Consider the following 72089-nt stretch of genomic DNA (forward strand, 5'->3'; position numbering starts at 1 on the left):
GATGAGTACACACATTCACACCCACCCACACAACAAATGGATGTTGAAGTTCAACCCGAGTAAATGCCAAGTAATGAAACTAGGCAGTGGAAACAGGAGGCCAGACACAGGATACAGAATTGGATATGAAGTACTTAATGAAACGGACAGAGAGAAAGATCTAGAAGTTGATATTTCACCACACATATCTCCTGAAGCCCACATAAAAAGAATAACGTCTGCGGCATATGCGAGGCTGGCTAACATCAGAACAGCGTTCAGGAACCTGTGTAAGGAATCATTCATAATCTTGTACACCACATATGTAAGACCAAGCCTGGAGTATGCGGTCCCAGCATGGAGCCCATACCTTGTCAAGCAGAAGACGAAGCTGGAAAAAGTCCAAAGGTATGCCACTAGGCTAGTCCCAGAACTAAGAGGCATGAGTTACGAGGAAAGGCTGCGGGTAATGCACCTTACGACACTGGAAGACAGAAGAGTAAGGGAGACATGATCGCAACCTACAAAATCCTCAGAGGAATCGACCGGGTAAACCAGGATAAACTATTCAACACTGGTGGGACGCGAACAAGGGGACACAGGTGGAAACTAGGTACCCACATGAGCCACAGAGACGTTAGAAGGAACTTTTTCAGTGTCAGAGTAGTTAACGGATGGAATGCCTTAGGCAGTGATGTGGTGGAGGCTGACTCCATACACAGTTTGAAATGTAGATATGATAGAGCCCTGTAGGCTCAGGAATCTGTACACCAGTTGATTGACAGTTGAGAGGCGGGACCAAAGAGCCAAAGCTTAACCCGCCGCAAGCTCAACTTGGTGAGTACAACTAGGTGAGTACACAGCACACATGTCACACAGCACTTACTTGCTCCGTGACAATACCCCAAGGAGGATTGACTGGGAACCAGTTGACAACTGTTCGCCTCCCTCTTCCCCCCAGCTGCATCTATTGGGTTCTAACGAGTAAACCGATAATGTATCTTGTTCCAAGGGGTAAACTTGGGAGTGTACACAAGGTTTACCATGCCCTATGGGGGCAGGGAAACCTCTCAGCCTAGTAGCATCAAAGTGTGGGGTAGTCTTAAGGAGTGAATACGTCAGCTAATGTACTCTTCAAGAGTGAATACGTCAGCTAATGTACTCTTCAAGAGTGAATACGTCAGCTAATGTACTCTTCAAGAGTGAATACGTCAGCTAATGTACTCTTCAAGAGTGAATACGTCAACTAATGTACTCTTCAAGAGTGAATACGTCAACTAATGTACGCTTCAGGAGTGAATACGTCAACTAATGTACTCTTCAAGACTGAATACGTCAACTAATGTACTCTTCAAGAGTGAATACGTCAACTAATGTACTCTTCAAGAGTGAATACGTCAACTAATGTACTCTTCAAGAGTGAATACGTCAACTAATGTACTCTTCAAGACTGAATACGTCAACTAATGTACTCTTCAAGAGTGAATACGTCAACTAATGTACTCTTCAAGACTGAATACGTCAACTAATGTACTCTTCAAGAGTGAATACGTCAACTAATGTACTTTTCAAGAGTGAATACGTCAACTAATGTACGCTTCAAGAGTGAATACGTCAACTAATGTACTCTTCAAGACTGAATACGTCAACTAACGTACTCTTCAAGACTGAATACGTCAACTAACGTGCTCTTCAAGAGTGAATACGTCAACTAACGTAATCTTCAAGACTGAATACGTCAACTAATGTACTCTTCAAGACTGAATACGTCAACTAACGTACTCTTCAAGAGTGAATACGTCAACTAATGTACTCTTCAAGAGTGAATACATCAACTAATGTACTCTTCAAGAGTGAATACGTCAACTAATGTACTCTTCAAGAGTAAATACGTCAACTAATGTACTCTTCAAGAGTAAATACGTGAACTAATGTACTCTTCAAGAGTGAATACGTCAACTAATGTACTCTTTAAGACTGAATACGTTAACTAATGTACTCTTCAAAAGTGAATTCGGCAAATTATGTACTCTTCAAGAGTGAATACGTTAACTAATGTACTCTTCAAAAGTGAATACGTCAAATAATGTACTCTTCAAGAGTGAATACGTTAACTAATGTACTATTCAAAAGTTAATACGTCAAATAATGTACTCTTCAATATTAACCATTACAAAAAATGATCAACAAAACCAGTAGATCAATAATTTTACGCTTTTTAAAAATATAATACAAGAAAAGTTTCAAACTGCCTAGGACACCATTAACTTATTGGAAGTTACTCAAAGCGCATAAAACAGTCGACAATTCTCGCCATTACAGGAACAAAGTTATTATTTATAAATACTCATTCCAAATACTTCAAATTATAAAAAAAAAAAATATATCATATGATTTACTGAAATGTATGTCTCTAAAGATTGTATTAATGCTGTCTATGGACAGTATGTGAGACTGTGTTTTGTATGTAATCTGTATTAAAGTCTCGTTCGTAATGTGTTCTGTAACGATGTGTCGTTAGTGTTTGGTTTGAGCTATCAACCTCTCAATGGTCATTAAGACTACCGCAATAGTTTACTGCTGACCAATTAGCAAGTATAGTCTAATAACGAAGTTGTTCAGGATCTAATGTAAACCCACAAATGTGTGGGTTTACATTAACAGGTGACAACAGTTGTTTTGTGAGGCCATTAATGAAGGTCTCTCTGCACTGATGTCTCCGTTCCATCAGTGCAGGGGGACAGCGTTGACGGCACGGGTAGGATACGAATGAGGCTTTGATCTGTCTAATCTACTGTAGCGAAATCCGTCCAGTACACCCACCCACACACCCTGAGACACACGCACACGTAACTAGAGCCAACCAACACTGCACCTAGACAGGTCAACGCTCTCTAAAACTCACTAGTAATCCTGCAGAGGTGAGACCATACGACAAGACGGTGGAGATCACGGAGCTGGAGGTGCCAGAGTCGCCCCGGGCCGGAGACGACGTCACCCTCACCTGTCGCTTCAAGCTGCACGGCAGCGGACACAACCTCTACACCGTCAACTGGTGGCGGGGCAAGGACCAGTTCTACACCTACAAGGGCACCAACCACGACTCCAAACATGCCTTCACCTTTCGCGGTATACAGGTGAAAGTGAGTAGTGCAACCATGCTTTCTTGCCGACCATGATGTCTTGTAACCATGCTGGCTGACAACCATGCTGGCTGGCTGACAACCATGCTGGCTGACAACCATGCTGTCTTACAACCATGTTGGCTGGCAACCATGCTGTCTTACAACCATGTTGGCTGGAAACCATGCTGTCTTACAACCATGCTCTCTTACAACCATGTTGGCTTGAAACCATGCTGTCTTACAACCATGTTGGCTTGAAACCATGCTGTCTTACAACCACGTTGGCTGGCAACCGTGATGTCTTACAACCATACTGTCTAGAAACTCCCTATAATCCTCCATTGAAGCGACGACACTCCCTATAATCCTCCATTGAGGCGACGACACTCTCTGCAAACCATCACATATCGACCACATTAGGCGACTACACCCGTTAATCAAACAATAAGTTAAGAAAATACTCAGAATCTTATATATTGTTAGATAACGAGATCTGATCTCATTCCATTGCTTGCGGGGATCGCTTTCACGAAACTAATGTTTAATGTTTTGATAACACTCAATATCGCTATTATTATTTTGTTCCCAATGTTTTGTTAGATGTCAGGTCATGTATTTTTAAACAGAAATTGAATGAATATGTTTAATAGATAAGGCACATGTTCCTTTGTCAATAGTTTTGATATACTGCCTCTCATTCTCTCTCTCTCTCTCTCTGTCTCACTAGAAGGAGGAGTCGACGCGGGAGTCAGTTGTACTCAAGAATGTATCTGAAGACACTTCAGGGGTCTTCAAGTGTGAGGTGATGGGTGAGGGTCCCTCCTTCAGGACAGCTGTCGAGACCAAGGTCATGAATGTCATAGGTGAGTGATGGGGGATGGAAAGGGGAGGGGGATATAGGGATGGAAAAGGTGATGGTATAATGGAAGGAAAAGTATATTAAAACAAATCAACCAAGAAATACGGCGCACACGACCAAACGTGTTAAAGTAGAATTATATACTTTAACAATTATATACTGCAAAATACCCACATGACCAATGGGAACACTGTTGTATAACATTATCTTAAGAACAAAATCTCTTAATTTAAGACAATATGGCACAAAATAGGCCCAGTTGGCCCTCTTCTCTAACATTGCAACATAAAATGCAATTGCTAAAAGGTGACCGCTTCCCCCCCGTCCCCCTGTCAAAAGAAAGAAACTGAATTAATACCAACCCGGCCCCGCACAGTCAAGCAGCCTCTGTCTGTGTACCACTGGAACGACCCAATACAGCAAAATGACCGAGGGACGAGAAGCTCCTATACGGCTGGGAACTGGCCAGTTCCAGAGTCCGGCTCGGCACCGACCTTGACACTCACATACATAGTTGGCATTGTTCATTTAAGCTGGTAGATTGGCACTCAGGGCAGGCCACTCTGTTCTATGGCTATCGTTAAGCTTGGCTCCCCTGTTTCTACGTGTTTATGGAAGTCGGTCTGTACGTTTGTATATAATGGTGTTACTGATCCAGCCGTCTGTCTGTCTGTCTCTGTCTGTCTCTCTTGCTCTGGGAGACGGGGAGGAATAAGGCAGAGAGAAGGGCGTGAGGAAGATGATTGACGTGCAGTAAACAAAGGAAAGTGTGAGCGGGTGTTGTGAGAGTGAGGTGTGTCGGGGAGAGAGTGGAGTGTGTCAGAGACAGAGTGGAGTGTGTCAGAGACAGAGTGGAGTGTGTCAGAGACAGAGTGGAGTGTGTCAGAGACAGAGTGGAGTGTGTCAGAGACAGAGTGGAGTGTGTCAGAGACAGAGTGGAGTGTGTCAGAGACAGAGTGGAGTGTATCAGAGACAGAGTGGAGTGTGTCAGAGAGAGAGAATGGAGTGAGTAGTTAGTGAGAGAATGAAATGTGTCGGAGATATATTGGTGTGTGTCAGAGAGGTGTCAGAGAGAGACAGTGGAGTGTCTCAGAGAGTTGAGTGTATCAGAAAGAGTGGAGAGTATTAGAGAAAGAGTCGAATGTGTATTAAAGAGAGGAAAAATATGTTGTTACTTCAGACAAGGATAAATGTTTGAGATTAGAAACACAGAAACGCATGGGAATAAAGAGATTAATGTGTGCAGTAGTGGAGAGGGGAGTATGTGAGTGGTAGATATGTAGTGGCAGAGATTGGGAGAGAGGAGGGGGATTAAATGAGTGAGGAGAGGCAAGGGGGAATACAGGTATATGAGTGGGAGTTATAGAAGTGTATAGAGTGAGGTATGTACGTGTGAGGTGAGGGGTAGAGTCCGTGGGGTATATGTGCCGGGGTGTTAGTGGGAGGTATAAACTGAGAAAAGACTGAGAGAGAGAGAGAGAGATAGAGATACTGATTGATTGATAGATTAGTTTATTAACAACTGACGTGTCCATGCTCTTACAATGGCACTTAGAAGGCAAGCACTTTCGTTTTGCCTTCTAAGGACAGAGCTAAAGACCTGCTTCACTACTTCAAGTGTTGCAGGTTATTGAGCTCTCAACCACAAATGGTAATTTAGGGGAGGATTTTAAAAATAACATTTCAGAAATGATGATAACCAGCACATATTATTTTTATCTTTCCTCCATAGACAGAATTAGAGAACGCTCACAAAACTTAGTGCACTTTGGGACTCTCAACCACAGAGAGCAATAGATGTTCTTTTCCTAGTTCAAACTATAATTGCATCGCATATTACACAGTTAGTAAAGCTCGGGTACAGCTTCAATATATCAAGTTTTCAAGTATTCAGAAGATATTTACAGAGTTCAGCATATTTCAACCCACGGGAGGGGGCGGAGGCGGAAGTCAGCCAATAAGGGATTTATTCTACGATATAATGTTCAGAACATATTTTTTTGTTACATTTTCACAACGTTGATACTGAAAGAGAGGGATGAGGAGGATTATACAGGTGAGAGGGATATGGTGAGAAGGGGGGGAGGCGACGCTGGAGAAAGGGATGTGTAAAGTGTGATAGGGGTGTATGGGTGTAGAGAAAGGCGTGTGTGGGTGTAGAGAGAGAGAAGGGTGTATGGGTGTAGAGAGAGAGAAGGGTGTATGGGTGTAGAGAGAGAGAAGGGTGTATGGGTGTAGAGAGAGAGAAGGGTGTATGGGTGTAGAGAGAGAGAGAAGGGTGTGTGGGTGTAGAGAAAGGCGTGTGTGGGTGTAGAGAGAGAGAAGGGTGTATGGGTGTAGAGATAGAGAAGGGTATATGGGTGTAGAGAGAGAGAAGGGTGTATGGGTGTAGAGAGAGAGAACGGTGTAGAGAAAGGCGTGTGTGGGTATAGAGAGAGAGAAGGGTGTATGGGTATAGTGAGAGAGAGAAGGGTGTGTGGGTGTAGAGAGAGAAAGGTGTGTGGGTGTAGAGAGAGAAGGTTGTGTGGGTGTAGAGAGAGAGAAGGGTGTGTGAGTGTAGAGAGAGAGAAGAGTGCGTGGGTGTAGAGAGAAGGGTGTGTGTGAGTGTAGGACAAAAAAGGTCCATTGGGTGTTGAGTGGGGTGTGAAGTGATAGAGAAAAGGATGCGAGAGGAGATGAAAGGGACGCTGTAGAGAGGTACAGAATAGTTCATCAATTAACCTCTGACGCTATAATAACAAGATGAACAACAGCACACACACAGTACACCCAAACACGGAGATACTACATTCCAGGATTGACTCCCCATTCATAACCCTTACCTTTTATGTATGTTTTTTTTGTTTTTTTTGGGGGGTGAGGGGGGCGTGAACATCTAATTACACCTAAATAAATCCATCTATCTATAATCTATCCATAAATCCATCAACTTTTATATCTTACCTTGTATGTATGTAACTTACCTGAATAAAAGTTTATTTATTATTATTTATAAATGAATGAACTAGCATTATTATTCATCCCCTGTTGTGTAATCTCCCATGATTATAGCTCAGTGATCTAGACAACCAGCCTTTCATGATAACTATTGAGCGTAGCCTCACCGCTTATTAAGATATTTTAGCAAATTCATTTCGCAAATTAATCAAACACCAAAAGGGCCTCGTTAACGCCCATCTAACTACCAAGAATGCCACTGAAATCTTACTTCAACCATCATTAATGACAGTTTAAAAATCTTGCTGTATAGCCACCTAGCCTTAAATTATCTTACCGAGTCATATGGGTGTCCCCTTAAATCTTAACCCATTCATGCAGAAGGCCTCCTAACCACCTATCCCCCCCAACCTATCCATCCCCAGTGCCGCCGAAGACTGTGGAGGTACACTCCTGGGCCGACCCGGACCCGCCCACCTACCGTGCGGGTGAAACTATCCAGATTAACTGCACGGCTAGAGGCGCCAAGCCCAGAGCTCACATTATGTGGGAGATCAACGGAAGACCGGTGAGTTGTGATGAGTTGGCGGCCATGGTTGTGGTGAGTTGGTGGGCCATGGTTGTGGTGAGTTGGCGGGCCATGGTTGTGGTGAGTTGGCGGGCTATGGTTGTGGTGAGTTGGTGGGCCATGGTTGTGATGAGTTGGTGGGTCATGGTTGTGGTGAGTTGGTGGGTCATGGTTGTGGTGAGTTGGCGGGTCATGGTTGTGGTGAGTTGGCGGCCATGGTTGTGGTGAGTTGGCGGGCCATGGTTGTGGTGAGTTGGCGGGGAATGGTTGTGGTGAGTTGGCGGGCCATGGTTGTGGTGAGTTGGTGGGTCATGGTTGTGGTGAGTTGGCGGGTCATGGTTGTGGTGAGTTGGCGGGTCATGGTTGTGGTGAGTTGGCGGGCCATGGTTGTGGTGAGTTGGCGGGTCATGGTTGCGGTCAGTTGGCGGCCATGGTTGTGGTGAGTTGGCGGGCCATGGTTGTGGTGAGTTGGCGGGGAATGGTTGTGGTGAGTTGGCGGGCCATGGTTGTGGTGAGTTGGCGGGCCATGGTTGTGGTGAGTTGGCGGGCCATGGTTGTGGTGAGTTGGCGGGTCAAGGTTGTGGTGAGTTGGTGGGCCATAGTTGTGGTGAGTTGGTGGGTCATGGTTGTGGCGAGATCGAGAATTTTGCTCCAAAATATGGCTCAAGGGTCGAATTTGGATGTTTGGGATATTTTGAAAACTGAACGGGGGTTTGGCAAAATGTGACCCATCGCTGCTCTCAGTAATTGGCATATTTTCGGTATAAAAAGACGAAATTTCAAACAGCGAATATGTGCAGAGAGACAGAATTTCACTCTAAAATATGCCTCAAGGGTCGAATTTGAGATGCTTGGGATATTTTGAAAACTGCAGGGAGAGTTTGGTCAAAAATGTGATCCGTCGCTGCTCTCAGTAATTGATATATTTTCGGTATAAAAAGTCGTAATTTCAAACGGCGAATACGTGCACAGAGCCAGAGTTTGGCTTCAAAATATGGCTCAAGCGTCGAATTAAGGATGTTTGGGATATTTTGAAAACTTCTGGGAGGGTTTGGGCAAAATGTGATCCATAGCTACTTTCTATCATTGGCATATTTTTGGTATAAATATCGTAATTTTAAACTGCGAATACGGAGAGAGAGGGAAAATTTGGCTCCAAAATATCGCTCAAGGCTCGAATATGGGATGTTTGGGATATGTAGAAAACTGAATGGGGGTTTGGGCAAAATGTGACCCATCGCTTCTCTCAGTAATTGGCATATTTTCGGTATAAAAAAATGAAATTTCATACTGCGAATACGTGCAGAGAGTCACAATTTGGGTCCTACATATGGCTATAGCGCCGAAATTGGGATGCTTGGGATATTTTGAAAACTGCGGGGGAGGGTTTAGGCAAAATGTGACTTATCGCCGCTGTCATTAATTGGCATATTTTCGGTACAAAAAGTCGCAATTTCAAACTGCGAATACGTGCACAGAGCCAGAATTTCGCTCCAAAATATGGCTCAAGGGTCGCATTTGGGATGTTTAGGATATTTTGAAAACGGCATGGGGGGTGGGGGGGGGGGTTTGGGCAGAATATAACCCATCGCCACTCTCATTTATTGGCATATTTTCGGTATAAAAAGTCGTAATTTCAAGCGGCGAATACGTGCACAGAGCCAGAATTTGCTCCAAATTGAGGCTCCAGCGTCGAATTTGGGATGTTTGCTATATTTTGAAAACTGCAGGGAGGGTTTGGGAAAATGTGATGCGTCGCTGCTCCCATTAATTTGCATATTTTCGGTATAAAAAGTGGTAATTTCAAACGGCGAATACGTGCAGAGAGCCAGAATTTGGCTCCAAAATATTGCTCAAGGGTCGAATTTTGGATGTTTGGGATATTTTGAAAACTGCAGGGGGGTTTGGGCTAAATGTGACCTATCGCTGCTCTTAGTAATTGCCATATTTTCGGTATAAAAATTCGTAATTTCAAACTGCGAATACGTGCACAGATCCAGAATTTGGCTCCAAAATATGGCTCAAACGTCGAATTTTGAGTGTTTGGGATATTTTGAAAACTGCAGGGTGGGTTTGGGCAAAATGTGACCATCACCGCTCTCAGTAATTGGCTTATTTGCGGAATAAAATTCGTAATTTCAAACAGCGAATACGTGCAGAGAGACAGAATTTTTCCCCAAAATATGGCTCAAGGGTCGAATTTGAGATGTTTGGGATATTTTGAAAACTCCAGAGGGGTTTGGGCAAAATGTGATCCATCGCCGCTTTCAGTAATTGGCATATTTTCTCTACTAAAAGTCGTAATTTCAATCTGCGAATACGTGCAGAGAGCCATAATTTGGCTCCAAAATATGCCTCAAGGGTCGAATTTGAGATGTTTAGGATATTTTGAAAACTGCAGGGGGTTGTTTGATCAAAATGTGACCCATCGCCGCTCCCAGTAATTGGAATATATTCGGTATAAAATTCGTAATTTCAAAGTGCGAATACGCGCAGAGAGCCAGAATTTGGCTCTAAATATCGCTCAAGGCTCAAATCTGGGATGTTTGGGATATTTTGAAAACTGCCGGGGTGTTTGGGGAAAACGTGACCCATCGCAGTTCTCAGAAATTGGCATATTTTCGGTATAAAAATCGTAATTTCAAACTGCGAATACGTGCAGAGAGCGAAAATTTTCTCCAAAATATGGCACAAGGCTCGAATTTGGGATGTTTGGGATATTTTGAAAACTGAAAGGGGGTTTGGGCAAAAAGTGTCCCATCGCCGCTCTCAGTAATTGGCATATTTTCGGTATAAAAAAACGAAATTTCAAACTTCGAATACGTGCACAGAGCCAGAATTCGGCTCCTACATATGGCTCAAGCGCCGAATTTGGGATGTTTGGGATATTTTGAAAACGGCCGGGTAGGGTTTAGGCAAAACTTGACCCACCGCAGCTCTCAGTAATTGGCATATTTTCGGAATAAAATTCGTAATTTCAAACGGCAAATACGTGCAGAGAGCGAGAATTTGGCTCCAAAATATAGCTCAAGCGTCGAAATTGCGAATTTAGGGATATTTTAAAACTGCAGGGAGTGTTTGGTCAAAATGTGAACCATTGGCGCCTATAGTAATTAGCATATTTTCTGTATAAAAAGTAGTATTTTCAAACTGGGAATACGTGCAGAGAGCCAGAATTTGGCTCCACAATATAGCTCAAGCGTCGAATTTGGGATGTTTGGGATATTTTGAAAACTGCTGGGGGGTGTTTGGGCAAAATGTGAATTATCGCCGCTGTCATTAATTGGCATATTTTCGGTATAAAAAGTCGTATTTTCAAACTGCGAATACGTGCCGAGATCGAGAATTTGGCTCCAAAATATTGCTCAAGGGTCGAATTTGGATGTTTGGGATATTTTGAAAACTGAACGGGGGTTTGGGCAAAATGTGACCATTTGCTGCTCTCAGTAATTGGCATATTTTCGGTATAAAAAAACGAAATTTCAAACAGCGAATACGTGCAGAGAGACAGAATTTTGCTCCAAAATATGCCTCAAGGGTCGAATTTGAGATGTTTGGGATATTTTAAAAACTGCAGGGGGGGTTTGGGCAAAATGTGACCCATCGCTGCTCCCAGTAATTAGAATATATTCGGTATAAAATTCGTAATTTCAAACTGTGAATACGTGCAGAGAGCCTGGATTTGGCTCTAAATATGGCTCAAGGCTCGAATTTGGGATGTTTGGGATATTTTGAAAACTGCCGGGGAGGGTTTCGGCAAAAATTGACCCATCGCAGCTCTCAGTATTTTACATATTTTTGGTATAAAAAGTCGTAATTTCAAACGGCGAATACGTGCAGAGAGCCATAATGTGTTCCAAATTGTGGCTCCAGCGTCGAATTTGGATGTTTGGGATATTTTGAAAATTTGCAGGGAGGGTTTGGGTAAAATGTGATCCGTCGCTGCTCTCAGTAATTTGCACATTTTCTGTATAAAAAGTGGTAATTTCAAACGGCGAATACGTGCAGAGAGGCAGAATTTTGCTCAAAAATATGGCTCAAGCGTCGAATTAAGGATGTTTTGGATATTTTGAAAACTTCTGGGTGGGTTTGGGCAAAATGTGATCCATAGCTACTTTCTGTCATTGGCATATTTTTGGTATAAATATCGTAATTTCAAACTGCGAATACGGAGATAGAGGGAAAATTTGGTTCCAAAATATGGCTCAAGGCTCGAATTTGGGATGTTTGGGATATGTTGAAAACTGAACGGGGGTTTGGGCAAAATGTGACCCATCGCTGCTCTCAGTAATTGGCATATTTTCGGTATAAAAAAACGAAATTTCAAACTGCGAATACGTGCAGAGAGTCAGAATTTGGGTCCTACATAGGGCTCAAGCACCGAAATTGGGATGTTTGGGATATTTTGAAAACTGCCGGGCAGGGTTTAGGCAAAATGTGACTTATCGCCGCTGTCATTAATTGGCATATTTTCGGTACAAAAATTCATAATTTCAAACTGCGAATACGTGCACAGAGCCAGAATTTAGCTCCAAAATATGGCTCAAGGGTCGCATTTGGGATGTTTAGGATATTTTGAAAACTGCTTGGGCAGAATATAACCCATCGCCACTCTCAGTTATTGGCATATTTTCAGCATAAAAATTCGTAATTTCAAACAGCGAATACGTGCAGAGAGACAGAATTTCTTTCTGCAGAAAAAAATGCAGAGGCTGAAGAGAGTGATGCAGAGGCTCAAGAGAGGGATGCAGAGGCTCAACAGAGTGATTCAGAGGCTTACGAGAGTGATGCAGAGGCTTAAGAGAGTGATGCAGAGGCTTAAGAGAGGGATGCAGAGGCTCAAGAGAGGGATGCAGAGGCTGAAGAGAGGGATGCAATGGCATAAGAGAGGGATGCAGAGGCTCAAGTGAGGGATGCAGAGGCGCAAGAGAGGGATGCAGAGGCTTAAAAGAGTGATGCAGAGGCTCAAGAGAGGGATGCAGAGGCTTAAAAGAGTGATACAGAGGCTCAAGAGAGGGATGCAGAGGCTGAAGAGAGTGATGCAGAGGCTCAAGAGAGGGATGCAGAGGCTCATAGGAGGGATGCAGGAGTTCAGGAGAGAGATGCAAAGGCTCATGAAAGGGATGCAGAGGCTTAAGAAAGTGATGCAGAGGCTCAAAAAAGGGATGCAGAGGCTTAAGAGGGTGATGCAGAGGCTCAAGAGAGTGATGCAGAGGCTCAATAGAGGGATACTACATAAAATATTATCAAAATATTGGTAAAAACAAATATATTCACGTGAAGTCACACTACATAAAAAACGTGAACAAAATCGCTCTATTACCATACTTGATGATTTTAACTTCAAATCATAAAGCGAGGTTTCGTATTATTTAGATCCTAGATAAGACATATAAAAATGTTGTTTCCAATACAATTGATAAAAATCAATGTGTTTTTCATTAGAATTGACTAAAATGTTCCTGATTTTCCGTTTATATTACCGATGGAAGATGTACACGTAAAACCGCTCTAATCCGGCTGAAACGTCGATATATGCAATAAAAACAGAACTTCTCGCTTTTTCAATATCTTACTCAGTTTTTTAACGAGAAACAAATAGTTATTTGAAAATAAAGTATTTATTATTAATTTCTAATCAATTATGTGTTTGCATCATTTTTTGTCGTATATATAATGAATTAATAACAATAACTGAAAATTCACAAAAACGTGGAAAAACGGCAAAATATTGCCTAATTCGATGATATTTTGTTTATATCACATAAAGGAAAAGGGGGATGATAAACGTCAAAATATTGCTATATTCGATGATTTTTAGTACGAAACAAAATGCAAGAAAACTTGCTTAAAATGCAATATTATGCGAAATTCTGATATTTAAAGGCCAAATCACATATCGTGATACTACATGAAGTAGTATCGAAATATTGGTAAAAACGAATATATTTACGTACAATCATACTACACGAAAAACGTGAAAAAAATCGCTATATTACCAAATTTGAGGATTTTAACTTCAAATCATAAAGCGAGGTTCCATATTATTTAGATCCTAGAAAAGACATATAAAGATGTTGTTTCCAATACAAATGATAAAAATCAATGTGTTTCATTAAAATACTATAAAATGTTCCTGATTTTCCGTTTATATTACCGATGGAAGATATACACGTAAAACCGCTCTAATCCAGCTGAAACGTCGATATATGCAATAAAAACAGAACTTCTCGCTTTTTCAATATCTTACTCAGTTTTTTAACGAGAAACAAATAGTTGATTGAAAATGAAGTATTTAATGTTAATTTCTAATCAATTATGTGTTTGCATCATTTTTATCGTATATTAATGAATTATTAACAATAAACTGAAAATTCACAAAAACGTGGAAAAACGGCAAAATATTGCCTAATTCGATGGTATTTTGTTTAAATCACTTAAAGGAAAAGGGGGATGATACCTACCCGTAATTAAAGAACCTAAGAAAATCTCTTCTAAACATAAATGGCCATAGCATAAATTGAAATAATTTAAAAGTAAAAATAATCTAAAATGGCCAAATTTTAGGTCTTAAGATATGCTCTCTTAGGCTTCATTTACTCAACATATGTAAAATCCTTGAGTCGTGGAACAAGCAGTTTATATGTTAGGCTTAAAACACTCCCCCTATAACACTCTGTTATAACACTATGTTATAACAATATAACACTATATTATAACACTATGGACCCCCATAAGGTCCAACTAGTGAGTAACTCACTCACCAGGAGGCAAGTAACTCACTATTTACTTCTAGGTGAATAGAGGCATTGGGTGAAAGGAAACGCTACCAACAATTACAACCCTGTCCGACCGGGATTCGAACCCTTGAATCCCCGATTGTGAGACGAGATGGAACAAGTCATTCATTTATGTGTACTCACCTAGGTGTCAGCCTGTAGCCTAACCTGTAACCTAAATTAACCTAAAACTAATGGAGTTAATGACCATATTATTTTTAACCTTTAGATTTATAAATCCATATAAATCCATTTATAAAACCAAAGGTTTATAAAGGGAGGAACAAGGAACAATATAAGGAGCAAGTTTAACTTTTATTTAATATAGTTTATTTTTTAAAATAATTTTCTTTTATATAGTTTACATATAAATATATATGTTATAAATGTATATATATATGTATATATAAGTTATAAAGGTTTATGAACTTTAAAAAAAGGTTGGTTATATTAGGTTAGTTTAGGTTAGTTTAGGTTGGTTAGGTTGGTTAAACCTACGCTAACCTAACAACAGAAAATAAACCTCCCTCCTTCAAAACTGCAGGGTGGGTTTGGGCAAAATGTGACCCATGGCCGCTCTCAGTAATTGGCATATTTTCGGTATAAAGTTCGTAATTTCAAACTGCGAATACGTGCAGAGAGCCAGAATTTGGCATCAAAATATGGCTCAAGCGTCGAATTTGGAGTGTTTGGGATATTTTGAAAACTGCAGGGTGGGTTTAGGCAAAATGTGACCCATCGCTGCTCTCAGTAATTGGCATATTTTCGGTATAAAAAGTCGTTATTTCAAACGGCGAATACGTGCAGAGAGCCAGAATTTGCCTCCAAAATATGGCTCAAGGGTCGTATTTGGGATGTTTGGGATAATTTGAAAACTGCAGGGAGGTTTGGGCAAAATGTGACCAATATGCAGTTTTCAAAATATCAGGAACATCCCAAATTCGACACTTGAACCATATATGGAGCCAAATTCTGGCTCTCTGCACGTATTCGCTGTTTGAAATTACGAATTTTTATACCGAAAATAGGCGAATTACTGAATGCAGCGATGAGTCACATTTTGCCCATCCCTCCCTGCAATTTTCAAAATATCCAAAACATCCCAAATTCGACGCTTTAACAATATTTTGGAGCCAAATTCTCGCTCTCTGCACGTATTCGCAGTTTGAAACTAAGACTTTTTACACCGAATATATGCCAATTACTGGGAGCCGAGATGGTTTACGTTTTGCCCAAATTCCCCCTGCAGTTTTCAAAATATCATAAATATCCCAAATTCGACATTTGAACCATATTTTGGAGCCAAATTCTGGCTCTCTGCACGTATTCGCAGTTTGAAATTACGAATATATCTACAGAAAATATGCCAATTATTGAAAGCGGCAATGGATCACATTTTGCCCAAACCCTCCCTGCAACTTTTAAAATATTCCAAACATCCCAAATTCTACGCTTGAGCCACATTTTGGAGGCAAATTCTGGCTCTCTGCACGTATTCGCCGTTTGAAATTACGATTTTTTAAACCGAAAATATGCTAATTACTGAGAGAGGCGATGAGTCACATTTTGCCTAATCCCGCCCTGCAGTTTTCAAAATACACCAAACACTCCAAATTCGACGCTTGCGCCATATTTTGGAGCCAATTTCTTGCTCTGTGTACCTATTTGCAGTTTCAAATTACGAACTTTATACCGAAAATATGCCAATTACTGAGAGCGACGAAGGATCACATTTAGCCCAAACCCACCCTGCAGTTTTTAAAATATCCCAAAAATCCCAAATTCAGCGCTTGAGCTATATTTTGGAGCCAAATTCTGGCTCTCTACACGTATTCGCCGTTTGGAATTACGACTTTTTTTTACCGAAAATATGCAAATTTCTGAAAGCAGCGATGGGTCACATTTTACCCAAGCACCGCCCCCCCCCCTGCAGTTGTCAAAATATTTCAAACATCCCAAATTCGACGCTTGAGTCATAGTTGGGGGGCAAATTCTAGCTCTCTGCACGAATTCGCAGTATGAAATTACGACTTTTTATGCCGAAAATATGCAAGTTACTGAACGCGGCGATGGAATACATTTTGCCCAAACCCTCCCTGCAGTTTTCAAAACATCCCAAACATACCAAATTCGACGCTTCAGCCAAAATTTGGAACCAAATTCTGGCTCTCTGCACGTATTCGCAGTTTGAAATTACTAATTTTACACCGAAAATATGCCAATTACTGAGAGCAGCGATGGGTCACAGTTTCCGCAAACCCACCCTGCAGTTTTGAAAATATCCCAAACATACCAAATTCGACGCTTGAACCACATTTAGGAGCCAAATTCTGGCTCTCTGCACGAATTCGCAGCTTGAAATTACGACTTTTTATACCGAAAATATGCCAATTACTGAAAGCGGCGAAGGATCACATTTTGCCCAAACCCTCCCTGCAGTTTTCAAAATATCCTAAACATCCGAAATTCGACGCTTGAGCCATATTTTGGAGCCATATTCTGGCTCTCTGCACTTATTTCGCAATTTGAAATTACGACTTTTTATACCAAAAATATGCCAAATACTGAAAACGGCGATGGGTCACATTTTGTCAAAACCCCTCCTTCAGTTTTCAAAATATCCCAAACATCCCAAATTTGACCATTGAGCCATATCTTGGAGCCAAATTCTGGCTCTCTGCACGTATTCGCAGTTTGAAATTACGACTTTTTATACCGCAAATATGCCAATTACTGAACGCGGCGATGAGTCACGTTTTGCCCAACCCCTCCCTGCAGTTTTCAAAATATCCAAAACATCCCAAATTCGACGCTTGAACCATATTTTGGAGCCAAATTCTGGCTCTCTGCACATATTCGCAGTTTGAAGTTACGAATTTTTATACCGAAAATATGCGAATTACTGAAAGCGGCGATGGATCACATTTTGCACAAACCATCCCTGCAGTTTTTAAAATATTCCAAACATCCCAAATTTGACCCTTGAGCCATATTTTGGAGGTAAATTCTGACTCTCTGCACGTATTCGCCGTTTGAAATTACGACATTTTATACCGTAAATAAGCCAATTACTGAGAGCGGCGATGAGTCACATTTTGCCTAAACCCACCCTGCTGTTTTCAAAATATTCCTAACACTCCAAATTCGACGCTTGAACCATATTTTGGAGCCAAATTCTAGCTCTGTGCACGTATTCGCAGTTTGAAATTACGAACTTTATACCGAAAATATGCCAAATACTGAGAGCGGCGATGGATCACATTTTGCCTGAACCCATCCTGCTGTTTTGAAAATATCCGAAACATCCCAAATTCGACGCTTGAGCTATATTTTGGAGCCAAATTCTGGCTCTCAGCTCGTATTCGCAGTGTGAAATTACGACTTTTTATACCGAAAATATGCCAAATACTGAAAGCGGCGATGGGTCACATTTGGCCCAAACTCCCCATGCAATTTTCAAAATATCCCCGAACATCCCAAATTCGACACTTGAGAAATATTTTGGAGCAAAGTTCTGGCTCTCTGCACGTATTCGCAGTTTGAAATTACGACTTTTTATACCGAAAATATGCCAATTACTGAAAGCGGCGAAGGATCACATTTTGCCCAAACCCTCCCTGCAGTTTTCAAAATATCCCAAACATCCGAAATTCGACGCTTGAGCCATATTTTGGAGCCATATTCTGGCTCTCTGCACTTATTTCGCAATTTGAAATTACGAGTTTTTATACAGAAAATATGGCAATTACTGAAAGCACCGATGGATCACATTTTGCCCAAACCCTCCCTGCAGTTTATAAAATATCCTAAACATCCCAAATTTGACGCTTGAGCCATATTTTGGAGCCAAATTCTGGCTCTCTACACGTATTCGCTGTTTATAATTAAGACTTTTTATACGGAAAATATTCAAATTTCTGAGAGCAGCGATGGATCACATTTTGCACAATCCCCCCCTGCAGTTGTCAAAATATTCCAAACATCCCAAATTCAACGCTTGAGCCATATTTTGGAGCCAGATTCTGGCTCTCTGCATGTATTCACTGTATGAAATTACGACATTTTATACGCAAAACATTCCAGTTACTGAAAGCGGCGATGGATCACATTTTGCCCAAACCCTCCCAGCAGTTTTCAAAACATCCCAAACATCCAAAATTCGACGCTTGAGCCAAAATTTTAAGCCAAATTCTGGCTCTCTGCACGTATTCGCAGTTTGAAATTACGACTTTTTATACCGAAAATAAGGCAATTACTGTGAGCGGCGATGGGTCACATTTTGGCCAGATCCTCCCTTCAGTTTTCAAAATATCCCAAACATCCCAAATTCGACGTTTATGCCATATTTTGGAGCCAAATTCTGCCTCTATGCACGTATTTGCATTTTGAAATTACGAATTTTATACAGAAAATATGCCAATTACTGAAAGCGGCGATGGATCACATTTTGCCCAAACCCTCCCTGCAGTTTTCAAAATATCCCAAACATCTCAAATTCGAAACTTGATGCATATTTTGGAGCCAAATTATGGCTCTCTGCATGTATTCGCAGATTGAAATTACGACTTTTTATACCGAATATATGCCTATTACTGAGATCAGCGATGGGTCATATTTTGCCTAAACCATCCCCCCCCCTTCCCCCGGCAGTTTTCAAAATATCACAAACATCCCAAATTCGACGCTTGAGCCATAATTTTGAGCCCAATTCTGGCTCTATTCACATATTTGCAGTTTGAAATTACGAATTTTTATACGGAAAATATGCCAATTACTGAAAGTGGTGATGGATCACATTTTGCCCAAACCCTCCTTTAAGTTTTTAAAATATCCCAAACATCCCAAATTCGACGCTTGAGCCATGTTTTGGAGTCAAATTCTGGCTCTGTTCACGTATTCGCTGTTTGAAATTACGAATTTTTATACCGAAAATATGCCAATTACTGAAAGCGTGCAGAGAGCCAGAATTTGGCTCTAAATATGGCTCAATGCTCGAATTTGGGATGTTTGGGATATTTTGAAAACTGCAGGGAGGGTTTGGGCAAAATGTGATCCATCGCTGCTATCAGTAATTTGCATATTTTCGGTATAAAAATTCGTAATTTCAAACTGGGAATACGTGCAGAGAGCCAGAGTTTGGATCCAAAATATGGCTCAAGCGTCGAGTTTAGGATGTTTGGGATATCCTGAAAACTGCTGAGAGGGTTTGGGCAAAATGTGATCCATAGCTACTTTCTGTCATTGGCATATTTTCGGTATAAAAAGTCGTAATTCCAAACAGCGAATACGTGCAGTGAACAAAAATTTGGCTCTAAAATATGGCACAAGGCTCGAATTTGGGATGTTTGGGATATTTTGAAAACTAGACGGGGGTTTGGGCAAAAAGTGACCCATCGCTCTCTCATATAATTGGTATATTTTCGGTATAAAAACCCGAAATTTCAAACTGCGAATACGTGCAGAGAGCCTGAATTCAGCTCCTACTCCTACTTCTAAAATTTGGCTCAAGCGCCGAATTTGGGATGTTTGGGATATTTTGAAAACTGCCGGCTATGGTTTAAGCAAAATTTGACCCATTGCCGCTCTCAGTAATTGGCATATTTTCTGTATAAAAAGTTGTAATTTCAATCTGCGAATACGTGCAGAGAGCCATAATATGGCTCCAAATAGGCCTCAAGGGTCGAATTTGAGATGTTTGGGATATTTTGAAAACTACTGGGGGGGTTTGAGCAAAATGTGACCCATCGCCGCTCACAGTAATTGGCATATTTTCTGTATAAAATTCGTAATTTCAAACTGCGAATACGTGCAGAGAGCTAGAATTTGGCTCCAAAATATGGCTCAAGGCTCGAATTTGTGATATTTGGGATATTTTGAAAACTGCCGGGGAGAGGTTGGGCAAAAATTGACCCATCTCCGCTCTCAGTAATTGACATATTTTCGGTATAAAAAGTCGTAATTTCAAACGGTGAATACGTGCAGAGCCAGAATTTGGCACCAAATTGTGGCTCCAGCTTCGACTGTGGGATGTTTGGGATATTTTGAAAACTGCAGGGAGGGTTTGGGCAAAATGAGATCCATCGCTGCTCTCAGTAATTGGCATATTTTCGGTATAAAAAGTGGTAATTTCAAACGGGGAATACGTGCAGAGAGCCAGAATTTGGATCCAAATAATGGCTCAAGCGTCGAATTTAGGATGATTGGGATATTCTGAAAACTGTTGGGAGGGTTTGGGCAAAATGTGATCCATAGCTACTTTTTGTCATTGGCATATTTTCGGTATAAAAAGTCGTTTGATATTTTGAAAAGGACTTTTTATACCGAAAATATGCCAATTACTGAGATTAGCGATGGGTCACAATTTGCCCAAACAAAGCTGCAGTATTCATAATATCCCTAACAACCCAAATTCGACCCTTGAGCCATATTTTGGGGCCAAATTCTGGCTCTTTGCACGTATTCGCAGTTTGAAATTACGAAATTTTATACCAAAAATACGCCAATTACTGAGAGAGGCGATGGGTTACATTTTGCACTAACCACTCAGCAGCTTTCAAAATATCCCAAAATCCCAAATTCGACCCTTGAGCCATATATTGGAGGCAAATTCTGGCTCTATGCACGTATTCGCAGTTTGAAATTACGAATTTTATACCGAAAATGTGCCAATTGCTGAGAGCGGCGATGGGTCACATTTTGCCCTCCTATCCTAACCCCCCTGCCGTTTTCGAATATCCCAAACATCTTAAATTCGACCCTTGAGGCATATTTTGGAGGCAAATTAAGGCTCTCTTCACGTATTCGTAGATAGAAATTTCGACTTTTTATACCGAAAATATTCCAATAACTAAGTGGCGATGGGTTACATTTTGCCCAAACTCCCCCCCCCTGCAGTTTTCAAAATATCCTAAACATCTCAAATTCGACCTATGACCCATATTTTCGAGCGAAACTCTCGCTCTCGGCTCGTATTTGCATTTTGAAATTACGATATTTTATACCGAAAATATGCCAATTAATGACAGTGGCGATGGGTCACTTTTTGCCCAAACCCCCGTTCAGTTTTCAAAATATCTCAAACATCCCAAATTCGAGCCGTGTGCCATATTTTGGAGAAAAATTTTTGCTCACTGCACGTATTCGCAGTTTGAAATTACGACTTTATATACCGAAAATATGCCAATGACAGAAAGTAGCTATGGATCACATTTTGCCCAAACCCTCCCAGCTGTTTTCAAAATATCCTAAACATCCTAAATTCGACGCTTGAGCCATATTTTGGATCCAAATTCTGGCTCTCTGCACATATTCGCCGTTTGAAATTACGAATTTTTATACCAAAAATATGTCAATTACTGAGAGCAGCGATGGGTTAATTTTTGCCCAAACCCTCCCCGGAATTTTCAAAGTATCCCAAACATCCCAAATTCGAGCCTTGAGCCATATTTTGGAGCCAAATTCTGGCTCTCTTCACGTATTCGCAGATAGAAATTACGAACTTTTATACCGAAAATATGCCAATAACTGAGAGTGGCGATGGGTGACATTTTGCTCAACCCCCCCCCCCCCCCCTGCAGTTGTCAAAATATCCTAAACATCTCAAATTCGACCCTTGACCCATATTGTGGAGCGAAATTCACGCTCTCTGCACGTATTTGCATTTTGAAATTACGATATTTTATACCGAAAATATGCCAATTACTGAGAGCGGCGATGGGTTAATTTTTGCCCAAACCCTCCTCGGAAGTTTTCAAAATATCCCAAACATCCCAAATTTGAGCCTTGAGCCATATTTTTTAGCCAAATTCTGGCTCTCTTCACGTATTCGCAGATAAAAATTACGACTTTTTATACCGAAAATATGCCAATAACTGAGAGTGGCGATTGGTGACATTTTGCCCAAACCCCCCCCCCCCCTGTAGTTTTCAAAATATCCCTGCTGCTGAGTGGTTAGTGCAAAATGTGACCCATCGCCTCTCTCAGTAATTGGCGTATTTTTGGTATAAAATTTCGTAATTTCAAACTGCGAATACGTGCAAAGAGCCAGAATTTGGCCCCAAAATATGGCTCAAGGGTCGAATTTGGGTTGTTAGGGATATTATGAATACTGCAGCTTTGTTTGGGCAAATTGTGACCCATCGCTAATCTCAGTAATTGGCATATTTTCGGTATAAAAAGTCCTTTTCAAAATATCAAACGACTTTTTATACCGAAAATATGCCAATGACAAAAAGTAGCTATGGATCACATTTTGCCCAAACCCTCCCAACAGTTTTCAGAATATCCCAATCATCCTAAATTCGACGCTTGAGTCATTATTTGGATCCAAATTCTGGCTCTCTGCACGTATTCCCCGTTTGAAATTACCACTTTTTATACCGAAAATATGCCAATTACTGAGAGCAGCGATGGATCTCATTTTGCCCAAACCCTCCCTGCAGTTTTCAAAATATCCCAAACATCCCACAGTCGAAGCTGGAGCCACAATTTGGTGCCAAATTCTGGCTCTGCACGTATTCACCGTTTGAAATTACGACTTTTTATACCGAAAATATGTCAATTACTGAGAGCGGAAAAGTCCCTAATTTCAAACTGCGAATACGTGCAGAGAGTCAGAATTTGGCTCCAAAATAAGGCTCAATGGTCGAATTGGGGATGTTTTGGATATTTTTAAAACAGCATGGGGGTTTGGGCAAAATGTGACTCATCGTCGCTCTTAGTAATTGACATATTTTCGGTATAAAAGTCGTAATTTCAAACTGCGAATGCGTGCAGAGATCCAGAATTTGGCTCCAAAATATGGTTAATCGTTGAACCTGGAATGTTCGGGATATTTTAAAAACTGCAGAGGGAAGGGGTTTGGGCAAAATGTGACCCATCGCCTGTCTCAGTAATTGGCATACTTTCGGAATAAAAATTCGTCATTTCAAACTGCGAATACGTGCAGAGATCTAGAATTTGGCTCCAAAATATGGCTCAAGCGTCGAATTTGGGACGTTTGGGATATTTTGAAAACTGCAGGGAGGGATTGGGTAATATGTGATCCATCGCCACTTTCAGTAATTGGCATAATTTCGGTATAAAAAGTCGTAATTTTACACTGCGAATACGCGAAGAGAGCCAGAATTTGGCTCCGAAATATGGCTCAAGATTCGATTTGGGATGTTTGGGATATTTTGAAAACTGTAGTGTGAGTTTGGGCAAAATATTACCCATCGCCGCTCTCAGTAATTGGCATATTTTCGGTATAAAAAGTCGTAATTTCAAACTGCGAATACCTGCAGTGAGCCAGAATTTGGATCCAAAATATGGTTCAAAGGTCGAATTTGCGATGTTTGGAATATTTTGAAAACTGCTAGGGGGTTTGGGCAAAATGTAACCCATCGCCGTTTTCAATAATTGGCATACTTTCTGTATAAAAAACGTAATTTCAAACTGCGAATACGTGCAGAGAGCCAGAATTTGGCTCCAAAATATGGCTCAAGCGCCGAATTTTAGATATTTGGGATATGTTGAAAACTGCAGGGTGGGTTTGGGCAAAATTTGACCCATCGCCGCTTTCAGTAATTGGCATGTTTTCGGTATAAAAAGTAGTAATTTCAAACAGCGAATACGTGCAGAAAGCCAGAATTTTTCTCCAAAATATAGCTAAAGGGTCGAATTTGGGATGTTTTGGATATTTTGAAAACTGCAGGGGAGTTTGGGCAAAATGTGCCCATCGCCGCTCGACGTAATTGGCATATTTTCGGTATAAAAAGTCGTAATTTGAAACTGCGAATACGTGCAGAGAGCCAGAATATGACTCCAAAATATGGTTCAAGGGAAGGATTTGGGATATTTTGAAAACTGCAGAGGAGTTTGGGCAAAATGTGATCCATCGCAGCTGTCAGTAATTGGCATATTTTCGGTATAAAAATCGTAATTTCAAACTGAGAATACGTGCAGAGAGCCAGAATTTGGCTCAAAAATATGGCTCAAGCGTCGAATTTTGGATATTTGGGATATGTTGAAAACTGCAGGGTGGGTTTGGGCAAAATGTGACCCATCGCCGCTTTCAGTAATTGGCATATTTTCGGTATAAAAAGTAGTAATTTCAAACAGCGAATACGTGCAGAAAGCCAGAATTTTTCTCCAAAATATAGCTAAAGGGTCGAATTTGGGATGTTTTGGATATTTTGAAAACTGCAGGGGAGTTTGGGCAAAATGTGCCCATCGCCGCTCGACGTAATTGGCATATTTTCGGTATAAAAAGTCGTAATATGAAACTGCGAATACGTGCAGAGAGCCAGAATATGACTCCAAAATAAGGCCCAAGGGTCGAAATTGGAATGTTTGTGATATATTTAAAAATTGCAGGAAGGTTTGGGCAAAATGTGACCCATCGCCGCTCTAAGTAATTGGCGTTTTTTCGGAAAAAAGATGTTATTTCAAACTGTGAATGCGTGCAGAAGGCCAGAATTTGGCTCCTAAATATGGCTCAACCGTCGAATTTGGGATAATTGTGGTATTTTGAAAATTGCAGGGGCTGTTTGGGCAAAATGTGAACCATCGCCGCTTTCAGTAATTGGCATTTTTTCGGTATAAAAAGTCGTAATTTCAATCTGCGAATACGTGCAGAGAGACAAAATATGGCTCAAGGGTCGAAATTGGGATGTTTGGGATATTTTGAAAACTGCCGGGGAGGGTTTAGGCAAAATTTGACCCATCGCCGCTCTCAGTAATTGACATATTTTCGGAATAAAATTCGTAATTTCAAACTGAGAATACGTGCAGAGAGCGAGAATTTGGCTCCAAAATATGGGTCAAGCGTCGAAATTGGGAAGTTTGGGATATTTTGAAAACTGCTGGGAGAGTTTGGTCAAAATGTGAACCATCGCCGCCTATATTAAATGGCATATTTTCTGTATGAAAAGTAGTATTTTCAAAATAGGAATACGTGCAGAGAGCCAGAATTTGGCTCCACAATATGGCTCAAGGGTCGAATTTGGGATGTTTGGGATATTTTGAAAACTGCAGGGGAATTTGGGCTAAATGTGATCCATCGCAGCTCTCAGTAATTGGCATATTTTCGGTATAAAAAGTCGTAATTTCAAACTGCGAATACGTGCAGAGAGCCAGAATTTGGCTATTAAAAATGGCTCAAGCGTCGAATTTGGGATGTTTGGGATATTTTGAAAACTGCAGAGGGAGTTTGGGCAAAAATTTGACTTATCGCCGCTGTCATTAATTGGCATATTTTTGGTATAAAAAGTCGTAATTTCAAACTGGGAATACGTGCCGAGAGCGAGAATTTGGCTCCAAAATATTGCTCAAGTGTCGAATTTTGGATGTTTAGGATATTTTGAAAACTGCTGGGGGGGGGGGGGGGGGGCAAAATGTAACCCATCGCCACTCTCAGTTATTGGCATATTTTCGGTATAAAAAGTCGTAATTTCAAACTGCGAATACTTGCACAGATCCAGAATTTGGCTCCAAAATATGGCTCAATCATCGAATTTTGAGTGTTTGGGATATTTTGAAAACTGCAGGGTGGGTTTGGGCAAAATGTGACCATCACCGCTCTCAGTAATTGGCATATTTTCGGTGTAAAAATTCGTAATTTCAAACAGCGAATACGTGCAGAGAGACAGAATTTTTCCACAAAATATGGCTCAAGGGCCGAATTTGAGATGTTAGGGATATTTTGAAAACTCCAGAGGGGTTTGGGCAAAATGTGATCCATCGCCGCTTTCAGTAATTGGCATATTTTCTGTACAAAAATTCGTAATTTCAATCTGCGAATAGGTGCAGAGAGCCATAATTTGGCTCCAAAATATGCCTCAAGGGTCGAATTTGAGATGTTTAGGATATTTTGAAAACTGCAGGGGGGGTTTGGGCAAAATGTGACCGATCGTAGCTCCCAGTAATTGGAATTTATTCGGTACAAAATTCGTAATTTCTAACTTCGAATACGTGCCGAGAGCGAGAACTTGGCTCCAAAATATGGCTCAAGGGTCGAATTTGAGATGTTTAGGATATTTTGAAAACTGCAGGGAGGGTTTTGGCTAAATGTAACCCATCACCAATCTCAGTTATTGGCATATTTTCGGTATAAAAAGCCGTAATTTCAAACTGCGAATACGTGCACAGAGCCAAAATTTTGCTCCAAAATATGGCTCAAGGGTCGAATTTCAGATGTTTGGGATATTTTGAAAACGCCACAGGGGTTTGGGCAATATGTGATCCAACGCCGCTTTCAGTAATTGGCATATTTTCTGTATAAAAATTCGTAATTTCAATTTGCGAATACGTGCAGAGAGTTATAATTTGGCTCCAAAATATGCCTCAAGGGTCGAATTTGAGATGTGTGGGATATTTTGAAAACTGCAGGGGTGGGGATTGGGCAAAATGTGACCCATCGCCGCTCGCAGTAATATACATATATAGGGTATAAAATTCGTAATTTCAAACTGCGAATTCGTGCAGACAGCCAGAATTTGGCTCTAAATATGGCTCAATGCTCGAATTTGGGATGTTTGGGATATTCGGAAAACTGGTGGGAGGGTTAGGGCAAAATGTGATCCATAGCTACTTTCTGTCATTGGCATATTTTCGGTATAAAAAACCGAAATTTCAAACTGCGAATACGTGCAGAGCCAGAATTCGGATCCTACATATGGGTCCAGCGACGAATTTGGGATGTTTGGGATATTTTGAAAAGTGCCGGGGTGGGTTTAGGCAAAATTTAACCCACCGCCGCTCTCAGAAATTGGCATATTTTCCGAATAAAATTCGTAATTTCAAACGGCAAATACGTGCAGAGAGCGAGAATTTGGCTCCAAAATACGGCACAAACGTCGAATTTGGAATGTTTGGGATATTTTGAAAACTGCAATGTGGGTTTGCGCAAAATGTGACCATCACCGCTCTCAGTAATTGGCATATTTTCGGTATAAAAAGTCGTAATTCCAAACAGCGAATACGTGCAAAGAGCCATAATTTGGCTCCAAAGTATGCCTCAAGGGTCGAATTTGGGATGTTTGGGATATTTTGAAAACTGAACGGGGGTTTGGGCAAAATGTGATCCATAGCTACTTTCTGTCATTGGCATATTTTCGGTATAAAAAGTCGTAATTTCAAACTGCGAATACGTGCAGAGAGCGAAAATTTTTCTCCAAAATATGGCACAAGGCTTGAATTTGGGATGTTTGGGATATTTTGAAAACTGAACGGGGGTTTGGGCAAAAAGTGACCCATCGCCACTTTCAGTTATTGGCATATTTTCGGTAGAAAATTATGAAATTTCAAACTGCGAATACGTGCAGAGATCCAAAATTCGGCTCCTACATATGGCTCAAGCGCCGAATTTGGGATGTTTAGGATATTTTGAAAACTGGTGGGGAGGTTTTAATCAAAATTTGACCCACCGCCGCTCACAGTAATTGGAATATTTTCGGAATAAAATTCGTAATTTCAAACGGCAAATACATGCAGAGAGCGAGAATTTGGCTCCAAAAAATGGCTCAAGAGTCCAAATTGGGAAGTTAGGGATATTTTGAAAACTGCAGGGGGGGGGGGGGCAAAATGTAACCCATCGCCACTTTCAGTTATTGGCACATTTTCGGTATAAAAAGTCGTAATTTATATCTGCGAATACGTGAAGAGAGCCATAATTTGGCTCCAAAATATGCCTCAAGGGTCGAATTTGAGTTGTTTGGGATATTTTGAAAACTGCAGGGGGGGTTTGGGCAAAATGTGACCCATCGCCTCTCACAGTAATTGGCATATATTCGGTATAAAATTCGTAATTTCAAACTGCGAATACGTGCAGAGAGCCAGAATTTGGCTCCAAAATATGGCTCAAGGCTTGAATTTGGGATGTTTGGGATATTTTGAAAACTGAACGGGGGTTTGGGCAAAAAGTGACCCATCGCCGCTCTCAGTAATTGGCATATTTTCGGTAGAAAAAAACGAAATTTCAAACTGCGAATACGTGCAGAGAGCCAGAATTCGGCTCCTACATATGGCTCAAGCTTCGAAATTGGGAAGTTAGGGATATTTTGAAAACTGCAGGAAGTGTTTGGTCAAAATGTGAACCATCGCCGCCTATAGAAATTGGCATATTTTCTGTATAAAAAGTAGTATTTTCAAACTGGGAACACGTGCAGAGAGCCAGAATTTGGCTCCACGATATAGCTCAAGGATCGAATTTGGGATGTTTGGGATATTTTGAAAACTGCAGGGGGGTTTGGGTAAAATGTGACTTATCGCCGCTGTCGTTAATTGGCATATTTTTGGTATAAAATATCGTAATTTCAAAATGCAAATACGTGACGAGAGCGAGAATTTCGCTTCAAAATATGGGTCAAGGGCCGAATTTGAGATGTTTAGGATATTTTGAAAACTGCAGGGGGGGGGGTGCAAAATGTAACCCATCGCCACTCTCAGTTATTGGCATATTTTCGGTATAAAAAGTCGTAATGTCTATCTGCGAATACGTGAAGAGAGCCATAATTTGGCTCCAAAATATGCCTCAAGGGTCGAATTTGAGATGTTTGGGGATATTTTGAAAACTGCAGGGGGGGGGTTGGGCAAAATGTGACCCATCGCCGCTCACAGTAATTGACATATTTTCGGTATAAAAATTCGTAATTTCAAACGGCGAAAACGTGCAGAGAGCCAGAATTTGGCTCCAAATAATGGCTCAAGGCTCGAATTTGGGATGTTTGGGATATTTTGAAAACTGCCGGGGAGGGGGTTGGGCAAAAATTGACCCATCTCTGCTCTCAGTAATTGACATATTTTCGGTATAAAAATTCGTAATTTCAAACGGCGAATACGTGCAGAGAGCCAGAATTTGGTACCAAATTGAGGCTCCAGCGTGGACTGTGGGATGTTTGGGATATTTTGAAAACTGCTGGGAGGGTTTATGCTGAATGTGATCCATCACTGCTCTCAGTAATTTGCATATTTTAGGTATAAAAAGTGATAATTTCAAACGGCGAATATGTGCAGAGAGCCAGAATATGGATCCAAAATATGGCTCAAGCGTCGAATTTAGGATGTTTGGGATATTCTGAAAACTCCTGGGAGGGGTTGGGCAAAATGTGATCCATAGCTACTTTCTGTCATTGGCATATTTTCGTTATAAAAAGTCGTAATTTCAAACTACGAATACGTGCAGAGAGCGAAAATTTGGCCCCAAAATATGGCACAAGGCTTGAATTTGGGATGTTTGGGATATTTTGAAAACTGAACGGGGGTTTGGGCAAAAAGTGACCCATCGCCGCTCTCAGTAATTGGCATATTTTCGGTAGAAAAAAACGAAATTTCAAACTGCGAATACGTGCAGAGAGCCAGAATTCGGCTCCTACATATGGCTCAAGCTTCGAAATTGGGAAGTTAGGGATATTTTGAAAACTGCAGGAAGTGTTTGGTCAAAATGTGAACCATCGCCGCCTATAGAAATTGGCATATTTTCTGTATAAAAAGTAGTATTTTCAAACTGGGAACACGTGCAGAGAGCCAGAATTTGGCTCCACGATATAGCTCAAGGATCGAATTTGGGATGTTTGGGATATTTTGAAAACTGCAGGGGGGTTTGGGTAAAATGTGACTTATCGCCGCTGTCGTTAATTGGCATATTTTTGGTATAAAATATCGTAATTTCAAAATGCAAATACGTGACGAGAGCGAGAATTTCGCTTCAAAATATGGGTCAAGGGCCGAATTTGAGATGTTTAGGATATTTTGAAAACTGCAGGGGGGGGGTGCAAAATGTAACCCATCGCCACTCTCAGTTATTGGCATATTTTCGGTATAAAAAGTCGTAATGTCTATCTGCGAATACGTGAAGAGAGCCATAATTTGGCTCCAAAATATGCCTCAAGGGTCGAATTTGAGATGTTTGGGGATATTTTGAAAACTGCAGGGGGGGGTTGGGCAAAATGTGACCCATCGCCGCTCACAGTAATTGACATATTTTCGGTATAAAAATTCGTAATTTCAAACGGCGAAAACGTGCAGAGAGCCAGAATTTGGCTCCAAATAATGGCTCAAGGCTCGAATTTGGGATGTTTGGGATATTTTGAAAACTGCCGGGGAGGGGGTTGGGCAAAAATTGACCCATCTCTGCTCTCAGTAATTGACATATTTTCGGTATAAAAAGTCGTAATTTCAAACGGCGAATGCGTGCAGAGAGCCAGAATTTGGCACCAATTTGTGGCTCCAGCGTCGACTGTAGGATGTTCTGGATATTTTCAAAACTGCAGGGAGGGTTTGGGCAAAATGTGATCCGTAATTGCTGCTCTCAGTAATTTGCATATTTTCGGTATAAAAAGTAGTTATTTCAAACGGCGAATACGTGCAGAGAGCCAGAATTTGAATCCAAAATATGGCTCTAGCGTCGAATTTAGGATGTTGAGGATATTTTGAAAACAGCTGGGAGGGTTTGGGCAAAATGTGATCCATAGCTACTTTCTGTCATCGGCATATTTTCGGTGTATAAAGTCGTAATTTCAAACTGCGAATACGTGCAGTGAGCAAAACTTTGGCTCAAAATATGGCACAAGGCTCTAATTTGGGATGTTTGGGATATTTTGAAAACTGCAGGGGGGTTTGGGCAAAATGTGACCCATCGCTGCTCTCAGTAATTGGCATATTTTCGGTATAAAAAGTCGTAATTTCAAACTGCGAATACGTGCAGAGAGCCAGAATTTGGTTCCTAAAAATGGCTCAAACGTCGAATTTTGGATGTTTAGGATACTTTGAAAATTGCAGGGAGGGTTTGGGCAAAATGTGACTTATCGCTGCTCTCAGTAATTGGCATATTTTCGGTATAAAAAGTCGTAATTTCAAACTGCGAATACGTGCACAAAGCCAGAATTTTGCTCCAAAATATTGCTCAAGGGTCGAATATGAGATGTTTGGAATATTTTGAAAACTGAACGGGGGTTTGGGCAAAAACTGACTCATCGCAGCTCTGAGTAATTTGCATATTTTCGGTATAAAAAGTGGTAATTTCAAACGGCGAATAAGTGCAGAGAGCCAGAATTTGAATCCAAAATATGGCTCAAGCGTTGAATTTAAGATGATGGGATATTTTGAAAACTGCTGTGAGGGTTTGGGCAAAATGTGATCCATAGCTACTTTCTGTCATTGGCATATTTTCGGTATATAAAGTTGTAATTTCAAACTGCGAATACGTGCAGTGAGCAAATATTTGGCTCCAAAATATGGCACAAGGCCCGAATTTGGGATGTTTGGGATATTTTGAAAACTGAACGGGGGTTTGGGCAAAAAGTGACCCATCGCTCTCTCATATAACTGGCATATTTTCGGTATAAAAAAACGAAATTTCAAACTGCGAATACGTGCAGAGAGCCAGAATTCGGCTCCTGCGCCTACTTCTAAAATTTACCTCAAGTGCCGAATTTGGGATGTTTGGGATATTTTGAAAACTGCCGGCTAGGGTTTAAACAAAATTTGACCCATCGCCGCTCTCAGTAATTGGCATATTTTCTGTATAAAAAGTAGTAATTTCAATCTGCGAATACGTGCAGAGAGCCATAATTTGTCTCCAAAATATGCCTCAAGGGTTGAATTTGAGATGTTTGGGATATTTTGAAAACTGCAGGGGAGCTTTGAGCAAAATGTGACCCATCGCTGCTCACAGTAATTGGCATATATTGGGTATAAAATTCGTAATTTCTAACTGCGAATACGTGCAGAGAGCCAGAATTTGGCTCCAAAATATGGCTCAAAGCTCGAATTTGGGATGTTTGGGATATTTTGAAAACTACCAGGGAGGGTTTGGGCAAAAATTGACCCATCTCCGCTCTCAGTAATTGACATATTTTCGGTATAAAAAGTCGTAATTTCAAACGGCGAATACGTGCAGAGAGCCAGAACTTGGCTCCACAATATAGCTCTAGGGTCGAATTTGGGATGTTAAGGATATTTTGAAAACTGCAGGTGGGATTTTGGCAAAATGTAACCCAACACCACTCTCAGTTATTGGCATATTTTAGGTATAAAAAGTCGTAATTTCAAACTGCGAATACGTGCATAAAGCCAGAATTTTGCTCCAAAATATGGCTCAAGGGTCGAATATGAGATGTTTGGAATATTTTGAAAACTGAACGGGGGTTTGGGCAAAAACTGACTCATCGCAGCTCTGAGTAATTTGCATATTTTCGGTATAAAAAGTGGTAATTTCAAACGGCGAATAAGTGCAGAGAGCCAGAATTTGAGTCCAAAATATGGCTCAAGCGTTGAATTTAAGATGATGGGATATTTTGAAAACTGCTGTGAGGGTTTGGGCAAAATGTGATCCATAGCTACTTTCTGTCATTGGCATATTTTCGGTATATAAAGTTGTAATTTCAAACTGCGAATACGTGCAGTGAGCAAATATTTGGCTCCAAAATATGGCACAAGGCCCGAATTTGGGATGTTTGGGATATTTTGAAAACTGAACGGGGGTTTGGGCAAAAAGTGACCCATCGCTCTCTCATATAACTGGCATATTTTCGGTATAAAAAAACGAAATTTCAAACTGCGAATACGTGCAGAGAGCCAGAATTCGGCTCCTGCGCCTACTTCTAAAATTAACCTCAAGTGCCGAATTTGGGATGTTTGGGATATTTTGAACTGCCGGCTAGGGTTTAAACAAAATTTGACCCATCGCCGCTCTCAGTAATTGGCATATTTTCTGTATAAAAAGTCGTAATTTCAATCTGCGAATACGTGCAGAGAGCCATAATTTGTCTCCAAAATATGCCTCAAGGGTTGAATTTGAGATGTTTGGGATATTTTGAAAACTGCAGGGGAGCTTTGAGCAAAATGTGACCCATCGCTGCTCACAGTAATTGGCATATATTGGGTATAAAATTCGTAATTTCTAACTGCGAATTCGTGCAGAGAGCCAGAATTTGGCTCTAAAATATGGCTCAAAGCTCAAATTTGGGATGTTTGGGATATTTTGAAAACTACCAGGAAGGGTTTGGGCAAAAATTGACCCATCTCCGCTCTCAGTAATTGACATATTTTCGGTATAAAAAGTCGTAATTTCAAACGGCGAATACGTGCAGAGAGCCAGAACTTGGCTCCACAATATAGCTCAAGGGTCGAATTTGGGATGTTAAGGATATTTTGAAAACTGCAGGTGGGATTTTGGCAAAATGTAACCCAACACCACTCTCAGTTATTGGCATATTTTCGGTATAAAAAGTCGTAATTTCAAACTGCGAATACGTGCACAGAGCCAGAATTTTGCTCCAAAATATGGCTCATGGGTAGAATATGAGATGTTTGGGATATTTTGAAAACTGAACGGGGGTTTGGGCAAAAAGTGACTCATCGCAGCTCTTAGTAATTTGCATATTTTCGGTATAATAAGTGGTAATTTCAAACGGCGAATACGTGCAGAGACCCAGAATTTGAATCCAAAATATGGCTCTAGCGTCGAATTTAGAATGATGGGTATATTTTGAAAACTGCTGAGGGTTTGGTCAAAATGTGATCCATAGCTACTTTCTGTCATTTGCATATTATCGGTATATAAAGTTGTAATTTCAAACTGCGAATACGTGCAGTGAGCAAAAATTTGGCTCCAAAATATGGCAGAAATCTCGAATTTGGGATGTTTGGGGTATTTTGAAAACTGAAAGGGGGTTTGGGCAAAAAGTGACCCATCGTTCTCTCATATAATTGGCATATTTTCGGTATAAAAAACGAAATTTCAAACTGCGAATACGTGCAGAGAGCCAGAATTCGGCTCCTACTCCTACTTCTAAAATTTACCTCAAGCGCCGAATTTGGGATGTTTGGGATATTTTGAAAACTGCCAGCTAGGGTTTAAGCAAAATTTAACCCATCGCCGCTCTCAGTATTTGGTATTTTTTCTGTATAAAAAGTCGTAATTTCAATCTGCGAATACGTGCAGAGAGCCATAATTTGTCTCCAAAATATGCCTCAAGGGTCGAATTTGAGTTGTTTGGGATATTTTAAAAACTTCAGGGGGGGGGTTGGGCAAAATGTGAACAAATCGCCGCTCGCAGTAATATGCATATATTCGGTATAAAAAGTGGTAATTTCAATCTGCGAATACGTGCAGAGAGCCAGAATTTGGCTCTAAATATGGCTCAATGCTCGAATTTGGGATGTTTGGGATATTTTGAAGACTGCTGGGAAGGTTTGGGCAAAATGTGATCCATCGCTGCTCTCAGTAATTTGCATATTTTCGGTATAAAAAGTGGTAATTTCAAACGGCGAATATGTGCAGAGAGCCAGAATTTGGATCCAAAATATGGCTCAAGCGTCGAATTTAGGATATTTGGGATATTCTGAAAACTGCTGGGAGGGTTTGGGCAAAATGTGATCCATAGCTACTTTCTGTCATTGGCATATTTTCGGTATAAAAAGTCGTAATTTCAAACTGCGAATACGTGCAGAGAGCGAAAATTTAGCTCCAAAATATGGCACAAGCCTTGAATTTGGGATGTTTGGGATATTTTGAAAACTGAACGGGGGTTTGGGCAAAAAGTTACCCATCGCCGCTCTCAGTAATTGGCATATTTTCGGTAGAAAAAAACGAAATTTCAAACTGCGAATACGTGCAGAGAGCCAGAATTCGGCTCCTACATATGGCTCAAGCGCCGAATTTGGGATGTTATCTTGAGGTTATCTTGAGATAATTTCGGGGCTTTTTAGTGTCCCCGCGGCCCGGTCCTCGACCAGGCCTCCACCCCCAGGAAGCAGCCCGTGACAGCTGACTAACACCCAGGTACCTATTTACTGCTAGGTAACAGGGGCATTCAGGGTGAAAGGAACTTTGCCCATTTGTTTCTGCCTCGTGCGGGAATCGAACCCGCGCCACAGAATTACGAGTCCTGTGCGCTATCCACCAGGCTACGAGACCCTATCCCAAATGTTTGGGATATTTTGAAAATTGCAGGGGGGGTTTGGGCAAAATGTGACTTATCGCCGCTGTCATTAATTGGCATATTTTCGGAATAAAATGCCGTAATTTCAAACTGCGAATAAAAAAAAAATTCGATGATAAAAAAATAAATTCGATGATAAAAAAATAAATTCGATGATTTTTAGTATAAAGCAAAATGCAAGAAAACTTGCTAAAAAACGCAATATTACGCGAAATTCTGAGATTTGAAGGCCAAATCACATATAGTGAGAAACATTAAGTAGTATCGAAATATTGGTAAAAACGAATATATTTACGTAAAATCACACTACATGAAAAGCGTGAGAAAAGTCACTATATTACCAAATTTGAGGATTTTAACTTCAAATCATAGAGCGAAGTTTCGTATTATTTAGATCCTAGAAAAGACATATTAAAATGTTGTTTCCAATACAAATGATAAAAATCAATGTGTATTCATTAGAATGAACTAAAATGTTCCTGATTTTCCGTTTATATTACCAATGGAAGATGTACACATAAAACCGTTCTAATCCGGCTGGAACGTCGATATATGTAATAAAAACAGAACTTCTCCCCTTTTCAATATCTTACACAGTATTACAATTGGCATATTGCATATGGCTAAAAATGGCTCAAGCGTCGAATTTAGGATGTTTGGGATATTTTGAAAACTGCAGGGAGGGTTTGGGCAAAATGTGATCCATCGCTGGTCTCAGTAATTTGCATATTTTCGGTATAAAAAGTCGTTTTTTGCCCAAACCCCCCTGCAGTTTTCAAAATATCCCAAAAATCCCAAATTCGTCCGTTAAGCCATATTTTGGAGCCAAATTCGGGCTCTCTGCGGGTATTCGCAGTTTGAAATTACACCTTTTTTCCGAAAAAACGCCAATTACTTAGAGCGGCGATGGGTCACATTTTGCCCAAACCTTCCTGCAATTTTAAAATATATCACAAAAATCCCAAATTCGACCCTTGAGCCTTATTTTGGAGTCATATTCTGGCTCTCTGCACGTATTCGCAGTTTCAAACTACGACTTTTATACCGAAAATATGCCAATTACGGAGAGCGGCGATGGGCACATTTTGCCCAAACCCCCCTGCTGTTTTCAAAATATCCCAAACATCCCAAATTCGACCCTTTAGCTATATTTTGGAGAAAAATTCTGGCTCTCTGCACGTATTCGCTGTTTGAAATTACGACTTTTTATACCGAAAATATGCTAATTACTGAAAGCGGCGATGGGTCACATTTTGCCCAAACCCACCCTGCAGTTTCCAACATATCCCAAACATCCCAAATTCGACGCTTGAGCTAGATTTTGGAGCCATATTCTGGCTCTCTGCACGTATTCGCAGTTTGAATTTACGAATTTTATACCGAAAATATGCTAATTACGGAGAGCGGCGATGGGTCACATTTTGCCCAAACCCATCTGCAGTTTTCAAAATATCCCAAACATCCATAATTCGACGCTTGAGCCATATTTTGGAGCCAAATTCTGGCTCTCTGCACGTATTCGCAGTTTGAAATTACGATTTTTATACCGAAAACATGCCAATTTCTGAGAACTGCGATGGGTCACATTTTGCCCAAACTCTCCTGCAGTTTTCAAAATATTCCAAACATCCCAAATTCGACCCTTTAGCTATATTGTGGAGCCAAATTCTGGCTCTCTGCACGTATTCGCCATTTGAAATTACCACTTTTTATACCGAAAATATGCAAATTAATGGGAGCAGCGACGGATCACATTTTCCCAAACCCTCCCTGCAGTTTTCAAAATATCCCAAACAACCCAAATTCGACGCTGGAGCCACAATTTGGAGCCAAATTCTGTCTCTGTGCACGTATTCGCCGTTTGAAATTACGACTTTTTATACCGAAAATATATCAATTACTGAGAGCAGCGATGGGTCACATTTTGCCCAAACCCTCCCTGCAGTTTTCAAAATATCCTAATCATCTCAAATACGACCCTTGAGCCATATTTCGGAGCCAAATTATGGCTCTCTGCACGTATTCGCAGATTGAAATTACGACTATTTGTACATAAAATATGCCAATTACTGAAAGCGTCGATGGATCACATTTTGCCCAAACCCCTCTGGAGTTTTCAAAATATCCCAAACATCTCAAATTCAACCCTTGAGCCATATTTTGGGGAAAAATTCTGACTCTCTGCAGGTATTCGCTGTTTGAAATTACGAATTTTTATACCGAAAATATGCCAAGTACTGAGAGCGGTGATGGTCACATTTTGCCCAAACCCACCCTGCAGTTTTCAAAATATCCCAAACACTCAAAATTCGACGTTTGAGCTATTATTTGGAGCCAAATTCTGGATCTGTGCACGTATTCGCAGTTTGAAATTACGACTTTTTATACCGAAAATATGCCAATAACTGATAGTGGCGATGGGTTCAATTTTGCCCAAACCACCCCTGCAGTTTTCAAAATATCCTAAACATCCCAAATTCGACCCTTGAGCAATATTTTGGAGCCAAATTCTCGCTCTCAGCACGTATTCCCAGTTTGAAATTACGACTTTTTATACCAAAAATATGCCAAATAATGACAGCGGCGATAAGTCACATTTTGCACAAACTCCCCCTGCGTTTTCAAAATATCCCAAACATCCCAAATTCGACGCTTGAGCCATTTTTAATTACTAAATTCTGGCTCTCTGCACGTATTCGCAGTTTGAAATTACGCCTTTCTATATCGAAAATATGCCAATTACTGAGAGCAGCGATGGGTCACATTTAGCCCAAACCCCCCTGCAGTTTTCAAAATATCCCAAACATCCCAAATTCGACCCCTGAGCCATATTTTGGAGCCAAATTCTGGCTCTCTGCACGTATTCCTAGTTTGAAAATACTACTTTTTATACAGAAAATATGCCAATTACTATAGGCGGCGATGGTTCACATTTTGACCAAACACTCCATGCAGTTTTTAAAATATCCCAAACTTCCAAATTTCGACGCTTGAGCCATATTTTGGAGCTAAATTCTCGCTCTGTGCACGTATTCTCAGTTTGAAATTACGAATTTTATTCCGAAAATATGCCAATTACTGAGAGCGGCGATGGGTCAAATTTTGCCTAAACCCTAACCGGCAGTTTTCAAAATATCCCAAACATCCCAATTTCGGCGCTTGAATTATATGTAGGAGCCAAATTCTGGCTCTGTGCACGTATTCGCAGTTTGAAATTACGACTTTTTATACCGAAAATATGGCATATAAAATATGCCAGTTCGTTGTTTGAAATTACGAATTTTATACCGAATATATTCCAATTACTTGGTGCGGCGATGGGTCACATTTTGCCCAAACCCCCCTTGCAGTTTTCAAAATATCCCAAACATCTCAAATTCGACCCTTGAGGCATATTTTGGAGCCAAATTATGGCTCTCTGCACGTATTCGCAGATTGAAACTACGACTTTTTATACAGAAAATATGCCAATTACTGAAAGCGGCGATGGTTCACATTTTACCCAAACCCCTCTGGAGTTTTCAAAATATCCCAGACATCTCAAATTCGACCCTTGAGGCATATTTTGGAGCAAAATTCTGTCTCTCTGCACGTATTCGCTGTTTGATATTACGAATTTTTATACCGAAATTATGCCAATAACTGTGAGTGGCGATGGGTTATATTCTGCCTCCCCCACCCCCCCTGCCGTTTTCAAAATATCCTAAACATCCCAAATGCGACCCTTGAGCCATATTTTGGAGCCAAATTCTGGCTGTGTGCACGTATTCGCAGTTTGAAATTACGACTTTTTGTACCGAAAATATGCCAATTAATGACAGCGGCGATAAGTCACATTTTGCCCAAACCCCCCCAGCAGTTTTCAAAATATCCCAAACATCCCAAATACGACGCTTGAGCCATTTTTAGGAACCAAATTCTGGCTTTCTGCACGTATTCGCAGTTTGAAATTACGAATTTTTATACCGAAAATATGGCAATTACTGAGAGCAGCGATGGGTCACATTTAGCCCAAACCCCCCTGCAGTTTTCAAAATATCCCAAAATTCCCAAATTCGACCCTTGAGCTATATTGTGGAGCCAAATTCTGGCTCTCTGCACGTATTCCCAGTTTGAAAATACTACTTTTTATACAGAAAATATGCTAATTACTATAGGCGGCGATGGTTCACATTTTGACCAAACACTCCCTGCAGTTTTCAAAATATCCATAAATTCCCAATTTCGACGCTTGAGCCATATTTTGGAGCCAAATTCTCGCTCTCTGCACGTATATGCCGTTTGAAATTAGGAAATTTTATTCCGAAAATATGCCAATTACTGAGAGCTGCGGTGGGTCAAATTTTGCCTAAACCTTACCCGGCCGTTTTCAAAATATCCCAAACATTCCAAGTTCGGTGCTTGAGCCATATGTAGGAGCCGAATTCTGGCTCTCTGCATGTATTCGCAGTTTGAAATTTCGTTTTTTTATACCGAAAATATGCCAATTACTGAGAGCGGCGATGGGTCACTTTTTGCCCAAAACCCCCGTTCAGTTTTCAAAATATTCCAAGCATCCCAAATTCGAGCCTTGTGCCATATTTTGGAGCCAAATTTTCGCTCTCTTCACGTATTCGCAGTTTGAAATTACGATTTTTATACCGAAAATTTGCCAATTTCTGAGAAATGCGATGGGTCACGTTTTCCCCAAACCCCCGTTCAGTTTTCAAAATATCCCAAACATCCTAAATTCGAGCCTTGTGCCATATTTTGGAGCCAAATTTTCCCCCTCTGCATATATTCGCAGTTTGAAATTACGACTATTTATAACGAAAATATGCAAATTACTGAAGGCGGTGATGGATCACATTTTGCCTAAACCCTCCCTGCCGCTTGCAAAATATCCCAAACATCCCAAATTCGACGCTTGAGCAATATTTTGGAGCCAAATTCAGGCTCTCTGCGCGTATTCACAGTTTGAAATTACGACTTTTTATACCGAAAAAATGCCAATTACTGAGAGCGGCGATGGGTAACATTTTGCCCAAACTCCCACTGCAGTTTTCAAAATATCCCAAACATACCAAACTCGACTCTTGAGCCAAATTTTGGTGCCAAATTCTTTCTGTCTTCACGTATTCGCAGTGTGAAATTACGACTTTTTATACCGAAATTATGCCAATTACTGAAAGTGGCGATGGATCACATATTACCCAAACCCTCCTTGCACTTTTCAAAATATCCCAAACATCCCAAATTCGACGCTTGAGCCATATTTTGGAGCCAAATTCTGGCTCTCTGCACGTATTCGCAGTTTAAAATTACGAATTTTTATACCGAAAGTATGCCAATTACTGAGACAGGCGATGGGTCACATTTTGCCCAAACCCCCATGCAGTTTTAATAATATTCAAAACATCCCCAGTTCGACCAATGAGCCTTATTTTGGAGCCAAATTCCGACTCTCTGCACGTATTCGCTACTTGAAATTACGACTTTTTATACCGAAAATATGCCAATTACTGAGATCAGCGATGTGTCACATTTTGCCCAAACAAAGCTGCAGTATTCATAATATCCCTAACAACGCAAATTCGCCCCTTGAGCCATATTTTGGGGCCAAATTCTGGCTCTCTGCACGTATTCGCAGTTTATAATTACGAAATTTTATACCGAAAATATGCCAATTACTGAGATCGGCGATGGGTCACATATTGCCCTAACCCCCCTGCAGTTTTCAAAATATCCCACAAATCCCAAATTCGACGCTTGAGCCTTGTTTTAAAGCCAAATTCTGGCTCTCGGAAGGTGTTCGCAGTTTGAAATTACGAATTTTATACTGAAAATATGCCAATTACTGAGAGCGGGGATGTGTCATATTTTGCCCAAACTCTCTTGCAGTTTTCAAAATATCCAAAACATCCCAAATTCGACGCTTAAGCTATATTTTGGAGACAAATTCTGGCTCTCTGCACGTATTCGCAGTTTGAAATTAAGAATTTTATACCGAAAATATGCCAATTACTGAAAGCGGCGATGGATCACATATTGCCCAAACCCTCCCTGCAGTTTTCAAAATATCCCAAACATCCTAAATTCGACGCTTGAGCCATATTTTGGAGCCAAATTCTGGCTCTCTGCACGTATTCGACGTTTGAAATTACGACTTTTTATACCGAAAATATGCCAATTACTGAAAGCAGCTCGGGATCACATTTTGCCCAAGCCCTCCCTGCAGTTTTCAAAATATCCCACACATCCCAAACTCGACCCTTGAGCTATATTTTTTAGCCAAATTCTGTCTCTCTGCACGTATTCGCAGTTTGAATTTACGACTTTTTATTCCAAAAATATGCCAATTACTGAGAGCCGCGATAGGCAACATTTTGCCCCCCCCCCCTGCAGTTTTCAAATTATCCCAAACATCCTAAATTCGACGCTTGAGGCATATTTTGGAGCCAAATTCTGGCTCTCTGCATGTATTCGCAGATGGAAATTACGACTTTTTAAACAGAAAATATGCCAATTACTGAAAACGGCGATGGATCACATTTTGCCCAAACCCCTCTGGCGTTTTCAAAATATCCCAAACATCTCAAATTCGACCCTTGAGTTATATTTTGGAGCAAAATTCTGTCTCTCTGCACGTATTCGCTGTTTGAAACTACTAATTTTTATACCGAAAATATCCCAATTACTGAGAGCGGTGATGGTCACATTTTGCTCAAACTCACCCTGCATTTTTCATAATATCCCAAAGTCTCCAAATTCGACGTTTGAGCCATATTTTGTAGCCAAATTATGACTCTCTGAACGTATTCGACATCTGACGCTACTTGACCTGACGCAACCTAACCAGACCTGACGCAACCTGACCTGACACACCTGACCTGTCGCTACCTGAACTGACTCAACCTAACCTGACGCAACCTGACCTGACGCAACCTGACCTGAGGCAACCTAACCTGACGCTACCTGACCTGACGCTACCTGACCTGATGTAACCTGACCTGACGCAACCTGACCTGACGCTACCTGACCTGACACTACCTGACCTGACGCAACCTAACCTGACGCTACCTGACCTGACGCTACCTGACCTGATGTAACCTGACCTGACGCAACCTGACCTGACGCAACCTGACCTGACACTACCTAACCTAACGCAACCTGACCTGACACAACCTGACCTGACGCAACTTGACCTGACGAAACCTGACCTGACGCAACCTGACCTGAGGCAACCTAACCTGACGCTACCTGACCTGATGTAACCTGACCTGAGGCAAACCTGACCTGACGCAACCTGACCTGACGCAACCTGTCCTGACGCAACATGACATGACGCAACATGACATGACGCTACCTGACCTGACCTGACCTGACACTACCTAACCTAACGCAACCTGACCAGACACAACCTGACCTGACGCAACTTGACCTGACGCAACTGATCAGACGCTACCTACCATGATGCAACCTGACCTGACACAACTGACCTGTCGCTATCTGAACTGACTCAACCTGACCTGACGCTACCTGACCTGACGCAACCTGACCTGACGCAACCTTACCTGACGCAACCTGACCAGACGCTACCTGACCTGACGCAACCTGACCTGACACAACTTGACCTGACGCAACTTGACCTGACACAACCTGACCTGACACAACCTGTCCTGACACAACCTGACCTGACACAACTTGACCTGACGCAACTTGACCTGACACTACCTGTCCTGACACAATCTGACCTGACGCAACCTGTCCTGACACAACCTGACCTGACACAACCTGACCTGACACAACGTGACCTGACACAACCTGACCTGTATTCTCACAAATCGCGAGAAAACATGAAGTAGTACCGAAAAATTAGTAAATTCGAATATTTTTATCTAAAAGAACTCAACATGAAAAACGTGAAAAAAGTCACAATATTACCGTATTCGAGGATTTTTACTTTAAATCACAAGGCGAAGATTCGTCTTATTTAGACCATTAAAAAGGCATATGAAAATGTTGTTTCCAGTACAAATTCTAAAAACCAGTGTCTTTTCTTAAAAATTAACTAAAATGTTCGCGATTGTCAATTTATATTTCCAAGAGAAGATGCACAAGTAAAAGCGCTCTATTCCGGCTGAAACATCGATATATGCAATAAAAACAATGTTTCTCTCATAATCATTATTTTACTCACTATTATAACGAGATACAATTGGTTGTTTGAAATAAAAATATATAAAGGAAATTTGCAATCAATTACAGGTTTGCATCATAATTATCGTATTTTCAATGATTTATTAAGAATTAACTAAAAAAATTAAAAAAGTTGGAAAATGGCAAAATATTGCCAAAGTCGTTGATATTTAGTTTAAATCACATAAAGGAAAAAAAGGATGATAAACATCGATATATTGCTAAATTCGATGATTTTTCTGGTACAAAAATAGTGCAAGAAAATTTGCTTAAAAAGCAATATTATGCGAAATTCTGATATTTACAAGCTAATATCACTTATCGCAAGAAAACATGAAGTAGTATCGAAATATTAGTATATTCGAAAATTTTTACTTAAAATCACACAATATGAAAAACGTATAAAAAGTCACAATATTACCATATTCGAGGATTTAAACTTGAAATCATAGAGCGAGGTTTCGTGTTATTTAGACCATTAAAACGGCATATGTAAAAGTTGTTTTCAGTACAAATTATATAAATCAATGTGTTTTCATTAAAATTAACAAAAATGTTCGTAATATTCAGTTAATCACGAGAGAGAAGATGTACACGTAAAACCGCTCTAATCTGGCTGAAACGTCAATATATGCAATAAAAACAGGATTTCTCTCTTAATCAATATTTTTATAACTAATATAACGAGGTAAAAATGGTTGATTGAAAATGAAGTATTTAAAGTGAATTTGCAATCAACTACGGGTTTGCGTCATATATATCGTATATTCAATGAATTAATGACAATAAACTAAAAATTCTTAAAAAGGTGAGAAAATGGCAAAATATTGCCTAAATAGTTGATATTTGGTTTAAATAACATGAAGGAAAAAAAGATGATAAACGTCAAAATATTGCTAAATTCGATAATTTTTAACATCAAACATTGAAATTACGACTTTTTATACCGAAAATTTACAAATTTCTGAGAGCAGCGATTGGTCAAATTTTGCCCCCCCCCCCTGCAGTTTTTATAGTACCCAAAACATCCCAAATTCGACTCTTGAGCCATATTTTGCAACCAAATCCTGCCTCTCTGCGCGCATTCGCAGTTTGAAATTACGAATTTCATACCGAAAATATGCCAAGTATTGAGAGCAGCGACGGGTCACATTTTGCCCAAACCCCCCCTGCAGTTTTCAAAATATCCCAAACATCTCAAATTCGACCCTTGAAGCATTTTTTGAAGCCAAATTATGACTCTCTGCACGCATTCGCAGATTGAAATTACGACTTTTTATACAGAAAATATGCCAATTACTGAAAGCGGAGATGGATCACATTTTGCCCAAACCCTCCCTGCATTTTCAAAATATCCCAAACATCTCTAATTCGACACTTGAGCCATATTTTCGAGCAAAATTCTGTCTCTCTGCACGTATTCGCTGTTTGAAAGTACGAATTTTTATACCGAAAATATGCCAATTACTGAGAGCGGTGATGGTCACATTTTGCCCAAACCCACCCTGCAGTTTTCAAAATATCCTAAACATCCCAAATTCGACCCTTAAGCCATATGTTGGAGCCAAATTCTCGCTCTCGGCACGTATTCGCAGTTTGAAATTACGACTTTTAAACCGAAAATATGCCAATCAATGACAGCGGCGATAGGTCACATTTTGCCCAAATTCCCCCCGTAATTTTCAAAATATCCAAAACATCCCAAATTCGACCCTTGAACCATATTTTGGAGCCAAATTCTGGCTCTCTGCACGTATTCGCAGTTTGAAAATACTCCTTTTTATACAGAAAATATGCCAATTACTATATACGGCGATGGATCACATTTTGCACTAGCACTCCCTACAGTTTTCAAAATATCCCAAACTTCCCAATTTCGACGCATGAACCATATTTTGGAGCCAAATTCTCGCTCTCTGCACGTAATCGCAGTTTGAAATTACGACCTTTTATACCGAAAATATGCCAATGACAGAAAGTAGCTATGGATCACATTTTTCCCAAACCCTCCCAGCAGTTTTCAAAATATCCCAAACATCTTAAATTCGATGCTTAAGCCATATTTTGGAGCCAAATTCTAGCTCTCTGCACGTATTCGCAGTTCGAAATTACGACTTTTTATACCGAAAATATGCCAATTACTGAAAGCAGCGATGAGTCACATTTTCCCCTAACCCCCCCAGCAGTTTTCAAAATTACCCAAACATCCCAAATTCGACCCTTGAGCAATATTTTTGGGCCTAATTCTTGTTCTTTGCACATCTTCGCAGTTTGAAATTACAAATTCTATACCGAATATATGCCAATTACTGGGAGCGACGATGGGTCACATTTTGTCCAAACCCCCCCTGCAGTTTTTTAAATATCACAAACATCTCAAATTCGACACTTGAGCATATTTTGGAGCCAAATTGTGGCTCTTTTCACGTATTCGCAGTTTGAAATTACTACTTTTTATACCAAAATATGCCAATTACTGAAAGCGGCGATGGATCACATTTTGCCCAAACCCTCCCTGCAGTTTTCAAAATATCCCAAAAATCTCAAATTCGACGCTTGAGCCATATTTTGGAGCTAAATTCTAGCTCTCTGCACTTATTCGCTGTTTGAAATTACGACTTTTTATACCAAAAATATGCCAATTGCTGAAAGCGGCGGTGGGTCACATTTAGCCCAAACCTCCCTGCAGTTTTCACAATATCCCAAACATCCCAAATTCGAAGCCAGAGCCACATTTTGGAGTTATAATCTGGCTCTCTGCACGTATTCGCAGTTTGAAATTCCGTTTTTTTTATACCGAAAATATGCCAATTACTGAAAGAGGCGGAGGTCCTATTTTCCCCAACCCCGCATGCAGTTTTCTTAATGTCCCAAACATCCTAAATTCGACGCCAGAGCGACACTTTGCAGGCAAAATCTGGCTCTCTTTACGTATTCGAAGTTTGAAATTCCGACTTTTTATACCAAAAATATGCCAATTGCTGAAAGCAGCGATGGGACACATTTTGACGAAACCCCCCTGCAGTCTTCAAAACATCCCAAATTCGACGCCAGAGCCACCTTCTGGAGTTATAATCTGGCTCTCTGCACGTATTCGCAGTTTGAAATTTCGTTTTTTTATACTGAAAATATGCCAATTACTGAAAGCGGTGGTGGGTCACATTTTCCCCAAATCCCCCTGCAGTTTTCCTAATATCCCCAAAATCCTAAATTCGACGCCAGAGCCACATTTTGGAGTTATAATCTGACTTTCTGCATGTATTCGCAGTTTGAAATTCCGGTTTTTCATACCAAAAATATGCCAATTACTGAAAGTGGCGGTGGGTCACATTTTGCCTAATCACTCCAGCAGTTTTCAAAATATTCCAAACATCTCAAATTTGATGCTAGAGCCACATTTTGGAGCCCAAATCTGGCTCTCTGCAGGTATCGCCGTTTGAAGTTCCGACTTTGTATACCGAAAATATGCTAATTACTGAAAGCAGCGATGGGTCACATTTTGCCCAAACCTCCCAGCAGGTTTCAAAATATTCCAAACATCTCAAATTTGATGCTAGAGCAACATTTTGGAGCCAAAATCTGGCTCTCTGCACGTATTCGCTGGTTGGAATTACGAATTTTTATACCGAAAATATGCCAATTACTGAGAGCGGCGATGAGTCACATTTAGCCTAAACCAACCCTGCAGTTTTCAAAATATCCCAAACACTCCTAATTCGACGCTTGACCCATATTTTGGAGCCCAATTCTGGCTCTGTGCACATATTCGCAATTTGAAATTACGAAATTTATACCGAGAATATGCCAATTACTTAGAGCGGCGATGGATCACATTTTGCCCAAACCCTCTCTGCAGTTTTCAAAATATCGCAAACATCCCAAATTCGACGCTTGAGCCATATTTTGGAGCCAAATTCTGGCTCTGTGCACGTACTCGCTGTTTGAAATTACGATTTTTTATACCGAAAATATGCAAATTTCTGAGAGCAGTGACGGGTCACATTTTGCCCAAACCCACCCTGCAGTTTTGAAAATATCCCAAACATCCCAAATTCGACGTTTGAGCCATATTTTGTACCCAAATTCTGGCTCTCTGTACGTATTCGCAGTTTGAAATTACGACTTTTTATACCGAAAATATGCCAATTACTGAAAACGGCGATGGATCACATTTTGCCCAAACCCTCCCTGCAGTTTTCAAAATATCCCAAACATCTCAAATTCTACGCTTGGGCCATATTTTGGAGCCAAATTCTAGCTCTCAGCACTTATTCGTTGTTTGAAATTACGATTTTTTATACCGAAATAATCCAATTACTGAGTGCAGCGATGGGTCACATTTTGCCCAATTCCTCCTTGCACTTTTCAAAATATCGCAAACATCTCAAATTCGACGCTTGAGCAATACTTTGGAGCCAAATTCTCACTCTCTGCACTTATTTGCAGTTTGAAATTACATATTTTTATCCCGAATATATGCCAATTACTGGGAGCAGAGATGGGTCATATTTCCCCCCCCCCCCCCTAGCAGTTTTCAAAATATCACAAACATCCCAAATTCGACGCTTAAGCCATATTTTGGTGCCAAATTCTGGCTCTATTCACGTATTCGGAGTTTGAAAATACGACTTTTAATACCGAAAATATGCCAATTACTGATAGCGGCGTTGGATCACATTTTGCCCAAACACCCCCTGAAGTTTTCAAAATATCCCAAACATCCCAAATTCGACGCTTGTGCCACATTTTGGAGGCAAATTTTGGCTCTATGCACGTATTCGCAGATTGAAATTACGACTTTTTATACCGAAAAAATGCCAATTACTGAGAGCGGCGATTGGTCACATTTTGCCCAAACCCCCTTGCAGTTTTCAAAATATCCCAGGCATCCCAAATTCGACCCTTGAGCCATATTTTGGAGCCAAATTCTGGTTCTCTGCACGTATTCGCAGTTTGAAATTACGACTATTTATACCGAAATTAAGACAATTACTGAACGCTGCGATGGATCACATTTTTCCCAAACTCTCCCTGAAGTTTTTAAAATATCCCAAACATCTCAAATTCGACGCTTGAGCCACAATTTGGAGGCAAATTTTGGCTCTATGCACGTATTCGCAGATTAAAATTACGACTTTTTATACCGGAAATATGTAAATTACTTAGAGCAGCGATGGGTCAATTCTTGCCCAATTTTTGTACTAAAAATCATCGAATTTGGCAATATTTTGCCTTTTTCAACGTTTTTGCGAATTTTCAGTTTATTGTTATTAATTCATTATATATACGATAAAAATTATGTAAACACATAATTGATTAGAAATTAACCTTAAATACTTCATTTTCAATTAACTATTTGTTTCTCGTTAAAATACTTGGTAAGGTATATCAAGGGGAGAAGTTCTGTTTTTATTGCATATATCGACAATTCAGCCGGATTAGAGCAGTTTTACGAGCACATCTTACTTCAGTAATATAAACGGAATATCAGGAACATTTTAGTATCGACAATTCAGCCGGATTAGAGCGATTTTACGAATACATCTTCCCTCGGTAATATAAGCAGAAAATCAGGAACATTTTAGTTCCTGATTAGTACTATGCGTACCTTCTCAGTACGCATAGTACTGAGAAGGTTCTGAAGCCTCCCTGAAAGAAAACTGCATAAGAGGTTTGGCTTGGATCCTGGTTCACATCAAGCAGATCTTCGTTCTTCCTATCTACATCAGCAAACTCATTTCTGGTCACGACAAAGCCACTCAATCTTTCTTGATATATTGTGTATTAACATTTTAGTTAATTCTAATGAAAACACATTGATTTTTATCATTTGTATTGGAAACAACATTTTTATGTGTCTTTTGTAGGATCTAAATAATACGAAACCTAGCTTTATGATTTGAAGTTAAAATCCTCAAATTAGGTAATATAGCGATTTTTTTCACGTTTTTCATGTTTTTACGTAAATATATTCGTTTTTACCAATATTTCGATACTACTTCAAGTTTTCTCACGATATGTGATTTAGCCTTCATATCTCAGAATTTCGCAAATTTTGCATTTTTAAGCAAGTTTTCTTGCATTTTGTTTTGTACTAAAAATCATTGAATTTAGCAATATTTTGCCGTTTATCATCCCATTTTCTTCTATTTGATTTAAACAAAATATCGAATTAAGCAATATTTTGCCGTTTTTCCACGTTTTTGTGAATTTTCAATATACTGTTATTTATTCATTAAATATACGATAAAAATGATGCAAACACATAATTGATTAGAAAATAACCTTATATACCTCATTTCCAATCAACTATTTGTTTCTCGTTGAAATACTGAGTAAGATATTGAAAAGGGGAGAAGATCTGTTTTATTGCATATATCGACGTTTCAGCCGGAATAGAGCGGATTTACGGGTTCATCTTCCATCGGTAATATAAATGCAAAATCAGGAACATTTTAGTTATTTCTAAAGAAAACACATTGATTTTTATCATTTGTAATATTAACAACATTTTCATGTCTTTTCTAGGATCTAAATAATACAAAACCTGGCTTTATGATTTTAAGCTAAAATCATCAAATTTGGTGATATAGTGTCTTTTTTCATGTTTTTCACGTAGTGTGATTTTACGTAAATATATTCGTTTTTACCAATATTTCGATAATACTTCATGTTTTCTCCCGATATGTGATTTGGCCTTCAAATCTCAAAATTTCGCATAATATTACATTTTTAAGCAAGTTTTCTTGCATTTTGTTTTGTAATAAAAATAATTGAATTTAGCAATATTTTTGACTTTGTTAAACAAAGTATCATCGAATTTGGCAATATTTTGCCTTTTTCAACGTTTTTGAGAATTTTCAGTTTATTGTTATTAATTCATTATATATACGATAAAAATTATGTAAACACATAATTGATTAGAAATTAACCTTAAATACTTCCTTTTCAATTAACTATTTGTTTCTCGTTAAAATACTTGGTAAGGTATTTTAAGGGGAGAGGTTCTGTTTTTATTGCATATATCGACAATTCAGCCGGATTTGAGCGGTTTTACGAGTACATCTTCCTTCGGTAATATAAACGGAATATCAGGAACATTTTAGTATCGACAATTCAGCCGGATTAGAGCGGTTTTACGAGAACATCTTCCCTCGGTAATATAAACGGAAAATCAGGAACATTTTAGTTAAATTTAATGAAAACACATTGATTTTTATCATTTGTATTGGAAACAACATTTTTATGTCTTTTCTAGGATCTAAATAATACGAAACCTCGCTTTATGATTTGAAATTAAAATCCTCATATTTGGAAATATAGCGACTTTTTTCACGATTTACATGTAGCATGATTTTACGTAAATGTATTCGTGTTTACCAGTATTTCGATACAACTTTATGTAGTATCACGATATGTGATTTGGCCTTCAAATCTCAGAATTTCGCATAATATTGCATTTTAAGCAAGTTTTCTTGCATTTTGTTTCGTACTAAAAATCATCGAATTTAGCAATATTTTGACGTTTATCATCCCCTTTTCCTTTATGTGATATAAACAAAATATCATCGAATTAGGCAATAGTTTTGCCGGTTTTCCACGTTTTTTGTGAATTTTCTTGTTTATTGTTATTAATTCATTAAATATACGATTAAAAATGATGCAAACACATAATTGATTAGAAATGAATATTAAATACGTTATTTTCAATCAACTATTTGCTTCTCTTTAAAATACTGAGTAAGATATTGAAAAGGGGAGAAGTTCTATTTTTATTGCATATATCGACGTTTCAGCCGGATTAGAGCGATTTTACGGGGACATCTTCCATCGGTAATATAAACGGAAAATCAGGATCATTTTAGTTAATTCTAAAGAAAACACATTGATTTTTATAATTTGTAATATCAACTACATTTTCATATGTCTTTTCTAGGATGTAAATAATACGAAACCTTGCTTTATGATTTGAAGTTAAAATCATCAAATTTGTTAATGTTGTGACTTTTTTCACGTTTTTCATGTAGCGTGATTTTAGATAAATATATTCGTTTTTACCAATATTTCGATACTACTTCATGTTTTCTCCCGATATGTGATTTGGCCTTCAAATCTTAAAATTTCGCATAATATTACATTTTTAAGCAAGTTTTCTTGCATTTTCTTTTGTACTAAAAATTATTGAATTTAGCAATATTTTAACGTTTAAGATATCCTTTTTCTTTATGTGATTTAAACAAAATATCATGGAATTCGGCAATATTTTGCCGTTATCCCGTGTTTTTGTGAATTTTCAGTTTATTGTTAATAATTCATTATATATACGATAAAAATTATGTAAACACATAATTGATAAGAAAATAACCTTAAATACTTCATTTTCAATTAACAATTTTTTCTCGTTAAAATACTTGGTAAGGTTCCCTTACACTCTCAAGGGGAGAGGTTCTGTTTTTATTGCTTATATCGACAATTCAGCCGGATTATAGCGGTTTTACGAGTACATCTTCCTTCGGTAATATAAATGGAATATCAGGAACATTTTTAGTATCGACAATTCAGCCGGATTAGAGCGGTTTTATGAGTACATCTTCCCTCGGTAATATAAACGGAAAATCAGGAACATTTTAATTAATTTTAATGAAAAACATTGATTTTTATCATTTGTATTGGAAACAACATTTTTATGTCTTTTCTTGGATCTAAATAATACGAAACCTCGCTCTATGATTTGAACTTAAAATCCTCATATATGGTAATATAGCGACTTTTTTCACTTTTTTCATGTAGCATGATTTTACGTAAATATATTCGTTCTTACCAATATTTCGATACTACTTCATGTTTTTTCCCGATATGTGATTTGGCCTTCAAATCTCAGAATTTCGCAAATTTTGCATTTTTAAGCAAGTTTTCTTGCATTTTGTTCTGTACTAAAAATAATCGAATATAGCAATATTTGGACGTTTTTCCACGTTTTTGTGAATTTTCAGTTTTTTGGTAATAATTCATTATATATACGAAAAAAAAGATGCAAACACATAATTGATTAGAAATTAACCTTAAATACCTCATTTTAAAACAACTATTTGTTTCTCGTTAAAATACTGAGTAAGATATTGAAAAGGGGAGAAGTTCTGTTTTTATTGCATATATCGGCGTTTCAGCCGGAATAGAGCGGTTTTACGGGTTCATCTTCCATAGGTAATATAAACGGAAAATCAGGAACATTTTAGTTAATTCTAAAGAAAACACATTGATTTTTATCATTTGTAATATCAACAACATTTTCATATGTCTTTTCTAGGATCTAAATAATACGAAACCTTGCTTTATGATTTTAAGTTAAAATCATCAAATTTAGTAATACAGTGATTTTTTTCATGTTTTTCACGTAGTGTGATTTTACGTAAATATATTCGTTTTTACCAATATTTCGATAATACTTCATGTTTTTTCCCGATATGTGATTTGGCCTTCAAATCTCAAAATTTCGCATATTACATTTTTAAGCAAGATTTCTTGCATTTTGTTTTGTAATAAAAATCATTGAATTTAGCAATATTTTTGACTTTGTTAAACAAAGTATCATCGAATTTGGCAATATTTTGTCTTTTTCAACGTTTTTGAGAATTTTCAGTTTATTGTTATTAATTCATTATATATACGATAAAAATTATGTAAACACATAATTGATTAGAAATTAACCTTAAATACTTCCTTTTCAATTAACTATTTGTTTCTCGTTAAAATACTTGGTAAGGTATTTTAAGGGGAGAGGTTCTATTTTTATTGCATATATCGACAATTCAGCCGGATTAGAGCGGTTTTACGAGTACATCTTCCTTCGGTAATATAAGCTGAATATCAGGAACATTTTAGTATCGACAATTCAGCCGGATTAGAGTGGTTTTACGAGTACATCTTCCCTCAGTAATATAAACGGAAAATCATGAACATTTTAATTAATTTTAATGAATGTTGGAAATTTCCAACAGTTATTTTCATCCCTAATACAACAGGATGTATTTCCTGTATTAAGCTTCATACGCACCTAATGTTCATTTAATAATCCTTAATATAAGAGGATGTATTTCCTGTATTAAGAGTAATAATTCACTAACACTACTAATACGTAGTTTAGTATTGTAGAATTTACTGTATTAGGTTGTGGAACATCATGTAATTTCTCCTAGAATTGTGTAGTGTTGCGTTGAGAGATTAAGGATAACAGTTAATCGAATGAGAGCTCATGAGAAAATAATACCTGACACTGACAAATCAACCACTGATAAAACAGTCAAATCCAAAGGTACATCCAAACAGCCTAATAAATGTAAAACCGCTACTTCCACTCCCAAATGGAAGAATACTACATTAGGTACTTACACTATCAGCCCTTCTAAACCTGTAGTCCATAAGTCACCCAAGTTAGTGACCCATACATCTACTACAGGAAGGAGATGCTGTCTCTTTTGCCAAGAGAGTAATACTATTTATCAGTGTCAAAACTTTCCTGATAGCGTTTCTAGGATACAGCGCCTCAAGGAATTGCACAAGTGCACCAGGTGCTTGTTGCAACACGATCCTAATACATGCACCACCCCATTACACATATGTAACAGGTGCCACCAGGATCAACATCATTCAGCATTGTGTGGAGTTGATAGGCCTAAATCACCGAAACTCCAGGTGGAACAGGATACTTCCACCATTGTGCAGTGTTGTAAGGTGCGACAGGAGGTTAAGGTGCTTAACACCAAGTCTCGTAATAATGCCGTATTACCTAGTGCACAACTACAATTAAATGGTAAGAATTCTAGAATCACTACAAGAGGTCTATTCGACCAGGGATCCCAGAGAACGTTCATCACTCAACAAGCAGCTAACCAGCTGAAACTTAAACCCTTGTGTAAGGTGACATTGAACATATCAGGATTCCTAGCAGATACTGGACCTCAAGAATTTGAAGTAGTACAACCACTAGTACGCCTAGGCGGTTATGTCAGACCTGTTAAGGCCATAGTAGTTAATCACATCCCTCTTGACATGAATGTCAAAGGTCTAAGAGACAGCCAAATTTTTACAGAAAAATAGAATCAAGTTGGCTGACTCCAAGATAAAGTCTGACTACCTCACCAATGTAGATCTATTAGTAGGGGCAGACCATTATTATCAGTTCATTACTGGAACTACAAGCCAGCATGGAATGAACTTGTTGAGTTCAGCAGGAGGCTATTTACTTACAGGTAGAGTCTTGAACCTGAGGAAGCCTATGCCAGCTGACAACCAACATTAATTCCAGATTGAGTCTGGTACAATTAGTGCTAGCCGAATTAGTTTCTATGGATCTCAGTGGATTAATCAGTGGTCAGTAGCCTAAGAATTGGCTGCAGGTCACCGCGACAAATACCATTGACCCCACTGTAGAACAAGAACTATTCTCGACAGTAATAATTGACCACATTCAGTCTTCATAGCATTTCATAACATCTTATCGCCTTTATAGTATCTTAGGTAAGTCTTCCAGAGAAGACTGCATTTATATCATGTCGTCTGGACTAGGATTCAGTAATCCATTTAATGTGATACACCTGCAGGGGGGTCTATCAGTTTTGTTTGAGCTCCTTCTGCTTTCTTTTTTCTGCCCACAAGCATCTTAGAGACAGTTTGGAGAAGCATCTTAGCACAAGCAAAATTGAACTTTACAACAGCCTGTAAGTGAACATTTACCAGAAGGCTATCAGCAGTGAAACATAATAGAATAAACTCATCTTATCTTCTTCCAGATTGAGTCTGGTACAGTTATTACTAGCCGAGTTAGTTTCTATGGATCTCAGTGAATAAATCAGTGACTAGTAGCCTAAACCGGTTCACGTCACAGCGACACGTCATTGACCCCACTGTAGACCCAGAACTATTCTCGACAATAATAATTGACCACATTCAGTTTTCATATAAGTTATCATGTACTTAATTATAGCTCCAGAGAGTTATAGTACTGTAACTTAATGTATATAAACCGAATAGGTTTATTACTCATTTAGAATCTTTAGGTTGCTATATGTGTTTAGTTATACTTCCAGAGAAGTTATATCACTGTACCCTAATGTATATAATTCGCATTTACCCTCTACTTAGGTAGATTAGGAACATTAGTTAGGGTCAGCTGAGTGCAAATTAAATCTGTACTCACTAAAGCATACCACTGACTGCATTTATAGAGACTGATGCTCAGATACTCTGTTCTCTATTTTATCTAGATTTTAGCTAGGTTAGGAATTTAGTTATTATTATTACATAGCCTAAATCACTTTGTGCAGCAAGATCTACACATTAGGCTAAATTTAATCTTGTATAAATACTTAAGATTTCTCATTTGATGTTGAGGTGATTTGTGAGTCTGCAGTGATCAGTTAGTGTCAAGTAACTCATCCAGTTACATGTCACAGCGACCCTAGACACTGATCTCACTGTGGATTCGGTATCTCCTTGATCTCAAAGAGACATAGAATAATTAATCATTACATAGATGTACCCGTGATAACAGATCATACCTGTCACACAGATCCGGGACATTCGTTATGTACATACTTACCTACCAACATATAAGACTGTAATTTCAGGGAATAGGTACGTTAGTCCTTAACATTGAACTACGACCCGTAATTTTCCGCCCCGGAATTATGTTGGAAATTTCCAAAAGTTATTTTCATCCCTAATACAACAGGATGTATTTCCTGTATTAAGCTTCATACACATCTAATGTTCATTTAATAACCCTTAATATAACAGGATGTATTTCCTGTATTAAGAGTAATAATTCACTAACACTACTAGTACGTAGTTTAGTATTATAGAATTTACTGTATTAGGTTGTGGAACATCATGTAATTTCTCCTAGAATTGTGTAGTTTTGCGTCAGCCACGCACGGAGAATAAAATTTCCACATACCTGTAGATCTAACACCAATGTAACCATTTACTTTCCTTTATTAGGAATAATAATTTAGTAATAGGTTTACTTTTAGTATACAATAGTTTGCTGGAATTTCTTTACCCAGCTTAATCGCTGTTCCAGTAAATCATATCATAATCTAACATCATTTCCACCACCAAGCCCGTATTGTTTTATTTGTGCCGTCTACATTAACTGACGTGCACTGTGAGAATTAAACATCACCACATAAAATATTTATCTTAATCATCAAGAGTGTTCATACACGCCCCCTTCCCTATTTAGCGTTAATAAATATATATAATTTATGTTCGAATCCTCACGGCGAGCTATTGCGCATGCGCGACTTTGGGGAAGGAGAGAAAGAGAGGACTCTCGCCATATTTGCGATCAACAAGTGGTGCTCCGTAAGCGGTCCAGAAAATCTTCTCATCCAACCGGCATCCGAACATCTTTAGATGCCAGATTGAGGACGCAGCTTCCCAGAATCACGGACACCAGTTCGGCAGGCATTTTTACCTCATTTGTTCTATTTAACGAGCTCTTAAATAAGATCATGTAGGTGCCATGTCGTTATAATGCGGGCGTAAAAATAATCTCATGTAAGTGTAGCTCTTTCCCCTCCAAATATTTAGATATTTCCGTATATGTGTGTGAATGCTAGTTTGGAGGTGGAAATTACGGGATTATCATTATTGCAGCATGGTGCAACACCCTGAGGAAGCGTGTGACCGCCATACCCTCACGTGCACCAACTTAACACTATCTCAAACTGTTTGAAGCCAGACGTACAGTGGACTGCATCTACGTCCTCTGTCACAGCTGAGATATAATCAGTTTTCATTGTAGATATTAGTTTATTATTTAGAGTCCATATCCATATATATATACCTACATATCTGATACTGCCAGTTATGCATTATTAATCTTCATATGGCAGTAGTATTTTGCATTATATATATTACTCATTATTTATGTGTGCATATTATAATTATTATTATTGCATAATATATGTTCCACATAGATTAATCTTATAGAATACCCCCCCAAATTGTGTCATGGGAGGCTGGCTCTAGAATTCTATAATTTACAGTCATTGCTTAATTAATAGAATTTATTCATATAATCTTAGATCTATAAGCCACAGACTTCTCATTTAATTACTCATTCTGGTCTTTCGAGCTATCTTAGAATTTATCATTATTTTACATTCACATAATTATACATTTTCTTAATATTATACTGGAGCCAGACTTCCCCACAATGAAAACACATTGATTTTTATCATTTGTATTGGAAACAACATTTTTATATGTCTTTTCTAGGATCTAAATAATACGAAACCTCGCTTTATGATTTGAAATTAAAATCCTCATATTTGGTAATATAGCGACTTTTTTCACGTTTTTCATGTAGCATGTTTTACGTAAATATATTCGTTTTTACCAGTATTTCGATACAATTTTATGTAGTATCACGATATGTGATTTGGCTTTCAAATCTCAGAATTTTGCATAATATTGCATTTTAAGCAAGTTTTCTTGCATTTTGTTTCGTACTAAAAATCATCGAATTTAGCAATATTTTGACGTTTATCATCCCCCTTTTCCTTTATGTGATATAAATAAAATATCATCGAATTAGGCAATATTTTGCTGTTTTCCACGTTTTTGTGAATTTTCAGTTTATTGTTATTAATTCATTAAATATACGATAAAAATGATGCAAACACATAATTGATTAGAAATGAACATTAAATACTTCATTTTCAATCAACTATTTGCTTCTCGTTGAAATACTGAGTAAGATATTGAAAAGGGGAGAAGTTCTGTTTTTATTGCATATATCGACGTTTCAGCTGGTATAGAACGGTTTTACGTGCACATCTTCCATCGGTAATATAAACCAAAAGTCATTTTGGTTTAACATTTTAGTTAATTTTAATGAAAACACTTTGATTTTTATCATTTGTATTGGAAGCAACATCTTTATAAGTCTTTGCTAGGATCTAAAAAATACGAAACCTTGCTTTATGATTTGAACTTAAAATCATCAAATTTGTTAATATAGCGATTTTTTTCACGTTTTTCATGTTGTGTGACTTTACGTAAATATATTCGTTTTAACCAATATTTCGATACTACTTCATGTTTTCTCACGATATGTGATTTGGCCTTCAAATATCAGAATTTCGCAAATTTTGCATTTTTAAGCAAGTTTTCTTGCATTTTGTTATGTACTAAAAATCATCGAATATAGCAATATTTTGACGTTTAACATACCCTTTTTCTTTATGTGATTTATACAAAATATCATGGAATTAGGCAATATTTTGCCGTTTTTCCACGTTTTTGTGAATTTTCAGTTTATTGTTAATAATTCATTATATATACGATAAAAATGATGCAAACACATAATTGATTAGAAATTAACCTTAAAAACTTCATTTTAAATCAATTATTTGTTTCTCGGTAAAATACTGAATAAGATATTGAAAAGGGAAGAAGTTCTGTTTATATTGCATATATCGACGTTTAAGCCGGAATAGAGGGGTTTTACGGGTACATCTTCCATCGGTAATATAAACGGAAAATCAGGAACATTTTAGTTAATTCTAAAGAAAACACATTGCTTTTATCATATGTATTATCAACAACATTTTCATGTGTTTTCTAGGATCTAAATAATGCGAAACCTTGCTTTATGATTTTAAGTTAAAATCATCAAATTTGGTAATATAGTGACTTTTTTCACGTTTTTCACGTAGTGGGATTTTACGTAAATATATTCGTTTTTACCAATATTTCGATACTACTTCATGTTTTCTCCCGATATGTGATTTGGCCTTCAAATCTCAAAATTTCGCATAATATTACATTTTTAAGCAAGTTTTCTTGCATTTTCTTTTGTACTAAAAATCATTGAATTTAGCAATATTTTGACGTTTATCATCCCCTTTTCCTTTATGTGATTTAAACAATCATCGAATTTGGCAATATTTTGCCTTTTTCAACGTTTTTGCGAATTTTCAGTTTATTGTTATAAATTCATTATTTATACAATAAAAATGATGTACACACATAATTGATTAGAAATTAACCTTAAATACTTCATTTTCAATAATCTATTTGTTTCTCGTTAAAATACTTGGTAAGGTATCTTAAGGGGAGAGGTTCTGTTTTTATTGCATATATCGACAATTCAGCCGGAATAGAGCGGTTTTACGAGTACATCTTCCTTCGGTAATATAAACGGAAAATCAGGTACATTTTAGTTAATTTTATTGAAAACACATTGATTTTTATCATTTGTATTTGAAACAACATTTTTATATGTCTTTTCTAGGATATAAAAAATACGAAACCTCGCTTTATGATATGAAGTTAAAATCCTCATATTTGGTAATATAGCGACTTTTTTTCACGTTTTTCATGTAGCATGACTTTATGTAAATATATTCGTTTCTACCAATATTTCGATACAACTTCATGTAGTATCACGATATGTGATTTGGCCTTCAAATCTCAGAATTTCGCATAATATTGCATTTTAAGCAAGTTTTCTTGCATTTTGTTTCGTACTAAAAATCATCGAATTTAACAATATTTTGACGTTTATCATCCCCTTTTCCTTTATGTGATATAAACAAAATATCATCGAATTAGGCAATATTTTGCTGTTTTCCACGTTTTTGTGAATTTTCAGTTTATTGTTATTAATTCATTATATATACGATAAAAATGATGCAAACACATAAATGGTTAGAAAATAACTTTAAATACTTCATTTTCAATCAACTATTTGCTTCTCGGTAAATTCTGAGTAAGATATTGAAAAGGGGAAAAGTTCTGTTTTTATTGCATATATCGACGTTTCAGCCGGATTAGAGCGGTTTTACGTGTACATCTTCCATCGGTAATATAAACGGAAAATCAGGAACATTTTAGTTAATTCTAATAAAAACACATTGAGTTTTATCATTTGTATTGGAAGCAGCATCTTTATATGTCTTTGCTAGGATCTAAAAAATACGAAACCTTGCTTTATGATTTCAAGTTAAAAAAATCAAATTTGGTAATATAGCTATTTTTTTCTCGTTTTTTATGTAGTGTGACTTTATGTAAATATAATCGTTTTAACCAATATTTCGATACTACTTCATGTTTTCTCTCGATATGTGATTTGGCCTTCAAATCTCAAAATTTCGCAAATTTTGAATTTTTAAGCATGTTTTCTTGCATTTTGCTCTGTTCTAAAAATCATCGAATATAACGTTATTTTGACGTTTATCATACCCTTTTTCTTTGTTTGATTTAAACAAAATATCATGGAATTAGGCAATATTTTGCCGTTTTTCCTCGTTTTTGTGAATTTTCTGTTTATTGTTAATAATTCATTAAATATGCGATTAAAATGATTAAACATTTGATAAAAAATGATTTATTTCAAACAGCGAATACGTGCAGAGAGCCAGAATTTGGCTCCAGGATATGGCTCAAGGGTCGATTTTGGGATGTTTGGGATATTTGGAAGACTACAGGAGGGTTTAGGCAAAATATGAACCATCGCCACTCACAGTAATTGGCATATTTTCGGTATAAAATTCGTAATTTCAAACTGCGAATACGTGCAGAGAGCCAGAATTTGGCTCCTAAATATAGCTAAAGCGTCGAATTTGTAACGTTTGGGATATTTGGAAAACTGCAGGGGGAGGTGTTTGGGCAAAATGTGACCCATCGCCGTTCTCAGTAATTGTTATGTTTTCTGTATAAAAATTCGTAATTTCAAACTGCGAATGCGTGCAGAGAGCGAGAATTTTGCTCTAAAATATTGCTCAAGCGTCGAAGTTGGGATGTTTGGAATATTTTGAAAACTGCAGGGGGGGGGGGCAAAATGTGATCCATCGCTGCTCTCAGAAATTTGCATATTTTCTGTGTAAAAAGTCGTAACTTCAAACTGCGAATATGTGCAGAGAGCCAGAGTTTGGCTCCAAAATATGGTTCAAGCGTCGAATTTGGGATGTTTGGGATATTTTGAAAACTGCAGGGGAGGGTTTGGGCAAAATGTGACACATCGACGCTCTAAGTAATTGGCATATTTTTGGTATAAAAAGTCGAAATTTCTAACTGCGATTACGTGCATAGAGCCAGAATTTCGCTCCTAAGTATGTTCAAGGGTCGAATTTGGGAAGATTGGAATATTTTGAAAACTGCAGAGGGTTTTGGAATAAATTTGACACATCGCCGCCTTCAGTAATTGGCATATTTTTGGTATAAAAATCGAAATTTCAAACTGTGAATACGTGCAGAGAGCCAGAAAACTGCTTTTTTGGTCAAAATGTGATCTATAGCTGCTCTCAGTAATTGGCATATTTTCGGTATAAAAAGTCCTAATTTCAAACTGCGAATACGTGCAAAGAGCCATAATTTGGCTCCAAAATATGGCTCAAGGGTAGAATTTGGGATGTTTGGGATATTTTGAAAACTGCAGGGTTGCTTTGTGTTCAATGTGACCCATCGCCGCACTCAGTAATTGGCATATTTTCGGTATAAAATTCGTAATTTCAAACTGCGAATACGTGCAGAGAGCCAGAATTTGGCTCCTAAATATGGCTCATGCGTCGAATTTGGGATGTTTGGGATATTTTGAAAACTGAGGAGGGGTTTTGGGCAAAATGTGACCCATCGCCGCTCTCAGTATTTGGCATTTTTTCGGTATAAAAATTCGGAAATTTCAAACTGCAAATACGAGCAGAGTGCAAAAATTTGGCTCCAAAATATGGCTCAAGCATCGAATTTGGGATGTTTGGGATATTTGGAAAACTGCAGAGGGGGTTTGGGCAAAATGTGAACCATCGCAGCTCTCAATAATTGGCATATTTTCGGTATAAAAATTCGTAATTTCAAACTGGGAATACGTGCAGAAAGCCAGAATTTGGCTCCAAAATATGGCTCAAGCGTCGAATTTGGGATGTTTGTAATATTTTGAAAACTGCAGGGAGGTTTATGCAAAATGTGACCCATCGCAGCTCTCAGTATTTGTCATTTTTTTGGTATAAAAAGTCGTAATTTCAAACTGCGAATACGTGCAGAGAACCTTAATTTGAATCCAAAATGTGGCTCAAGGGTCGAATTTGGGATGTTTGGGATATTTTGAAAACTGCAGGGGGGTATGGGCAAAATGTGACCCTTCGCCGCTGTCAGTAATTGTCATATTTTTTGTATAAAAATCATAATTTCAAACTGCAAATTCGTGCAGAGAGCCAGAATTTGGCTCCAAAATATGGCTCAAGAGTCGAATTTTAGATGTTTGGGTGTTATGGCCCTATTGGGTCGCAACTGGGTTCTTCTCTGATGTTATTAGAGTTTGGGTATCCGGCCCCAAGCTAGTAGTGACTTTCAAGGGGTGCATTCCGTAACGCAAGTTAAAATAAAGGGGAAGGGATAGAAATGCACTGCTTTTGTATATGTATTGCTACCACCACCATAAATATATCAGTCCCACGCGAGGTTGCTATAACTACACTTATTATAAACAGATTAGTCTTCCTCTGAAGACACAGGATACTCCACGGTGCTCAAGATGAGTAGCCCTGGTTCTCTTCTTCGTATCCCACGATGAATCCTCTGATTCTCTCGGCGAATCTACCCCGGCCACAGGCCAGCCGAATCACAGTCCCATTGGGTGCACCGTCGTGGAGTATATTTTTTTGTAAATAAAAAACAAATATTTTCGACTTTTTCGACTTTTTATACCGAAAATATGCCAATTACTGAGAGCGAAGATGGGTCACATTTTGCCCAAATAACCCTGCAGTTTTCAAAATATCCGAAACATCCCAAATTCGACCCTTGAGTCATATTTTGGAACCAAATTCAGGTTCTCTGCAGGTATTCGCAGTTTGAAATTACGAATTTTTATACCGAAAAAATGCCAAATACTGAGAGCAGCGATGGGTCACATTTTGCCCAAATAACCCTGCAGTTTTCAAAATATCCAAAACAACCTAAATTTGACCCTTGAGCCATATTTTGGAGCCAAATTCTGGCTCTCTGCAAGTATTCACAGAGTGAAATTACGACGTTTTATTCCGAAAATATGCCAAATACTGATAGCGGCGATGGATCACATTTTGCCCACATCCCCCTTGCAGTTTTCAAAATTTCCCAAAGATCCCAAATTCGACGCTGGAGCCATATTTAGGAGCCAAATTCTGGCTCTGTTCACATATTCGCAGTTCGAAATTACAATTTTTTTACCGAAAATATGCCAATTACTGTGAGCGGCGATGGGTCACATTATTACCAAACCCCCCCCCCCCCCCCGCTCTTTTCAAAATATTCTACAAATCCCCAATTCGTCGCTTGAGCCATATTTTGGAGCCAAATTCTGGCTCTCTGCACGTATTCGCAGTTTGAAATTACGAATTTTATACCGAAAACATGCTAATTACTGGAAGCAACGATGGGTCACATTTTGCCCAAACCCCCGCTGCAGTTTTCAAAATATCCAAAACATCCCAAATTCGACCCCTTGAGCCATATTTTGGAGCCAAATTCTGGCTCTCTGCACGTATTCGCAGTTTGAAATTAACACTTTTTATACCGAAAATATGCTAATTACTGGAAGCAACGATGCGTCACATTTTGCCCAAACCCACCCTGCAGTTTTCAAAATATCACAAACGTCCCAAATTCGACGCTTGAGCCATATTTTGGAGCCAAATTCTGGATCTCTGCACCTATTCGCAGTTTGAAATTACGAATTTATATACCGAAAATATGCCAATTACTGAGAGCAGCGATGGGTCACATCATGCCCAAACCCCCCTGCAGTTTTCAAAATATGCGAAAGATCCCAAATTCTACCCTTGAGCCATATTTTGGAGCCAAATTCTGGCTCTCTGCACGTATTCGCAGTTTGAAATTAACACTTTTTATACCGAAAATATGCTAATTACTGCAGGCGGCGATAGGTCACATTTTGCCCAAACCCCCCATCGCAGTTTTCAAAATATCCCAAACATCCCAAATTCGCCGCTTGAACAACATTTTGCAGCCAAATTCTGGCTCTCTGCACGTATTCGCAGTTTAAAATCAGGACTTTTTAGACCGAAAATATGCCAATTACTGAGAGAGGCGATGGGTCACATTTTTCCCAAAACCCCTGCTGCAGTTTTTAAAATATCTAAAACATCCCAAATTCTACCCTTGAGCCATATTTTAGAGGCAAATTCTGGCTCTCTGCAGCTATTGGCAGTTTGAAATTACGAATTTTTATACCGAAAAAAATGCAAATACTGAGAGCTGCGATGGGTCACATATTGCATAAACACCCCTGCAGTTTTCAAAATATTACAAACATCCCAAATTCGACGCATGAGCCATATGTTGGAGCCAAATTCTGGCTCTCTGCACCTATTCGCAGTTTGAAATTACGAATTTTATACCGAAAATATGCCAATTACTGTGAGCGGCGATTAGTCACATTATGCCCTAACCCCCCCCCCCCCACCCCTCCTGCAGTTTTAAAAATATACCAAAAATCCCCAATTTGAAGCTTCAGCCATATTTTGGAGCCAAATTCTGGCTCTCTGCCCGTATTCGCAGTTTGAAATTACGACTTTTATAACGAAAAAATGCCAAATTCTGAGAGCTGCGATGGGTCACATTTTGCTTAAACCCTTTTGTAGTTTAAAAATATATCACAAACATCCCAAATTCGACCCTTGAACCATATTTTGGAGCCAAATTCTGGCTCTCTGCACGTATTCGCAGTTTAAAATTTCTACTTTTTATTTCGAAAATATGCTGATTACTGAGAGCGGCGATGGGTCACATTTTGCCCAAACCCCCCTGCAGTTTTCAAAATATCCGAAACATCCCAAATTATACCTTTGAGCCATATTTTGGAGTCAAATTCTGGCTCTCTGCAGGTATTCGCAGTTTGAAATTACGACTTTTTATACCGAAAATATGCCAATTACCGAAAGCAGCGATGGATCGCATTTTGCACAAAACCTCCCTGCAGTTTTCGAAATATCCCAAACATCCCAAATTCCACGCTTGAGCCATATTTTGAAGCCAAATTCTGACTTTTGGCACGTATTCGCAGTTTGAAATTACGACTTTTTATACCGAATATAGCCAATTACTGAAAGCGGCGATAGGTCACATTTTCACAAACCCCCCATCGCAGTTTTCAAAATATCCGAAACACCCCAAATTCGACCCTTGAGCCATATTTTGGAACCAAATTCAGGTTCTCTGCACGTATTCGCAGTTTGAAATTACGACTTTTTATACCGAAAATATGCATATTACTGAGAGAGGCGATGGTTCACATTTTGCCCAAACCCCCATTCCAGTTTTCAAAATATCCGAAACATCCCAAATTTGACCCTTGAGCCATATTTTCGAGCCAAATTCTGGCTCTCGGCACGTATTCGCAGTTTGAAATTACGACTTTTTATACCGAATATATGCCAATTACTGAGAGCGGCGATGGATCACATTTTACCCAAACCCATCCCTGCAGTTTTCAAAATTTACCAAACATCCAAAATTCGACCCTTGAGCAATATTTTGGAGCCAAATTCTGGCTCTCTGCACGTATTCGCAGTTTGAAATTACGACTTTTATACCGAACAAAATGCCAAATTCTGAGAGCGGCGATGGGTCACATTTTGCTTAAACCCCCTTGCAGTTTTAAAATATATCCCAAACATCCCAAATTCGACGCTTGAGCCATATTTAGGAGCCAAATTCTGGCCCTCTGCACGTATTCGCAGTTTGAAATTACGACTTTTATACCGAAAGTATGCCAATTCCAGAGAACAGCGATGGGTCACATTTTGCCCCAACCCCCTCTGCAGTTTTCAAAATTTCCCAAACATCCTAAATTCGACGCTTGAGCCATATTTTGGAGCCAATTTCTGGCTCTCTGCACGTATTCGCAGTTTGAAATTACGAATTTTTATACCGAAAATATGCCAATTCCTGAGAGCGGCGATGGGTCACAATTTGCCCAAACCCCTTTGCAGTTTTCAAATTATCCCAGACAATCTACTTTTGACCCTTGAACCATATTTTGGAGCCAAATTCTGGCTCTCTGCAAGTATTCACAGTGTGAAATTACGACGTTTCATACGGAAAATATGCCAAATACTGAGAGCAACGATGGGTCACATTTTTCCCAAACCCCCCTTGCAGTTTTCAAAATATCCCAAACATCCCAAATTCGACCCTTGAGCAATTCTTTGGAGCCAAATAATGGATCTCTGGACGTATACGCAGTTTGAAATTACAACTTTTTATACCGAAAATATGCAAATTCTTGAGAGCAGCGATGGGTCACATTTTGCCCAAACCCTCCCTGCAGTTTTCAAAATATCCCAAACATTCCAAATTCGACGCTTGAGCAATATTTTGGAGTAAAATTCTCGCTCTCTGCACGTATTCGCAGTTTGAAATTACGACTTTTTTACCGAAAATATGCCAATTATTGAGAGCTGCGATGGGTCACATTTTGCCGAAACCCCCTCTGCAGTTTTCAAAATATCCCAAACGTCCCAAATTAAACGCTTGATTCATATTTTGGAGCCAATTTCTGGCTCTCTGCACGTGTTCGCAGTTTGAAATTACGAATTTTTATACCGAAAATATGCCAATTTCTGAGAGCAGCGATGGGTCACATTTTGCCCAAACCCCTCTGCAGTTTTCAAATTATCCCAGACATCCTACTTTTGACCCTTGAGCCATATTTTGGAGCCAAATTCTGGCTCTATGCAAGTATTCACAGAGTGAAATTACGACGTTTCATACCGAAAATATGCAAAATACTGATAGCGGCGATGGGTCACATTTTGCCCAAACCCCCCCCCCCCCCCTGCAGTTTTCAAAACACCCCAAACATACCAAATTCGACCCTTGAGCCATATTTTGGAGCCAAATTCTGGCTCTCTGCACGTATTCGCAGTTTGAAATAAAGAATTTTTATACCGAAAATATGCCAATTCCTGAGAGCGGCGATGGGTCACATTTTGCCCAAACCCCTCAGCAGTTTTCATATTATCCCAGACATCCTACTTTTGACCCTTGAGCCATATTTTGGAGCCAAATTCTGGCTCTCTGCAAGTATTCACAGAGTGAAATTACGACGTTTCATACCGAAAATATGCAAAATACTGATAGCGGCGATGGGTCACATTTTGCCCAAACCCCCCCCCCCCCCTGCAGTTTTCAAAACACCCCAAACATACCAAATTCGACCCTTGAGCCATATTTTGGAGCCAAATTCTGGCTCTCTGCACGTATTCGCAGTTTGAAATAACGAATTTTTATACCGAAAATATGCCAATTCCTGAGAGCGGCGATGGGTCACATTTTGCCCAAACCCCTCAGCAGTTTTCATATTATCCCAGACATCCTACTTTTGACCCTTGAGCCATATTTTGGAGCCAAATTCTGGCTCTCTGCAAGTATTCACAGAATGAAATTTCGACGTTTCATACCGAAAATATGCAAAATACTGATAGCGGCGATGGGTCACATTTTGCCCAAACCCCCCCTGCAGTTTTCAAAAAATCCCAAACATACCAAATTCGACCCTTGGGCCATATTTTGGAGCCAAATTCTGGAACTCTGCACGTATTCGCAGTTTGAAATTACGACTTTTTATACCGAAAAGATGTCATTTACTGACAGCAGCTATGGATCATATTTTGCCCAAACCCTCCCTGCAGTTATCAAAATATCCCAAACATCCCAAATTCGACGCTTGAGCCATATTTTGGGGCCAAATTCGGGCACTCTGCACATATTCGCTGTTTGAAATTACGATATTTTATACCAAAAATATGTCAATTACTGAAAGCAGCGATGGGTCTCATTTTGCCCAAACCCACCCGCTGCAGTTTTCAAAATATCCCAAACATCCCAAATTTGATCATTGAGCCATATTTTGCAGCTAAATTCTGGCTCTCTGCAAGTTTTTGCAGTTTGAAATTACGACTCTTTATTCCGAAAATATGCCAAATACTGAGAGCGACGATGGGTCACATTTTGCCCAAACCCGCCTTGCAGTTTTCAAAATATCACAAACATCTCAAATTCGACCCTTGAGCCATATTTTGGGGCCAAATTCTGGATCTCTGCACGTATTCGCAGTTTGAAATTACGACTTTTTATACCGAAAATATGCCAATTACCGAAAGCGGCGATGTATCACATTTTGCCCAAACCCTCCCTGTAGTTTTCAAAATATCCAAAACATCCCAAATTCGACGCTTGAACAATATTTTGGAGCCAAATTCTCGCTCTCTGCACGTATTTGCAGTTTGAAATTACGACTTTTTATACCGAAAATATGCTAATTACTGATAGCTGCGATGGGTCACATTTTGCCCAAACCCCCTCTGCAGTTTTCAAAATATCCAAAACATCCCAAATTCTACGCTTGAACCATATTTAGGAGCCATATTCTGGCTCTCTGCACGTATTCGCAGTTTAAAATTACGAAATTTCTATCGAAAATATGCCAATTGCTGTGAACGGCGATGGGTCACATTATGCCCAAACCTCCCCTGCAGTTTTCAAAATAACCCAAAAATCCGCAATTCGAAGCTTGAGCCCTATTTTAGAGCCAAATTCTGGGCCCTCTGCACGTATTCGTAGTTTGAAGTTACGACTTTTTATACCGAAAATATGCCAATTCCCGCGAGCGGCGATGGGTCACATTTTGCACAATCCCCCACTGCAGTTTTCAAAATATCCCAAACATAGCAAATTTGACCCTTGCGCAATATTTTTGAGCCAAATTCAGGCTCTCTGCACGTATTCTCAATTTGAAATTACGACTTTTATACCGAAAATATGCCTATTACTGGGAGCTGAGATGGTTTACATTTTGCCCAAACCCCCTTGCAGTTTTAAAATATATCACAAACATCCCAAATTTAACCCTTGAGCCATATTTCCGAGCCAAATTCTGGCTCTCTGCACGTATTCGGAGTTTGAAATTATGACTTTTTATACCGAAAATATGCCAATTACTCTGAGAGGCGACAGATCACATTTTGCCCAAACCGCCCATCGCAGTTTTCAAAATATCTCAAACATCCCAAATTCGCGGCTTGAGCCATATTGTGGAGCCAAATTCTGGCTCTCTGCACGTATTCGCAATATGAAAATACGCCGTTTTATACCAAAAATATGCCAATTACTGAAAGCGGCGATGGATCATATTTTGCCAAAACACCCCATGCACTGTTCAAAATGTCCCAAACATCCCAAATTCGCCGCTTGAACCATTATTTGGATCCAAATTCTGGCTCTCTACACGAATTCGCAGTTTGAAATTACGAATTTTATACCGAAAATATGCCAATTATTGAGTGCTGCGATGGGTCACATTTTACACAAAGCCTCCCGGCAGTTTTCAAAATATCCCAAAAATCCCAAATTCTACGCTTGAGCCAAAATATGACCTATCGCAGCTCTCAGTATTTGGCATATTATCGGTATAAAAAGTCCAAATTTCAAACTGCGAATACGTGAAGAGAGCCAGAATTTGGCTCCAAAATATGGTTCAAGGGGCGAATTTGGGATGTTTGGGATATTTTCCAAATTCCGGGTCAAAATGTTACCCATCGCAGCTCTCAGTAATTGGCATATATTACGGTATAAAAAGTCCAAATTTCAAACTGCGAATACGTGAAGAAAATCAGAATTTGGCTCCAAAATATGTCTCAAGCGTCTAGTTTGGGATGTTGGGGATATTTCGAAATCTGCAGGGGGGGGGGGGGGGGCAAAATGTGACCCATCGCCGCTCTCAGTAATTGGCATATTTTCGGTATAAAAAGTCGAAATTTCAAACGGCGAATAGGTGCAAAGAGCCAGAATTTGCCTCCAAAATATGGCTCAATCTTCGAATTTGGGATGTTTTAGATATTTTGAAAACTGCAGGGAGGGTTTAGTAAAAATGGGATCCATCGCCGCTTTCAGTAATTGGCATTTTTTCTGTAAAAAAAAATCGTAATTTCAAACTGCGAATACGTGCAGAGAGCTAGAATTGGCTCCAAAATATGGCTCAAGGGTCGAATTAGGGACGTTTGGAATATTTTGAAAACTGCAGGGGGTTTTGTGCAAAATGTGACCCATCGTCGCTCTCAGCAATTGGCATATTTTCGATATAAAAGTCGTAATTTCAAACGGCGAATACGTGCAGAGAGCCAGAATTTGCCTCCAAAATATGGCGCAATCGTCAAATTTGTGATGTTTGGGATATTTTGAAAACTGCAGGGAGGGTTTAGTCAAAATGGGATACATCGCTGCTTTCAGTAAATGGGATTTTTTCGGTATAAAAAGTCGTAATTTCAAACTGCGAATACGTGCAGAGAGCAAGATTTTGGCTCCAAAATATGGCTCAAACGTGGAATTTGGGATGTTTTTTTTTTTTTGAAAACTGCGGGGTTTGGTCAAAATGTGACCCTTTGCAGCTCTCAGTAATTGGCATATTTTCGGTATAAAATGATGTAATTTCAAACTGCAAATACGGTCAGAGAGCCCGAATTTGGGGCTCAAAAGAAATAGTTAATGGAAAATGAAGTATTTAAGGTTATTTTCTAATCAATTATGTGTTCCAACCAATCCAACTAACCCAACCAACCTAACCAACCAACCAACCTAATCAACCACCCCTAATCAACCAATCTAACCTACCTAACCTAACCAACCTAACTTAACCAACCAACCAACTAACCCAACCAACCTAACCAACCTAACCAACCAACCTAACCAACCAACCTAACCAACCTAACCTAACCAACCAAACCTAACCAACCAACTTAATCAACCAACCTAATCAACCAACCAACTTAATCAGCCAACCTAATCAACCAATGTAACCAACCTAACCTAACCAATCTAACCTAACCAACTAACCTAACCAACCTAACCAACCAACCTAACCAACCAACCTAACCAACCAACTTAACCTTACCTAACGAACCAACCTAACCAACCAACCTAACCAACTAACCTAACCAACCAACCTAACCAACCAACCTAACCTTACCTAACCAACCAACCTAACCAACCAAGTAACCTAACCAACCAACCTAACCAACCAACCAACCAACCAACCTAACCAACCCAACCAACCTAATGTAACCTAACCAACCTAACCTAACAAACCTAAGCAACCAACCAACCAACCAACCTAACCAACCCAACCAACCTAATGTAACCTAACCAACCTAACCTAACAAACCTAAGCAACCAACCTAACCAACCTAACTAACCAACCAACCTAACCTACCTAATCAACCAACCTTACCTAACCAACCAACTTAACCAGCCAACCTAACCTACCTAATCAACCAACCTTACCTAACCAACCAACTTAATCAACCAACTCAACCAACCAACCTAATCAACCAACCTAACCTAACCTAACCAACCAACCTAACCAACCAACTTAATCAACCAACCTAATCAACGAACCTAACCAACCAACCTAACCAACCAACCTAACCAACCTAACCTAACCAACCAAACCAACCAACTTAATCAACCAACCTAATCAACCAACCTAATCAACCAACCTAACCTAACCAACCAACTTAATCAGCCAACCTAATCAACCAATGTAACCAACCTAACCTAACCAACCTAACCTAACCAACTAACCTAACCAACCTAACCTAACAAACCTAAGCAACCAACCTAACCAACCTAACTAACCAACCAAGGTACCCAACCTAACCTACCTAATCAACCAAC

The 72089-nt window shown here is 39.1% G+C and overlaps 1 protein-coding gene across 1 annotated transcript; it reads left to right on the forward strand.

Annotated features, from left to right (window-relative positions):
• Positions 1-2488: 2488 nt before the first annotated feature.
• LOC123760432 (uncharacterized) lies at positions 2489-54446 on the forward strand. The gene is made up of 5 exons (XM_069338168.1): positions 2489-2495; positions 2899-3122; positions 3832-3967; positions 7326-7501; positions 54042-54446. Exons 1-5 carry the CDS (start codon positions 2489-2491, stop codon positions 54444-54446), a joined length of 948 nt encoding a protein of 315 aa, XP_069194269.1.
• Positions 54447-72089: the final 17643 nt, after the last annotated feature.

The sequence above is a fragment of the Procambarus clarkii genome, chromosome 39 (genome assembly GCF_040958095.1).
Source record: "Procambarus clarkii isolate CNS0578487 chromosome 39, FALCON_Pclarkii_2.0, whole genome shotgun sequence".
NCBI lineage: Eukaryota > Metazoa > Arthropoda > Malacostraca > Decapoda > Cambaridae > Procambarus > Procambarus clarkii.

Bases quoted from the DNA above. Each gene is read 5' to 3' on its own strand.
- LOC123760432 (XM_069338168.1), top strand. The intron at 3,123-3,831 runs GTGAGTAGTGCA...CTGTCTCACTAG, and splicing joins TTCGCGGTATACAGGTGAAA to AAGGAGGAGTCGACGCGGGA. The intron at 7,502-54,041 runs GTGAGTTGGTGG...CCGAAACTCCAG, and splicing joins AGTTGGCGGCCATGGTTGTG to GTGGAACAGGATACTTCCAC.